The sequence below is a fragment of the Varanus komodoensis genome, unplaced genomic scaffold (genome assembly GCF_004798865.1).
Source record: "Varanus komodoensis strain SLA01 unplaced genomic scaffold, ASM479886v1 scaffold8, whole genome shotgun sequence".
Taxonomy (NCBI): Eukaryota; Metazoa; Chordata; class Lepidosauria; order Squamata; family Varanidae; genus Varanus; species Varanus komodoensis.
The window spans coordinates 19,982,197-20,054,285 of record NW_025336481.1 but is presented as its reverse complement, the minus strand read 5'-3'; the positions used below and the strand labels follow the sequence as shown (position 1 = coordinate 20,054,285).

Sequence of the window (72,089 nt, the reverse complement as noted above, 5' to 3'; positions counted from 1 at the left end):
TGCCTCAACACAGCAGCAAGGTGACACCTTTGGAAACCTGTTAAATACGAACACATGTGGGGGAACTAATTTGTTCAAGTGGATAGATGATACATGGAGTGCAGAGATGTTAACTGTACGACATAACCTCATTAATCTAAGGCCTGGGTCTTGTGTTCCTTTCTACTTTCAGGGAAGGAATCTGTGAACAGTTAAGAGGCATGTACCAGCTGAGCAGATGCTTCACTGTTACTACCCTCCATCATTATAGACTTTCTTCTTGTTCATTGTTTCTGTGTCTTTTTTGTTCTGCGTATGTGAACAAAAGGAAAGTCCTTATTACTTTGAGGGTGGTGATGCCCAGCAAAATGTTCTGCACCAATTTGTTACTTGACGTTACCTAGGCATTTTTTCAACATGTTCTTAGGCACTTTCATTCATCCCTCTCTAATACAAATAGACAAAGGTGAAGACAGAGTTTCTATGCCTTTAATATTTGGGGAAAACTGCATTTGATGAAATCCTTGCCTCTCCACAATCATGAAAGGGACAAGAGCCCTGTCCTCCAAAAGCTCAGTCAATGGGCAGCCAGAGACATTTCTGCCACCTACACACCTCTGGGACATTAAGGGAGCTCAGGCAACTACTGCCAGCAGCTTCATCATCATCTTTGCCACTACTGCAAAAGCTCTCAATGCATACAATGCACAGAAAAGCAGCAGTGAACTAGACATGCATAACAGAGGTATTCTCTTAACCAGGCCTAAGAAAATTAGGCACTCCTTCCCCCCACCTTCACTCTCAGTAATTAATAGAGCATAACCATGGTTTTAATTGTGAAGATATTGTGCAATATAGAAATAGCTTCAGTTATTATACAGGATAGAAATTAAGAGTTGTGTGCCAATGGTCTCTTAAAATTCTCCACCCCATTTGTGGGCATAGAAACAGGGTGAACATTTTCACTTAAGTTCTCTTTGATGGGGAGGGAAATTCTACAACAGTTTCTCCCTGGTAGAACTCACCATTGGCAGGGGTTTTAGCACAATGTCTTTCTTTTATTCATAAAAGAAATGCTCTTTGCGCTGCCCTGAAAAGTGGCAACATCATCAACCATGTTGGCAGCCTAGCCCAATTTACATCCTTCACCATGCCACATACCTAGCATTGTGGGAGGTAGGAAAAGGAAGTAATTACACCCCCCCCCCAAAAAAAGGTAGTAAGGTGAACAAAAATTGGAGAAAATTCTGTGAAATGGCCTTCAATATCCATGGAGGGTTATAAGGGAAAATTTCCAGGTAATTTTGGTTCAGTTCTAGTTGTAATTTTTCAGGGTTCAGCATCCTGCAACCACTAAATTTATAAGGAATGGATGTAGATACAACTTGTCTTCTAACACAAATGTTTATAATGCCACTACTTCCCTGATAACCCCATAGCAAGTGTGTCAGAATAATGTTGTATCTACTTCCAATGAAGAGATAGAGCTAGTGTTATGCCAATATCTGCCCTCCAATTTCCTAAAAGTTTTCTTCACCCATGAAAGAGGCCTCCAAATGCTTCATTCTCATGCCATCTTATACTTTATTTCAAATTGGTTTGGATTGTGTCTTTGAGCTTACCTAATCACTATGAGATAGCTGAAGGCACTGCACACTTCTTCCTTTCCTATTACATTTTTCCCTATTACTCTGAGGCCTCCCAAGTTCCTTGTGCTTTCTGGTCTGAAAAAACCCAGTGGAGAGAAGTCCCTCATAATGGTTTCTCTGGGCTTTCACAGCAATGCAAGAAGCTGAGGAGACCACAGATTTCTGGAGGGGTGACTGAACAAGAAAGATGGGACAATCATGCACACTCCTTGGCCACCTCTTAAGTACTGTAGGCAAAAAGCCATCCTGGGACGTTCTTCTCATGTAGGATGGGATATAAATGTTATAAATAAATAATCCAAAACCCAATACAGTGGTTCCTTGGCTCACAAACACTTCAGTTCACAACCAAATCGGGTCGCGAACAAACATAAAAATTTTAACTTAGGTTGCAAACTCCACATTGGGTGGCAACCATGATCATGGCCATCTCCCCACCCCCCAACCCCGAGTGGGGAGATGGCTGATTGTGCTGGGGGCGGGGGGGGGGGAGATCGCACCTGTCTTTCCTGCATGACTGAGCCCATGATTGCACCCCTCTTTCCTGCAGGAGCGCAACCACGATCTTTGAAAGAAATATTAAAGTGTGGTTTCCAGTCTTAGATGAATCAGAGTCATGGGCCATTGTATATCTTATCTCCAATTAGTGCAAGGGTTGGGAATTTTGTTCCTAGTGGAGTGGGTGGAGAAAAATGCAAATCAACAACTAGCTCCAAGTGATAATTTAACTGAGCTTTTGCATGCATTGTCTCAGTATCTATAAAAGGTGCCAGATACTAATACAAACACGTTAATATCCTACATATATTCCATGGCTAAGTGCTTGCATTGAGCACAACACAGTAAGCTTAACCTAATGAGGTATGAGATATGGTCTAACTTGTTAGAACTTTCTGCCCAATTTTCCTCTGACAGCCAGTATCTCTCAGTTACAATGACTATCAAAAAAGAAGCAATACAGATGGAAATGGTATACTGTCTTTTCAACACTTACTTCTGAGTGGATATATACAGGATTCCGCTTTAAGCCCTACTGAGTTGAGTGGAGCTTACTCCCAGTTCACATAGGATTGCCTTCTTAGTTTTTAATAAGGGAGTTGCTCCAGCCCTTTCATCATTTCAGGTGTTCCTCTCTGCAATTTTGCATGACATAATGCCCCTTTTCAGGTGCAGAGGGGCAAAACTATACACAATATTCTAAGTGCAGTCACACCAAAGATTTGTATAAGGGAGTTATACAGTTTTATAACTAAATGCAGCAGTTTTATTATTGATTCCATTCCTAATTATAGCTAACATGGAGTTTTTTATTTCCACAGCAGCCATGCAGTCAGTCGACATTTTCATTGAGCTGTCATCACAACCCCAAGGTCCCTTTCTTGGTCATTCACCACTAGTTTAGATCCCATCAGCTTATCCTTGAAGTTGGTACTTTTGGCCCCAGTGTTCATCACTTTATACTCGCTTAGTGCATTTGTCATTTTGGTGCCCACATGTGTTTTCACACTTCCAAAGGGCTTTGATAGTTTGGGGGGACAGGACTCACCTTTGCAAAAACCATGTTGATTCTTTTTCAGCAGGGAATGTCCTGCCATATGCTCATTGATTTTATCTTTAATAATGTTTTCAGCCAAGTTATCCAGAACAGATATTAGCTAACCCAACTCTAAAATCTTGGATCTTCCCCAAATCCCTTTTTAAAAATTGGTGTTATATTAGTCATTCTCTAGCCCTTTGATCAGAGGCTGATCTTAGCGACATGTTAAATATCTTTGTTTGGAAGTCAGCAATTTTAGATTTGTTTTTTTAAGAACTCTAGGATGGATATCATCTGAGCCCAGTGATTTATTAACCTTCAGTTCACCACTAAGGTTTAGAATTTCATCTTTTGTCATCACCATCTGCCTTAATTCCCCAGTCTCCCTTCCTGAATATTGTAAGTTCAGAAACAGGAATCTGTCCTATATCCTCTGCTCTGAAGACAGACGAAAATAATTCATTCACCTTCTCTGACTCCCCTTCAGTATTCTTTTAATTCTATTGTTAACCAACAGTGCTTTCCTAGCTTTTTGATGTTGTTAGCAATATGGATCTTAAAATGCTTTTTTACATTTCTTATTGCCTACTTGTTGTTCCCTTCTGCAAGTTTGTGCTGCTTTTTGTTTTCCTCATTTGGGCAAGACTTCCATTTTCTGAAGGAAGCATTTTTCCTCTCTAATAGCTTCTATGACAATGCTTTTTATCCATGCCAATGATCATCCGAAGTTTGTGCTACCTTACCTAACCTGCAGTATAAATACAAATTGAGCTTCTATTATTGTGATTTTGAGCAATCTGCATGTATTTTAAAGGGATTTAATCCTCTTGACTCACACTATCAATTTCCTTTTTACCAGTATTCTCATTTTAGAGAAGATGCTCGTTTTAGAGTCAAATGTGATTGTGTTGGACCACTCTGGCAATCCTAACCCTAAATGTGTATTAAATCTAATAATACAGTGGTCACCATTTCCAAATGGTTCAACAACATTTACTTTTCTTGCCAGGTTCTGGACAGCCCCACCTAGGATTAAATCCAGGATAGCCTCCCCTTTTATCAGTTCTATAACCAATTGAGAAAATGGGCATTTAGCACATTAAGAATTTATGCTCTTTGTTAGAACTGGAACACACACTTATTCAGTCAACATGAGGTAATTGAAATCACCCATTATTATAACAATGCCGCTTGCTTGCTTGCTTTCATTCTATTCTATTCTATGCTATTCTATTTTTTGAGGCTTCTCTGATTTCATTCTCCATCTCACATCCTGGTCTGGAGCACAATAGCATACTTGTAGGACTAAATTAGTTTTGGAGTCAGGTTGACATTCACAGTGTTTCTGCTCAGAAGTCTGAACCTTTTAGATTATCAAGTCTGGTGGACTCTATGCCCTCTTTAACATAGAGAGCAACACTTCCTCCAGTATGCCCGGTATGCCCTTCCCTGTCCTTCCTATAGAATCTATATCCAAAGATGACTGTATCCCATCAGTTCCCTTCATTCCACCAGGTTTCCATAATGCCCACTATATCTAGCTTCTCCTTTACTGCCAGCAATTCCAGCTCTCCTACTGGGGCTCAGAAGCTTCTTGTATTTGCATAGTACAACTGAATACACTTTTCCTCTCCAGACATGTGAACTTAGTTTTTGGCACTCTTACTGGTTGTCATATCGCCTGATATGATCATGGCTTATTTCCTCCCCTCCTACATGTGGGCAATTAGAAATGTTTCCATCTTCCACCCCTAGAGATAATTCAACACAAACCAGGTGCTTCCCAGCTCTTGCTGGCTTTCTCCTGTGGTTCAGTTTAAAGGCAGCTCTACCCCCCACCCCCTTTAATATAATGCACCAGCAGTCTGGTTCCACTGTCATTCCAATAGAGAGTGTCCCTCCTGTAGAGGTCCAGTTTGCCCCAGGATGTTCCAAGGGCCTAGAAAATCTGAACACATTCTAGATGCACTCCCATCTCACCCATGCATTCACATTCCTCAGCTTTCCCTGCACATGGAACCAGCAGCATTTTATAGAAAGCTGCCTTGAAGATCCCACATTTCCACCATCTACATAACTCCTGACTTTGACTTCTAGAACCTCAGGACTACATTTCCCTACATCACTGGCATCAATATGGATCACAAACACTGATTCCACTCCAGCACTAACTACAAAACTATCTAGATGGTACATGATATTCACAACCTTCAAACAAGGCAGCCCATGTCCCATGCAGCCTACACACCCTTCATGAATTTATCTAATTCCCTCTTAAAGCCTTCTGATTGGTGGCCATCACTAATGCCACAGTTTAACTATGGAAACTTTGTCTGGAAGCACTCCTGTATTCAGAATTGTTTGAGACAACAGATGTTTGAGTTACACATCATTTTCTGGATTTGACCCCAACAGTTGGCACAGAATATTGTGTGCTGCAACATTTAAAGATGTGTGGACTGAGGAAACAGGTGGGGTGGGGGGGGACAGTACATGTTAATTCATGTATTACAGGGGTTAATAGCCACTCTAATTCATATGAATAGACATCAGCTGCTTAGTATTAAATAATGTTTGTTAACTGACTTGCAACAAATTAATAGGCTTGAAATGAAATGAGGAGAACCAGGAATAAAGCTCACCACAAAATACACTAATACTTGCAACATTTTTACAATATTCTTAGCCTGTGGCATCCTGGAGAGAGGGCAGATGAGAGTTTAAAATGCAGACTTTCCATATGGCACTGCAGACGCACTAACACCTGGACACCAAGTCTGGATGCCAAGCCAATCAGAGTGGGGTCCAGACAGAAAATGGATACTAGATTCTCTATTCTAACACAGAATAAACAGTGCTGAAACTCTGTAAATCCCACTGAAAACTAAACTTGCAATGCTATCCATCCTAATTTGGGAAGAAGTCACGCTGAGTTCAGTGTGCCTTACTTTTGAATAAACACGTGCAGAATGAGACAGAGTGAAAATGGAAATGGCAATTTCATTAGATTGCTGTTGCAACCCGAAGTTTGTGTGGGACATCTTTTGATGTCTTTGTTGCTCACAACATGATATATGATAACCTCAGGTAACGTAGACACACAGACAGTCCCTTAATCTAAGATGACTAATCTGCAGCAGTGACAGGCTACCTAATAGAAACACACACCTTGCAAGAAATCCAGATGCCAGTGCTGTCCCCATAGTCACTAGGGGCTGAAAACACCATAAGAGGACCTAATAACATCAGGGGCTTGTTGACCACCGATCCACTAGCATGAAGCTACTTCATCCCCTGCCACCAATGCCTTTCTGCTGTCTAAAATGGACAAGCTATTCCATCTCTAGGCAAAATTATCACTGGGCGCCAATCAGACATTAAGATCTGTTATATACAGAAGCACTTTGCTGCCTTTAAAAAAAGTAATCATTCTCCAATTAAAAAAAAAATCAAAGGGAGATTCTTCCAACATGAAATTACTATTCTAAACTATGCTAAACTTGCACCAATAAGTCAGACACATAACAAATCCAGGAAGATTCTGTCATCATAAATGAATGGTCAATATGTTTATCTTGTACACATTTGATCTTTGTGAAGCAATATTACAGATTTCACCTTTTCTGTTTCATGGTCTTTGCACAGTATTATTTTCTGTTCCTATAGGGTGTGTGTGTGCGCTTGTGTGCATATGCACGTGTGCGAGAGAGAGGGAGAGAATATGTGGTGTGATTTATAAACATACATACAAAAATTGCACTTCTTGTTGGGCGAGGATGTGGAGACGGGGTAGGGGTGGGGGTGGGGGACAGTACAAAGCTTAGACCATAACAATTAATTTCATTTTTAAAGTGCCACAGGAAAGAGGAAGTTTGTCTGAACTTGTAAATATCTGTATCTCTACTGCAATTGCTCTACCATCTGCCTACATCTTGCCATCACGAGTGTGCTATATAGACTCATAGCACTGATCTGTATTGGTGACATTACATTTAATCAATCAAGACCAAACAGGTGACAGCTCTTCAAAAGCCTTTGTTAGAGGGATGTTGTATACAACAACCATTACCAACCCCTTTCTGAAAAGTAGAAATCATGATATAAGGTTGATATAAGCCCACATGCCATATTTCCATATGGGAGGACCTAAACAGTGGGCTGCACTATCTTCTGACCCCTCCTCTAGTCTGCAAGATGTGATTGTTAATGGAACACATAAAGTCAATTAACTTTGGCCTTTCCCACAACCTGCAATATGGGGGTAATTAAACCAGACTATATCACAGAGTTGTCATGAGCCTCTTCTCTCAGCACCAGTGCCTCACAACAGGGACATGTTTATTCCTGTCCTCCTGACATAGAAAGCATCTACAAAGCATTTTTAGGTGTTTATTTAACCTTGATTTTTTTTCTTTAAAAAAAAAATCAAGCTTTCTCCAAAACAAGACCTGTGTTGGAAAGACCTTCCCGCCCCCCCCCCCCCCTTTTTTTCATCTAGCAGTAGCAGGACACCCTGCTGCCAAATTGCTGCAACAAGAATGTTCTAGATTCCTTCACTGCTGCCTGTGAAAAGCTGTCACTTTCACAATTGTTCCAAAAGAAAATTGCGCCATGAAAAATAATGAGGAAAATCAGTTTTCAGATAAAGCAACCATCAGTCTGGAATCGGTTGACCAGATGGAAAAGAGCACCTTTTAGAGATGTGCAGAAGAGGGAATTTCAAGACGTAGCTTACATGACAAGTTGCACCTGCTAAAATGTCCTCTTCTGTACAACTATTAAGGAATATGGAAGCCTTCTCCTCTTTTGCATCTGGCATCCTAGTCTCTACAACTTGACTGAGTTTCAAGTTTACATTTTCCACAGCTTAATTTTTAGCACAGAAAGCAAAAGTAGAAGAAAATCATAAGTATGATTACTCTATGTACATTGTTCATATAAAAGTTCAGAACTGGGACTCTTAATAGCATTAGTGCCTGTATCCTAAACTCATGAATTGTACTTGGAAATAAGTTCCATTTTATTCAGCAGTGTTTAATCACTGGTCAGTATGCAACAGAACAACAGTTGAACAGTTCACTGCAGCACATGTGTACTGAGATGCAAGTCTCATACAGTTTAATAGAGCTTACTCCCAGGTAAATGTGTATAGGGCTTAAGCTTGACTATTTGGATACCATAGCAAGGGTCTTCCACATATTAAACTAGCTGAGACATCCCAGAAATATTGACTGTTTTATTGAAGCAAAAATAGTGATCGTCTTTCCTCATAGTCTATTGCTATTTCCCAGTGTATTCATTTCAGACAAATTATTTGAGTAAATCTCACTCCCATATTATCCTAGAGAAAAGACTTACAAGAAGCCAACAGTTGCACAAGTGCAGGTAGTGAAAAATCTGAAGACATGTCTGAGCAAATGTTAACTACAAAATGTGGGTATTCCAGGAAAGAAGCTGACCTTAATGACCGGAAACGAGAAGTGTCTGCCATAACCTCCTAGATATCTAGAGAATACTTAGTATCCAGCCCATGTAAATTGTTTGGTCAACCTCCATAATTGCTGCATCTGCACCCCAATCTTTTTCTGGGCCAGAAAGTAATACGGTGCTTTGTTCTTGATCCTAATGTATAGGCTAGAATGTAGCCCTGGGATGTGATGATAGAGGTTTTTATTAATTTTAAGATAACAATGGTATTTGAGCATATAAAGATAGCTATTAGGGTCTAGGACAGAGACAAAGAACCTGTACCTCCAGATGTTGAACTACAGTTCCCATTATCCATGATCCCTGGTCATGCTTGGCCAGGTGGACAGCAGTTTCAACAACAACGCCTGGAGGGCACAGGTTCCCTAGCACAGCACTAGGAAATCAGCTAAACTGACTAAGTCTAAATAGCTTTGGGAGCCATCAAATATTAACAGAGTAGAATGAAAACAGGTGCAATATTACAAAGTTTGCATAATAACTTCCATTCCAGCAAAGTAGTCCTAGAAATCTTTGATTTGACATAGGATTGTGTGGAACACAAATAACTTCACCTTTAGTCTAATTTATTTCCATAATTTTCTCTGGTGCATAAGAGTTGGAAATGCTGACTTGCCCCAAACTACCTAACGAATAAACAAGAATCTGAATGCAAGAGTCCCATATTCAAAACTAGAATTGCTTCCATTGCACCACAAAGGCTGAGACTGTGGCTGAGAACTTTGCCCCTTTTATTGTTTGTCATAAGCATGCAGAACCATGAGGTTAGGGTTATTTTGAATATTGAAGTGAGGCTGATGTCAACCAAGTTGCAGACAATGCAAATGATGCCATTTAGATATTTGCTTAGACTATATTATCCTTCACCTGTCTCAGAAAATGTTTATTATTTTGCCACTATTTCTTGCTCATATTATAACCTATCATAATCCAAAGCAATTGGATTACACCTATCTTACAAATTCCATGAACTCGGAATCTGGCCTAAATCTTTAAGCAAAAGGGGAATGAATGGACTGTAGAGTCCAAAAGCACACAGTCACCACAGCTAACAATGCTACTATTTTTCCTTTCAGGCTTGGAATGTCTAGTAGAGACACAGGGAGACCAGCTTTTTTTAATGGCTTGCTAATACATCAGAATGATCAGTTGATATTTCATCAATACAAACTAATAACAGGTGATAGCTCAGAATCTCCATCTTTTAAAATGTGATGCCTTCTTAAATTCTGGTGTGTGATTCCTTCCCTTTAGTGTGAAGGAGTAATCATTTTGGATCTGGTCAAAATTAACCTGGAGGGGAGTAGACAGAAGGAAAATAGCTGTGAGTTGACTGCAACAGAAGCATATTTGGGTGAAGGGGCTCTCTGCAGGGAATCTGGTACAGGATTGCCGGAGGTGCTCTCTGCTTTTACGAGTCACTACCTTCCAACAAGATCTGCTTGCATATTTGTAATCAAATAACTATTACAAATGCCATCATAAGTCCCAGTCTTTCAAAGGAAACAAAACCCGGTAGAGTGTTGCTCCTTTAATCTCTTGCCACTCTAGAAAGAAACATGCAAACTTATCACAGATTTGCATGAGCATCAGCCCTTCACATACATGGTGACATCAGTGATCCTTGCGTAGGTTTTCCAAGACTCTTACGATTCTCTTTTACCAATAACTTGGGATAGCATTCTGAGCAACATTTCCTCAAATTTGACATTGAGGTCATTTTGCTCCATACCTCCCAAAAGACAAGCTGAAACAGAAAGCATTCGTATTAATTGCATGAGTACAATGAATATAATTCCCATCCAGTCTTACTGGAAGAACAAACAAGCTGTTACCAGGGAGTTGTGAGATTCTACTGACCACAACCACCACTTGCCTTGGTTAAACCAAGAAAACCAATAGATTTTTTTTCTTTCCATTATAAATGCAAACACAGCAAAACTAAAGGCTGCGTATCTGCTCTCCATCCCTAGCATCCCTTATTATTACTGCAGCAAGGGGTGTCACTGAATAACCCACTATTTTTTTCAAACTTCTTGCTCCTTTAGAGTCTGTCTTCCAGAGATTATAAAGCACAATATGGGCTCTCTACTCTTTCCCTTTCCCCACCACCAAAGCAGAGTTTTTGGAGATAAAAAGTATCTGACTTAAGAGGAATATAATATAGGGTAGACATCAGCAGTTCATCTGTACCTCGGAAATGCAGATTCTGCAGGCTGAGTGTATGCAACCAACCCAGGACAGTGTATAGCTTACATCTGATATGCAAGGACTCCCAGAAAGTTATGCTAATACAGAGTCTTAAGAACCTTTGCTAAAAGGTAAAGAAAAAACAGAAGGAAAAAAACCTACAAAGAACTAAAATTTCACCATTCATTGTGGATGGGAGACCTTCCCAGTCAGATCTGGCATCTGCAAACTGCCAGTGGTGAAGCGTTCCTCTTGCTGATCATAAACACCCTTGACCATCCCAGAGAGAAAGCAAAGAACTCAGGCAGCACAATATTCTGAACTTCATTGCTCCAGTGACTCTGCACACATTCACAGCATGTTTGTTTGGAGCAGCTTGCCCGGGCTGCAGCCACTCATTTGGTCTCACCAAGTAAAAGTGGATGAGCCAGCAGCTGACCAGGCACTGTGCCACTCAGACTGTAGGCAAGGATATTCCTGATAGATAAGCAGGGATCCAACACAAATCTGACACTTGGGGAAGCAGGTGGGCAGGTGAGGCAGGCCCAGGAATGCAAGCAACCCAAATGGGGTGACAGCCATGTCCCGAGCTCTGAAAGGCCCAGTCCAGGATTCTAGAATCAGAAAGGATGCTAGGGCACAACTCTCACCTTGTGAATGCCAGCCTCTGGAGTGGACTGAAGTAGAATGATACTACTTCTAGCCTGGAGGTGATTTGCCAAGAGAGGCAGAGAGACAAACAGATTTCATAGGTATGCAAATCAAGATGACCAGTTCATGCCAAAGATACCCAGGCTTCCCCTACGCCCAAGCAATAAAGATTAGATTGCCTTCATACACCATCATGAGCAGCATGCAGGAAAAAACCTCCATAGATGTGGGGGTGGGGACTACTCTTTAAACACCTCAATTGTGCGCTTCCAAACAGGTGGAAATCTTTTTTAAGTAACGAATCTACCTTTGTTAGTCTCGAGTATGCTGCACGGCTCTTCCTTGTAACCTGCGTTAAGTCACCATGAGGATGCTGAGAGAGCGAGAGCTGTGGAAGGAAAGGGCGAGCGACTGGTAGGGACGCGTCGAGGGGGCTGTGCCTTGCCGCACACAACGCTCGGGGGAGGCGGGGAGGGAGGCGGCGGGGAGCACTCGTGTGCCCGCGCTGCTGCCGCTGCCTTGCGGTGCCCTTCAGGTACGACGGTCCGCGGTGCCACGGGTGCCGAGCAGAGCACGTAAGCCAGAGACAGGAGAAAGTACAGCGAAAAACGACCTGGAGAGGTGGAAGCCGCGGCAAGGAAATTGTGCGCGGGAGCCGAAAGAGCGGGGAGCGGCAACGGGGCGTGGGGCCGAGGAGGTCTTCGGCGCGTGGAGATGGCCCAGAAGGCGCGGGCTCCACCGGAAGCATTCCTCGGGGCAAGGCGGCAACCGCAGCCCACCCCTCCGACGGGCCGCGTCCAGCCGCCCCTGCGGCACGTGGGCACGGCAGCCGCGGGCGGACGCGCGGCGCACGAAGCGCGGCCGGGCCGCCCCGCAGGAGCTCCTGGGGGGCCGCGGGCGCCGCACCCTGCGCCGAAGGAATGGGCGGGCGGAGGCCTGCCAGGGAGGGCTGCGAGGTGACCCACGGCGGAGCGGAGGCGTTTCGTCCCTCCGAGGGAGCGGCTGCTTGGGCGCTCGACGGCTTTCGGGTGCGTGCACGTGGCGCCCGTCCTCTCCAGCACGCTCCGATGCGTGGCCCCTGCGAGCGGGCTCCGCTGACCTGACCTGACCTGAGCGGTACCGCTCAGGCTGAGGTGGGTGCCGCGCTCGAGGCCGTGGAAGCGGCCTCGTCAAAGGGGCGCTCTGAGCCCGCATCCAGGGCGAACACGCCGTCACTGCGCCCGAAGCCTCCGAGGAAGGACGAGGGCAGCACCCCGCGCGGGGAAAAGCAGCAAATGGCCAAGCGGCCGCCCCAGGCGGCAGTTGCACGTGCCTGCGATCCGGCTGGACGTAAGTGTCGTGCGCACGACATCGCTTCGCCCGCTGCAAATTGTCCCCGCGTCAGTTCATACCTGAAGTGATCCTCGACCGCAATCTCACAGACCTTGAAGAAATAGAATAAGACATCCGAGCCAGGGCACATGCGAGCGTTGGGATTCTGGGTCGTGGGGGAACTGGAGCGAGACTATTTAGCCCCATCCGCGATGCGCACGGATTCCCAATGAGTGTATTTTCACTTCATTTACACTGAACAAAGTACACGTGTGGGATCATCCAGTACTTCAATCTGCAGATGGTTTCCACATGTTTTCCTACACGAAAATCCTTTCTCTTGGGAACAGGAGGATATGAAACTGCTTATCATGGCAGAGTGAGCTTTGTGAGTAGAGAAGTGGATGCAACTATAAATGATTCATCAGTATCCTGTCCCACCACTTTTGTTTCTGTGGGCCTAGAAATTCCTGTACACTTATTAGTTACGCACCATCTCTGTATATGGCTTCTGAATGCTGATACTTGAGTATGTTTGCCATATGCATCTGTAGTAGTCATGCAGTGTGGTCTGTTTCAGGTTTATTTGGGAATAAGCCAGAGTTCGGTGGGATTCACTCCCAAATAAGAGTACATAGGAGTGTGGCCCTGTTTTCTAAAATGAAAACTGCTGGAGCTCGAGCTGCTGATGGGAAGTCCAACACACTAAGAAGCCTTTGATGTATGTATGATGTATGGGGCTTTTGATTGAGGGCCATGGCACACAAGGGATTTTTTGGGGGGGAAGCAGGCTAATAATCTTCACTGACTGAAAACTACACCATAAATGTCACATTTTGCCATCATTACACATTTTTGTAAACCACTTGTTCTGTGGCTTCCAAAAATGTAGAGCTGCCACAAAATAGATGTGTATTTTTACAGGAAGGTGTACATGGGTGCCTTAAGATGTGTGTCAGAGAAGGTGTGGGGGAGAGAGAGACAGACACTGGGGTTTACTAAGTGAGAGTTTCCCTGTGTAGGAATTAATGTAATGCATACAGCAATATTCTGTACTTAGGCACAACACGCTGAACGAAGTCCCAGGCAATTTATGTGCCAGGCCTAACTTTTGCATTAAATTCTACTCTGTACGCTTCTTGTATTTTCACATGCATGAATGCATCATGGATGTATTATCAATGTATGTTTGCTTCTGTGGATTTTCTGGTAAGTGTGGAAGACTGGATTTATAATGTGCTGTATGTTTCCTATCTACAGCTACCAATTATCTGTGCACTCAACCTATGTAATGGATAAACTCCAAGTGTATCTTGTGTGTATATTTATATTTTATTAGAAATATATGTGTTTACAGATATGACTTAAGGTATGTTGAGAGTTGTGAGTTTATATGTATAGATAAATACATGTATGTATCTATATCTGTAGGTATATATTTGACATGCCTGTGTCCTGTGGAGCTGCCTGGGTTTGAGTGCACGATAATAGAAACATTCTCATTATCTGTGGAATATCTGAGTTTGCATACCTGCACTCATTTACTTCTCAGTTCTATTTCCGTGAGTGCAGCTAGCATTTGTCTATACCTATCATATTTGAAGTATGATTTTTTTCCTGCTTATTGACACCTTAGTGACTCTGCTATCATTTTAAACATAAGGACAACTCAACATGAGGTCACTCCTGCCTTCCACAAATTTCTGCCAGTCTTTGCCTCTTGTTCCCATTCACTTCTTCACACCCTTCCCATATTCTGCCACCAACCAGACTTATGGTATTGAACGAAATCTATTGTCTGAAGCTCCTTAGAAGATCACCAATCACAAAACAGATTGATCAAGCATCAGCCAGCTTGGAATGGGAAGATGGGAAAAGAGACCCAGTTGGTGAAATGATTCCAAATCTGGGGGCACAGTGCGTTGGTACCATGCATACAGCTGCGTTGCCCAGACTATTGAGGCTCATCTTGCCATTTGCATTGGATGTATTTTATCTTTGGTTAGTTTTATTACTTGGACAATGATTTGGGCGGCTATTGGGTGGTATAAAAATGAAATAAATAAAATTGAAAAGCATTTTAATAAAATAACAAAAAATAAAGTACTACAAGAACTGGTGATGGGTGGAAGTAGAAACAGCAGTATAAAGAAGGGGTAATGTGTATTTAAGAAACATTTTAAAGGGGGTTGGTCAGGCTCACCTGCAAACCTAAACACAGAGCAACTGGAGTTACAGCTCCCCCTCTGCCTCCATTCAGCTCTAGTTATTCTTCATCATGTCTCCTTTCCTAACAACCAAGGTACAGATTGCCTTTTTCTTTTTCTGCAGCAAGTGGCTTTCGTTCAACAATAAATGGAAACTGAGGTGTGTGCCTCTGTCCCTTCCCAAATCTTAGCTTTGGACTGGGAAAAATCAGACTGCAGATGGTGTTTTTACAAATTAAACTCTGGACTCCTTTCAGTACAATTCCTTCCTATGAATCACTTGTGGGCATCTTTAATACAAAGTAGGAGAAAGTCAGTTCATACATGCACAAGGTGCGTTCGAGCTTTCTTATGCTGTTTGTCTCTAAATGCTATTGAGGTAGGCTAGAGAGCAAAAGCAACTCAGTTTCAAAACTGCTTGCCTATTCCAGCTACAGTAGATTAAAATATGATGTATTAAGTCATCTGTGAACACCCCTTAATGAAATGGGTATTTTAGGCAAATGACAGGCTGCTGGCTTAAAACGGAATATTTTCAAATCAATTAGCAAGCATGCGCAAGCAATTTCTTTTCCACACTTCAAATCGCTAAAACAACGTCCACGTCTATGGCACAAATAACGGAAGACAGGCTCACAAGTGGCTAAAGATCTCCCTTGAAAATGTCTACCTTTTAACACTACAATGACGACTTAAAAGCAAAACCCGCTTGCAGTGAGGAAGAACGGCTAGCTGCCGCCACGAGGAAAGTTGCTATCCTGGGCGTGCCGGAGGGCTTGGAGCTCCCGTCGCCCTACCCAGACAGTCACCGTGGAAAGGGAAACGTGACGGTCAGGCCCGCTGGCAGCCTCGTCCATCGGGTCGAAGGAGGCCGGCGACCGCTCGAGCAGAGTCCCCTGCCCTGCCCAGCCCAGCCCAGCCCAGCCCAGCCCAGCCCGGCCCGCATTCCGAAACCGAGCCGTCCTGCGCCCGGCGAGCGCGTGAGAGGAGCTCGCGCCTTTCCGTGCTGCTCGTCTCCGCGCCCGAGACGGCCTCGCAGGGCCCGAGGGGCGGGCTGCGCGTGCGGCCGAAATCAAGCCGGTGCTGCAAGGCGGCAGCAACAGCCGCGCTCCCGGCACACACCTGCCCGCCTGCCTGCGCCGAGCAAGCGACGGAGAAATTCCCGCCCCTTCCGAAGCGGCTCTCCAGAGCCGCTGGCCACGCCCCCGCCCGCGCTCTGGCCCCGCCTCCCCCACACACCCGCTCTCCCCGCGCAGGTAAACTTTAGACTCCCACTTGCGGAGCGGGGGACGTAGGCAGATGTCACCGAGATCCTGGGCTATTTATAGAAGCGCCAGGCGAACGTGGCTGGCTGGAGGTGCGGGGGGGCCCTACCTCGCGCGGAAGGGCCGTCAGCCTCGCCTACCCTTGCCATCGCGGCGGCGGCGGCGGGAGCAAGCGAAGCCTGCCAGCGCAGCCGGATTCGCGGCGCTGCCGCTTCTCCCGACGCTGCCGCCGCTGGGGCCCTGGTCGCCCGTCGGGAGGCGCCCGGGGGTCGTCTGTCAGCCTTTCGCGGGGCGGGCGGGGCGGGGACCGAGAGAAGCAACGGCTCCCTCAGTCCCGGCCCTCCGGGATCCGGCCCTCCCGGGGGGAAAGGCAGCCGCCCCAAGCGAGAGCCTGAGGGGGTGTGGTAGCGATGCAAGGAGCCACGCCGCCGCGGCCGCCGCTCCCTGCCAGCCAAACGCCGCCGGCTCGCCGAGTCGCCCCTTCTTGGCACGCCGGCGGCCTCGCGCCGCTCCGCGCAAGGTGGGAAGTGGAAGGGCGGCGGAGGGCTGCCGTTGCCCCGAGATCTCCCGGGAGAACGTGGAGGACCATCTGGGGACGCGGCTCCCGCGGCCGCCTCGAAGTTCAGCCCTACCTTGCTCAGCAGCGCGCGGCCATAGCCAAGCCGCACAGAGCGGCCCCAGCACGGCGCTAGAGATCTGTGGGGGATCCAGATTGGCGCGGGAGGGTGGGGGGACACGCGCGCGCGCGGAGGGGCTCGAGTGGCAATGTGGCTGAGGAAGAAGGGGAAGAAGGTTGCCAAGAGGATTGATCGCGACTAAAAATAAACGCCATGGCTCCCATTTTTCACAAGGCTCCAAGGAGCGCATCGCCATCCACACCCACTCACAACAGAACTCGTCCTCCTTTGTCTTGCCACCATCTTACAGAAAGACTCGCACGTCCAATTTCAATCGTGCATGCACCGGTATGTGTCGCGTAGGTACAGCCGTGAGCAACCAAGAGAGCCATTTTGCATCCAGTGAGTAGCAGTTTGCTTAGGAACGCGTGTGCGAGTGAGGGAGGGAAGAGGGAGGGGGAAGAGGAGAGGAGAGACTGCATGGCTCATGCAAGCGGGTGGGAGAAGGCATCGCAGCTGACAGCCACCAGCACCAGCCAGGGAGAAGGGAAGAAAACCAGATGCGGGCTTGGCGGGGCGGGGTGGGGTGTGATAAAATTAAGCATTCGGTGGCTTCCACGATGCCTCCTGACGTGCCTCGACTGAAAATAACCGTCCACCTGCACGCTGCCAGCCCCTGGGCACACAGCAGCCTCCGCTGCTTCGGTCCGTTCCCCTGGATCTGGCTGGCCACTGGTCGCCAGTGCTCGTCCTCCGGAAAGCAACCTCGCTGCATTAGGCCTCCCAACATCTCCAGGGCCTGGTGCGCTTCAACCAGAACGCACCATCTTCCCAGCCCACTACCATGTCGCTCGCTGGCCAGGGCGAGCAGTGGAGCGGCCAGAGCCGAGGCAGGAAACTAAAATCACTGCTGGCATTTCCTCGGGCAGGGGCGAAGTGGGGGACCCTTTTTCTCCTCCCCTGCACACCTGCTCCACCCCCGCCCCCACCTCCCCTGAGAATCATGGAAGGACCCCAACAATGGTGTCGGTCGAGGCTGGGGGTGGGGGAGGCAATCTTTTGCCTCGTTTAGCTCCATCTCATCTGATGAGCCCAGGAAGGGAAGAATCAACATGTCTGAATGAGTCCCCATCTTAAAATTGTACCTGCTCTCCAAACAGCATGGCTGGCGCTTTTGTGAGCTGCTGGGTGGATGGTTCGTGCCATTCGTACAAATTAGCCACTAAAAATGAGTTACCACTTTTCTAAGGTATTTAAAAACAAACCCCACACACGTACACCTTTTTGCCTTTCTCCCCCCTGCAAAAAAAGGGGGGGAAGAAAGTATTTATCTTACCTTGGTTTGTAGAAGCAGAACCTCTAGGCGGACAGATTAAGGGAGTGAGCATGTTGGGAGTATCCAGTCTCCTCTTCTTGCTTGCATATCCACATAAGAAGAATGAGGTTTGGGAGCAAATGGGGAGGGGGCGATGCAAGACAGAAAAAATAAAAAGCTCTTCCTTGCAAGAAGACTCGGCTTTGGCAATCTTGTGTCTTGAAGTGGTGCAAATGCCAAACGCGCGCGCTAGCTAGGGAGAGATCGGCTTCGAAGATGAATCAGACCGTGAGGAAAGGAGGGTCGTAACATGCAGGATCCAAAGAGATCATTCCATTTGCTCCTTTAAAAAAAGACCACAACAACAACGAAAATACCGCGGTGGCTCTTCTAATGATGCAGATAATAGAAATATATATTCCTGGGCACCCTAGCAGAACAGGCTGGCTCGGGATGTCGATTCTGGTCCTCTGAGAAGCATGATTATTCCCCAGGCGTCCCCTGCTGAAAAGAAAAGGGGGAAAGGATCGGTCTGAGAGGGGTGTGAAAGAGACCGAATCGCTCCCCTGTCGAGACACTAGCACGTTTCGGAGAATGGGAAAGAAAACGCATTTCCCCACATCAGCCCCGCGCCACAGGAATGGCAAGCAGCTGGCACAGATCGAGAAAGGCTTCAGAGAGGCGCTGCCTGTGCCATTGCCGGGACGGGCACGGAGGCGAACTGGGAGAAACGGGCGAGCTAGAAACCACCGAGAGAAGGAACCCCGTAACACACACACACATACACGCGCGCACACACGCGCGCGCGCACACACACACACACGTACACACGGGCGCGTGCGCACGAAATCCAGCCCACCACTCGCAAGGAGCAGTTCAGCGGCGAGCAAGTGCCGTTCCCAAGCCCATCTGCATTGCTGCTGACATGCTGGCGGTCTCTTCCCCGCCCCCCTCTTCTCCCCCTCCTCACCCAACCCCCACCCTTCGGGGAATGAACGGATGGACGGGCACGCGGGAAGAGGTGCGGGGGCTTTCTCTCCACTTGGCATCGAGGCGACATTCCGCTTACTGGACCCGGGGGGAGACGCACACACGCACCCCCGGCCGGCCGGCCGGCGTGCCCGCGACACGCGGTGGCCAGTCCGGGCTTCTCGTGGCCATCACCTGCAACGTGCCTCCAGGAAAATGGCAGCCTCGGTCGTAGTGCTGCCCCCGGCCCGCCCTCCTCCCACCCACCCACCCACCCACCCGGATCGGCAATGTGCTACCTGTTAGGTAGCCGTGGTTGCACGCAGGGGAGGTGGCCCTAGACACTGGCTGGTGCATGGCCGGTCTTCCGCGTGCCAGCAGCCCAAGGAGCAGCCCTCAGCGCGATGGCCCCTTCGGTTCCAACAAGACCTTCTGCTGACAACGGGCAAGTCCGTGGGGCGGCTGCCTCTGGGGCTGGGAGGCTGGGGGGTCGGTGTGGGGGAACTGCCCCTGCTGAGATTTACGATTCACTTCAAGTTCTTCACTCCCGCACGGCCTCTTCTTTGATCAAGCCCGAAGAGGGAGCACGCAGTCGCCGGTGCGGTTTTAGAGCGCATGCATAGCTGCTCCCCTGCTCTCTCCCACGGCTGTCCTCGGAGGCGCTGGTGGGAGCAAACGAGGGTGAAGCCCGCCGCGGAGAGAGGCGGCGAGAGGACCGCGCCTCCACTGGCGGTGACCGAGCGAGAAGCGCTCCCTGCACGTGAGCCGTGGAAAAGAGGCTGGGGGCTGGAGCGGGGGCTGGAGAGTGCGAAACAAGATGCGACTTGTCACCCCGGGACGGGCTGGGGATGGCGAGGCTGCGGCCGGCCGCCTTTCCCCGTCCCGCGCCCACGGAGCCGCATGCATTCACACGCATGCACGCAACGAGCGTGAGGGTGTGTGTGTCCATATCAGAAGTGGGGGCGGAGGAGATTCTGCTCTGCCCGGCTATAGTCTCCCCTTCCCCCGCCCCCACTGCTGAGCCACTGGCTGAGGCAACTGCCAACGTCATGTAGCCAGAGGGCAGAAAGGCACGCTTAGCCCAGCCTCTTAGCGCCTCCTACTGGCGACAGCGGAGAACGGCACACGATGTGGCGAACCCTGACGAGGGGCTAGCTAAGCACGCCGGCAGGCAGGCAGGCAGGCAGGCAGGAGGGTTGGCTGGACGCAAATCAGCGCCCAAGTTTCAGTCCCTAGGGAAGCTTCCCTCCTCGACAGTGCCCCTCCCTTCAGAGCCCCGAGCGGGGACCTCGCTGCTCGCCTTGGCAAGGCAAGAGCCTCCTCACGTGCTCCTTACCCGGCCTTGCTACCGTTCAAGGCGCTCTCCTAGCAGCGATCCTGAGAGCGCAGGAAGGCAGGCGGCGGGGAGACAATGGGGAAGCAAGCCGTGAAAAGATCCACGTGGATACTCCATAATTATGCCCGGCGTTTTAATTGCCATCTTGGAAGCCCCGCTGCAGCAAGCTAAGTAATGGGAAATCGAGCGGAACACTGGCCAGCCCCTTCTCAGCGCTCGGGATCGCTCCCTAGGCAGGAGGGGATGGAGGCAATTGTGCGAAAGAGTTGGACTTCACAAGTCGCACAGCCGTGGATAACGTCTTCCCACGTCTCTACCCTTGTTACCAGGGGCACAAGATCAGCCCCTTATAGTCCATTAACCGCTAAAACAACTCCCACGTACTCAAACTCCACTTTCCTCTATCATATGGATTCCTAACATAGGAAAAGTTCCTCTTCAGCAGCCCTTACTGAGCAAGCATGGCTGAGAGAAGGTTAACACCGGCCCCTGCCATAGTGAATCCATACATGCAACCAGATGTTGCTCACTCTTTTCAATAACACACACAACTCTGTACAAGATTGAGCTCCAGGCACTTGCTGCACATCTAGAATGAGCTGTACAGCCTGAGGCCTGCACTCATGTATCATCCATAGGCACACATGTTACACCAGTGCAATTTGTCTATCTTTTCGTGTGTGTTGCATGGCAGGCACATCACAGAGGTAGAGCACACTTGTATAGAGCATGGGTCCTCAAACTAAGGCCCAGGGGCCAGATCCGGCCCGCCATGCCCTTTTTTACCCTCCGCGTGCACTCCCACATCCACACACGTGCCTGCCACTGCCCACCTCGCCCCGCGCACAGGGAGGCAGCAATTCGCTCACTCAGAGAAAATGATCTCCAAGTGAGCAAGCCGCTGCCTCATGCACCCGCCTCATGACGCATGCCTGCCCCCGTCCGTGCCTCGCCTTGCTTTGCCGTGCGCCCCACCACCCCCCTCAGCGCGCTTGCCTGCACGTGCAGCCCCCACCCCTGTGCCAGCCTGCGCACACCGCCAGCACCACCTTTCCAGCCCATGCCCAGCACTGGCAGCTTGCAACTGGCCCCCTGGTGGAAAAGTTTGAGGACCCCTGGTATAGAGCTATATCCACATACATTTTGGATTGCACAGCATATGCTAGAAAAGCATACACAACTCTCACAAACCATCACATATAATCCAAAATATCTAGCACCTGCTAGACCTCTGTGCAAAGCAGAACTGAGGAGTTAAACCAGCCTGCACCATACTGATGTGTCAGACTTGAACTGTCATCATCCCTGGCCAACATAGCTAGAGAAGACCAGGTTAGGAAAGAAGGCTGATTTGAACTGTAGCAAAGGTTCACTAGTCCTTCTTGAGTCTCTCAATCTCTGAATGAAAACTGAGTGTATATTCATGTTCCACCTCCCACAGAACACTGAAAAGTGCAGATGCTGCACCTGAAGTCTCTAATTTGGAAAAGCTGCAGATGAAGAGATAGCAGGCAGCAGATGAGGCTGCATGCAGGGGAAGACATAATGTAATACCAGGGGGAAGCTGAGAGTATGAAGAAAACACTACTTCTGATGAAGATGGAGGAGAAACGCTGGGCTGGGAGAATGTGAGTCCATCTTTAAAATTATGCTCAAAATAATAGTAGTCTTGGTGAACGTAAAGATATATCCCCTTTGTCACTGCATAGTGGACAAAACGTATCAGGAGTAACCTCTATGCTATAAAGTTGATAGGTTCAGCTGCTCAGTGGCAGTGCTTCCATGAGATGCCAATATTTATATACATTTACAAAAAAGAGAAAATAAACGTCTCATTCCTCACAGCAGCAAAAAAAAAAAACAAAAACAAAAAACTACACATGGTGTCAGATTGCTCAGCTATCACCTCCAATGCCAGAGTGTGACCCTGTGCAGTGCATCCTAGTGTTCAGCTCTTTTTGATCTGAGGAGCTATGTTGAAAAGATTGGTTCTCAGAGACAGAACCCAACAGTTCTGAGGAGATTGTGGGGAGAGAAAATGGAAGAGAGATAGTGAAGAAAGGTTCTGAGGAAGTTGTGAAGAGGTAGAAGCAGAGATGTGATGTTCTGAGAGAAGGCTGAGAGGCTGAGGAAAGGCCAGGAAGAAAACGAGTGTCAGCATTCTCCTCTTTCCCACCCCCACTTACCAGACAGCAGCTGCTCAACAGCCAGCTGTGATGAAGGCCCGTAATGAGCTCTAAGTCCTGGATTGCACAGCTAGGACAGTCTTAAGGAATAACCCTATATTTGTGGATTTTTCAACTATTGGACACAATTCCCCCATTCTATAGTTAATTTAAATTGTTGATCACTTCCCCATTTGTTTAGCTTACCCACTACTTTTCTCTTTCTCAGTAAATAAATCCTAGTTCTTGTGGAGTGGCGGTGAATATCTCAGTAAGTTGGCTCATGGGGTCATGGAGTTTTTTCTGCAGGGAGTTTAGGGAACAGGGGTCTGGTGCTTCAGAAGTACCAAACAATGGATCAGGGGCCAGCATTTTTCTCCCTCACCAATCCCTCTACTGTATGCACCCAGGCCCCAGGGTTTCCAACACACCCATGTTGCTAGTAGAGGAAGTGGGGTCACATGTAGAAGCACCACAGAGAAATCTGAGGACAGAAGGAGGGACATAGGGCCCGTCTTAAAGGGGCCGGCTTAGGGGTCATAACTCCTACTTCCAGTGCTGGGATTTCTTTTTCTGTACCATGGAAGGAGCTGCTTGACGCTAGAATGCTGAGCCATGCATCTGTCTGCTGCTGGCCCAGGCTGTGAGCCTCCAGGACTGTGCTTTTGAACACGCTTTGCAAAGTACGTGTTCCTAGTGTAGACAGTGACTTGGCTGTGCAGGACAGCCATTGGCTTCCTCGATCTGGAAGGTTCCAGGTGAGGCTGGGACTCTGCATGAACAACATCAGTATCTACCATGTTCAATGTCTGGTTTGTACTCAGTGACTGCCTAAAGCCTGGCATTACTGCAGCTCGATTGGATGGCTCCCAAGTGAGGGCTGTATGACCAAGGAAAAGTTGGTAATAAGCTGCACAGGGAACTCACCTGGAAGCTGGCCAATTAAGGCATAATATTTTATCATAATTATCTAGTCTTTAATTTCTTTGGGGGCCTTGCAGAGACACAGAAACCATTCCAGATTAAACAGGAGTAAGTATTGGTTTAGTCCCATCCCAGTAAGTCTATCCCTTTTTGATGCCATCTTCCCATGGGAGAAAGAAAAGCATTATACTTGGTTCTCCACTGACAAGGATGCTAGATGATACAAGATACAGGTTCTCACCACCACCCAGTAACAGGCATTTCACTATGTCATTAGGTTATTTGTGATACATACAGTACCATGGCACTACAGACTTATAACGTATATCTGCACAGTAGTGTAGAGCTTGATTTAATAACAAAAAACTTTCTTGCACTGTGTGGAATGCCATGTCTTAACTTATACCTGCAATCACTGTTGTGGAGTATTTATTAGGCAACAAGCTCACTTTTTTATTGTCACTACCACTCCGTACCTGGAATTCCTATCATATCATCAATGTGATACATTGAACCACAATTACTCTTTTCCTTTCCTAACGCAAGTAGGATGAAGCAATCTAGGCTTTTTTCAATAGTTCCATTTCCCATACATTTACTGTATGTTTTATTTATTTATTTTTGTATGCACAGAGGCACAAAGTGGGCGTTTCATCCAAAATGCATGCCCTTGGGCACCACATATTCGCTCCTGATGACCTATCTGATATCTGCACATAGGGTATTCCAGAAAGTCAAAATCTTGCCTGTATGTGCATGTGTGACAACAACTATACAGAATAAATTGCAAAAATATATTTTGAATGTTACCTTTCACAAAGGCAGGAATCATTATAGCTCAACAAAGTGAAGTCATCTCAGAAAGGCCAACAAGTATTTGTATATATCAAATGAAAATGGAAAATGAAAAGGAAATAATGTGGGCTATGTCACAATGGGGGGATGTTATTAAGGAAATTAATGGCCAACTGCTCCTTTGCCATAAGCATGAAAGTAGACCACTGAGTTAGCATTATTACATGAGTAAGGCTAGCAGGCTTTGACCACAGGAAAATTTAGGATATAAAGGAAAACAAGATTAGAAGGATATATACAATAATAAATAGCAAATAAAAGACCAGTAGGCAGCAAGAAAAAGGGGGTTGTGGTGAAATTTAAAGGACAATGGATATAACAAAACTTCTGTTCTGCAACCTATAATTTATACATGAAATTAACTGACAAAAATTGGATGATTAGAAAAATAGCTTCGTTAAAATGTTCTAAAAGGGCTGCGGGTGCAAATGAGGCTTTCTTATATGCGTGGGGGAGGCAGGGTAAAAAATACAGTTGAAACTTTAAATTAGAGCTTTACCCTGCTTACCAGCTCCTGTAAGTGAAACTCATTTCCACCCTCTTTTGGGAAATTTTTATTCAGCCTTTTTTAAAGAATCCTGCTGCTGTCTTAAAACCTGACCTCTTAAGGATGAGTGGATATTTTCTACAATGTAATTGTAACACAGAATATTTACTGTTATGGGCTTGACTCTACCACATGTGGGGTATTTTAAACTTACTGGACCATATAGACCATAAGCTCACTCTTCCATTAGGAATACTATGTGGCAGGTTTCCTCATCTTGGTGCCACACGGATGTGTTGGACTACAACTCCCAGCATCCCCAAGCATGTAAGGAGAATGCACCCCAACCATTCAACTTTCCAAAGACTAATCAGCACCAAAGTAGGCATGACTTTACAGATGCAATTTGTGCTTGTGTGCTTGCTTCTGTTTACTGTGTAGTGCCCATAAGGTTGGTGAGAATCTAGAACAAGAAGTCCAGGAGCAGAAGAGATTGATTTATTCCTTTGCTCCTGCTGCAGTCCTGGTCTGGATTCTCCACCCTGTAGCTTTTATTTAGGAACAAACATCAGCAAATACACAACGGCCAAATCACCGATTAGCATCATATCTAGTTTGGTCTTCATTCAGCCATCACAACTGAACTGCTGGGAGGGCTTTTACATCTCATCTTTGCTTTGTAGCAGGGGTGGGCTGGGGGTAGCTGGGATCTTCCAGTAGATCTCCAGATGGCTTGGAATAAATCAGCATGGGTTTCCCATTCTTAATGCTTAAATGCAAAAACCACAACATCATTTTCCTCCTAAATGAGGCTGCTGAAAAAAATAAAATAGGAGGAGGAAGAAAGTGGTAGATTTGTGTGTGAAATGTTTTGTGTGCAAGCAGCAGTTCTGGAATGGAGAACAAATTATTTGACTGAGCATGGGCACAGAGGCAACTGGATCTCAGTTCTAGGTGTGCCTTCCTAAGACACTATTTGTACCAGGCTCCAGGTCCAGTTGATCGACCTAGCAAAAAATGAAGTAGATCCCACAAAGTATAAAGTCTGTCCCAGCAGTGGCACAAGATGTTCCATCTCTTGAGGCAGGAGGATGGATGCACTGCTGCCACATCACTACTACTTGCAGAAACAGCCACCTTATCCTCTCCCAGGCAGGATGCTGTGAAGAAGGACTCCTCAAAGTGCTGCATTTGGGTCTGGGCACTTCTCCGTATAAGCCACCCACCTGTTCTCTCATCCATGGTATTTACCCAGAGGGAGAGATCTAGGAGAGTCTCCTGCATGAAAGTTTGGGAGGGCAGCTTTTTGAGAGAAACCAGGATTTTAACCATTTTCCTTCTGTGGTCTAAGCTAGTGGTAACTGACCAAGAAAAAGATTTTGGGGATGTGATGGACAGCTTGATGAAAATGTCAACCCAGTACACAGCTGATGTGAAAAAGGCAAATTCCATGTTAAACATTATGAATGAAAAATAAAACTGCCAGGATCGTGCTACATTTATAGAAATCCATGGTGCAACCACACTTAGAATATTGTGTACAGTCCTGGTTGTCACACCTAAAAAAATTGTAAAGCTGGACAAAATACAGAAAAGTGCCACTAAACTGATTAAATAAGAAAGGAAAAGCAGGTAGCCTGTGGGTATGGCTGGGAATTCTGAAAGGAAATATTTCTCTCTGCACTAAGATGACAGCGTATTTTAATTATTCCTGAGGAATTGTCCCCACAGCATATTATGCAATATTTTTCAGGGGATCTCTGGCAACATCTTTTAGAAACTATCAAGCCTCTCCCACTGTTTGATGCTTTTACCCCTGTTTAAATGGCACTTTGCCTGCTCTCTGAATAAGTAAAGGCCAAAGAATGTGTATCTTCTGGTTTCTATATTGCTGTAAGAATCTATATTGACCCAAAATAACGTCAGATACACCAAAGAGGTAAGATGAAGTCTGAGAATTGACACTTCCCCTTGGTGAAAATACTAGAAGGAAAAATAGTCTATTAAGCTATCTAAAATATTTTACTTCTCTGTATTGGCAACACTGTAAACAGGATGATGCAAGTAAAGACTAGGATTCTAAATTATTTCAATAAATAATATTGTCTCTTTTCAGCCACCACAAAATATTTTACCTCTAATTCAGTCCTTGTAGACATAATGAAATCTTTTGTCATAAAGGAACATCACATTATCTTGCAACCTGTACATCAGATCACCTAGTCCTACAGTATCATTTTCCTATTCAACTTAATAGGATAATAGCATAGATCTTATACATCTGAAGAAACTGCTAAAGTGAATAGAAATTTCCAGAGCCTTGGCTGAAGCAAGGTTTCATGTAAAAACTTTCAAAGGATAGGTGACTAAGTTACTGTGTATTAAACTGGACATGGAAAAACAACAAGCCAAAACCACTACAAAATTATTTACATTCTCCATAAAAGATACCTTCCGGTGGTATTATGTCAGCTAGCCAGGATAGTTTTAAAGTAAGATTAGGCAAGTATCGAAGACTACAAGTCATGATGGCTCTATGCAGGGTCCATGTTCACAGGCAGTACACCTCTACACCAATTGCTGGGGAATATAAGCAGAAGAGCACAGTAGCACTCGTGTCCCGCTTATGCACTTCCCATGGGCATTTGGTTGGCTAGAAAGTCCTTTGGTCTAATGAAGCACAACTCTCCTAGGGATGCAGAGAGAGAAGAAACAATGTAAATTAAAGGCATTATAAAAAAAATGGTTCAGAATCTCTTGCACATTCTGTTCAGACCATCCTTTGAAGAAGTCAAAGTTTGTTTTCTTTCATATTTGAGTCCTGCAAATCAGAACCTATGCAAGCAAATATTGCAGGCTTCCTCAAGTTCTCTGAAGCAGGTTCTTTCTTCCCAGGCCAAACTAAACTTCTAGAACCCTCTGACAGGGTAGTATAACATATACCTTGTATAATACTGAGCAAAAACTTTATATTTTACAGCAATATGACTTCATTATTATTAAAGACCATAATAATTCTAATCAAGACAACCTGAGGATTCCTAAAACAAGTAACTTCCTTCTTTTTCTTAAAATGCACCCTAATTAATGATTTGCTCCCAGTACATACCTGCAATACAAATAGTGAAAACCAGATGTATAAATCAGGATAGTCTGAAGATTTTCCCAATCCCTCTGAAAAAAACTATTTCCTTCCTAGCCAAGGCTAGACTGCTAGACACTTCGGAAAGCTACCTGGAATTGCTTCACAGAGAGCATATTTTTGGAAGAGAAGGGCAGGGGTAGTAGTCACACCCTATGCTGGTACCCACAGGCAGACTAGCATTCTTTTCAGTAAGGCTGTTAACACAGCCTATGACAATACACTGGGCTACTCTATTATGGAATTATATTATGTGCCATGAAGGGGAGAAGTAGTCCTGATATTGTTATTAGTGCATTATTTTATGTAAGCTACATGGAGGTCTTTTTGGATTGAAAGGTAATAAATGTATTTCAGTTACCATGAGCAACACAAAGTTATGGTCACAGACTCTCAGCCCAACCTACCTCACAGGGTTGTTGTGAGGGGAGGACTGAGAGCAGCAGGAGAAGAATTCTGTAAGCTTTCTTGAATTCTCTGTAAAGACAAAAAATGGAGATATGCATCACATACATACATACATACATACATACATACTGGTGCAACCAATATGCTTGACAATTTGGTAGCAGCCCAAGATGACAGCACAGAGTGATAGATGGACTCTGGACCTTGCCATGAGATATTCTGTGAGGTTGCTGCACCCTGTCCCCAGTCTTCTAACTCTAAGCTGTGTGATAACTTAGTGAAGTGCTCCTATGTAGTCCCTAGAAATAGTAGCCATTACTTGGCTTAGTACAACTACTACTCTTGTACTGGCTCAGTATCCTCAGGGTGACTTAAAGCAGCAATGTAAAACAGGTCAAGGCATTGCATGGGTGCTGCAGTTGCTAGGTTCCATTTGGTCTCCATAATTACTGGTAGAATAACTCATAAGATTGATCCAGCAGAGCCTACTTCCTAGAATGTATTTTTATATGACAGCCCAATAATAATAGCACCATATTAGTAAATAAGAAACAGATTCTGTCATTTAACTACCCAGGGTGAATAACTGCAGCAGGTTAAACATAAGAATGTAAGAGTTGCCATAGTGTATCAGACTTGTGATCCATCTTTAGAGACAAACTGGCAAACAAGAGGAATTCATTTTTCATAAGAAATGAAACCTCTTGAGCAGGTTGCTACAAATAATGTTTCCAAAGTGTTAGATTTTTATTTCAAACCATAATGAGAAAAATGGGCTTAATCCATGCCTCTATGAGTTTCAACTTCCTCTACATGTTTTTCTGCACTAGTTAGCATCCTGTATATTTTTCTATTTCAGAATAAACCATAAAATTATAAAGTTGCAAGGCACACAAGGAGAACCTCCAACAGTACACCAGTTGTCCCATAGGCTAAAATCCTGAAATCATGAATACTGAATCTGTTTAGCTAAGGTTCTGTTTCTTCCACCTAATAATTTTGTCATTCTGGCAAAAATTATTCTAAAAGGATTTTTTTTGCTAATAATTATTTTAATTCCCCTCTTTAAATTCCCTTTCCGACAGATAGAAGTGGGAGTATTCTCACTTACCATACCGAATTCCAATAAAAGAGCTGTGTATGTGTATGTACATGAGAAAGAAATAAAAACACTGATGCTTTTTTAAAACGGGGGCTGAAATTTTAGGGTTTAGAGGATGTTTTGGGTTTTTTGTTTTGTTTTGTTTTTAAGAAGCATCACTTCCAACAACAGCAAATACTTTAAAACAATAGTGTCTGAAGGATGCCTTGAAGAGATCCAATTATTAGGTGAGAAATTAACTTATATCAGTTTTTGTGTTCCCAAGAGTAGTTTATATAGATTATGACATTTTGAAAGCTGATGGAGGTCTGGTGCTCCTGTTGAAACTTGGATTCTTTCACAGATTTTGTTTGTTTTTAAAGGAGTGTGAATCCATGCCAAAGAGAGAACATATTGCTTTCCTTTTTATATCATGTGCTCAGGTCAGTACTAGCAGGCAATACTCAACAATATCCTGTGCATTTTTCACTGGGTAGCGGAGATTTTCCAATAGCTGTGTGTTTTGAGGTACTCTATTATACACTACTGATGATCTGTAAGTCATATTTTTAAGATACAATACAGACTCCTCCTTCATTCCATCACTGTTCACTGTGCTGAATACTTGTTTCATTCAAGCATTCCAGTAAATACACAGAGAATTTTATCTTACCATATTCAGTGATAGTTCACTGACAGATTCAACTTTTGGGGATTTCAGAAGGATGCAAATTTATTCAGCCAAGGTGGATTTCAAAACCCCACTGAGATTTTCAAGAACTGTAATGTCAAGAACTGAACTCCAGTTCATGTTTTCCTGGAAGTAAACTCAGTGGAGCTTGATCCTGTGTATGCATACTTAGGATTGCACTGATGATTCTTCCCCTTGCTCAACAAGAAACTGAGAAGGCTTATAAGAATTCTTGTATGAAAGGGGTTGCTATAAGCAAGATAGGGACTAGTTTTTAATTTAAAACATTTGCATGCAAGAATAAAATAATGGTTTAAATTGGAGAAACGTATCTTACATTCTTCTTACACACTTCATCCATAGTGTTCAGAGTGGCCATCCAGATTTATTCTTACTACAATCCTATGAGTTAGGTGTCAATGCTGGGCCATAAAAACATGTGTGTGCATACAAATATGCACACACACACATGTGCACATACGCACAGCTGAAAGTCTCAGCAAGACTGGAATCAGAGTTGGGCTGGAACACTGGGGCCTAGGCACAATTTCATAATCAGGCCTAAAAAATAACACAGAATGATCAGTTCAGAGGAAAAGTTGATTCAGTGTCAAGGAGGGTAACAAAAGCAGGCTGGGACAGGGAAATGGAGGAGAAGCAAGTAGGCATATGGACACTACAACTGAAGAACTGGGGATGAAGCAGTCAGGCACAGAAGTTAGAGAATGGTGGGCTTATTGAAAAGCAGAGTCACTTACACAGATTGTGGCATCAGACAGACAATGTCAGAATCTGGCTGCTACTCAGGCACAGACCCAGGGTTGGGTTTACAGTCAGGTCAGGTCAAGCAGGAACCAACAGGTCACCAAGGGTGTGTGGAGAAAGTAAGCTGCGCAGGAATCTAAGAGGATTATATTTCTTCCTCTTTTACACCGCATAGCCTCAATTACAAGGGATACTAGTACACACAGCAGGAATTTCCAAGTTCTGATCCTGGCTGTAGGTTAGACTGAGAGGGAGTGATAACTTGACTTAATAGGGATTTGAACTTAAATCTTCCGAGTCTTACTCTCTATCACTATATCATATGTGCAAACTCTAAGATAGATGATGAAGCTCAAATGATTGAATTCCATCCAGCTATAATGTCAGCAATAGTTTAATTTCAGTTACAACCTTATGGACAGCAGTTGGACCAGAAGGTTTTTTCTAAGATTGAACAGTAAATAATATGTAATTCTTTAAGTTACATTTTTATGAAGATGGTTGCAATTCACCTCTTATTTCACAGCATATAGCCACCAGGAATATAACCTTTATGCTTTTTGTGTTTTAAAAAAGTACCTTGAGTTTTGGAATGAAGGCTTCATCAGAGCATTGAAAACTAAATCGAAATTCCAGCAAGGAAGGGAGGATTTAAGTTTAGGATTAAGCTTTGAAGTTGCTCCCAGGAAACAAATTATTATTGGATGGGAACCAACAAAGCAATTATCTAGTTTGCTGCTCATGCTATTGAGGGCTGCTGCTTGCACCCAGAGGGATCTGACACGAAGGCCTTACCTAACCAGGCTTGTATAAAAGAACAAAATATTACTTACCTTTATTCCAAAACATTTCGGTTTCTTGGCTATATGCCACTGCTGGAGGTGGAGAGGAAACTCGGTGCTTTACAACAGGTTTGTGATGATGGCTACTGCTGATACTACAATCCCAAAACACTTTAGTTCCTGATCAGACTGATGGGGTTACTCTAAGAATAGGCAAATATATCTGAAAATTTTGAATAAAGTTTTTTTCTTAAGTGATGTGCAGAGAGCCAACAATTAATCAGTGCAGAAAGCTCACAAGTTCTGTTTTAATCAGTGCAGAAAGCTCACAAGTTCTGTTTTGACAGTGAATTCAGGATGTATGAGGTATATTTTTAAGGTTACCATATGTCTCAGCTTTTCTAACATTCTCAATTTCATACTGTCCCTCATTTTTCCAGCAGTCTTCTGAAGCTAAATTGTTCCATTTAATTATTTAAAATTTTGTTTTAATTTGTTGTTGTTGTTGTTTTACCATATCCAGTTCATAACTACCCGGTGCAGACAGGAAACTGTCAAGTAGATTTGTTCGCTGTGTAGATAGATGAATAGCTATGGTAACAACTAATCAAGCGAGACTTACCTTGGGTGACCTTAGGAGATGATTCAGATCACACCAAGAACAAGTATGACTCTGAAAGCAATTCAAATAGTCCCTTTCAGTTTCAGTGCATTTAGGATAGCTAAGTGCATTTATTAGTGTTCCTAAAACTTCTTTATGCAGAGATTCATCCACCTTCATGAGACAGAATATATTCCAAAAGGTGTACTCCTATAGCCCTTAAGATGTCCCAGAAGTCTTTGGTGAGCATCATTCAGCTACTCCAGGTCGCAAAATTTCTTGGGATATTCCTAATTCCAGTCATATTCTTCATCTGCTTCAAGAGTTTTCTACTTTACCATAGGCTACTAAGGAAAAATTCTAAAACAAGTTGGTTAACCAACCACCAACTGAAGGGTCCCAACTGATATAAAAGGGCAATTATGCTGAGTTCTCTCTCAAAGGTCATGATCCCTCTCCATGGGATACTTTCTTTTCTTCTGTGGGCCACTCTGGCAATTTCTGAAGACAGGCCTCACCCAGGCATATAGACGAGTCCAAATAGCAGAACACTCATTTCTTTCCTCAGGAGCCTCCCACGGACCATCCAGCAGGGCTTAGTTCCCTCTTTAGCACCAACGGTCACTCTCAACTGTCCCCAGGTTCTCAACTGTCCCCAGGTTCTCAACTGTTTCAAAAGAGTCGCCTGGTTGCCCCAGCAACTCCCACATGTCACAGAACGCTGGTTCTCTGCACCCCCAGTGCCACTGGTGGAGCTTTGAATCCTGCAGACCCCACTGACTGAAGCCTCCATTGGCTGCTTAAGGAATTAAAAACATCTCCTACAGAAAACCCTGCTTCTGCTCAGGTGGTTGAGAAGCCTGAAGCCCCTGAAGTAGTAAAGTTGGCACACAGGTAGGCAGCGGTCTAGTGGTCTGCCTACAGTCACCTGACCTGAGATTCTGTAGCTCAGTCTTCAGCCCAGCTCTGGGCTGCTACAGTGTTCCCAGTTTCTATGCTGAGTCCTCTGGCTGTGTGAAGATCATCACAGAGAGAACCAAAGTCTCAGGCTGAAGAAGGGGAGAGATAGTTTGTTCAAAGAAACTGTTGTGAGAATTAATGTCTCTGCATCACCAAGGGTTACCTGATATCTGCTTAGCTTGCCTGTTGCTAGTGTTGGTTGCAGGTTTTTAGGAGCCTCAAGCAAGTTTCTCTTGCCCTATGTCTCTGGGGCCCTGGAAGACCAACACTGGGTCCAGATATTGAGAGCGAACTAAATAGAAAATGCATGTAACAGAATTTGTTGGCTAGACTGGCTTTCCCCTCCCCTCCCCTCCCCGTTTTCTCTTCTCTTCTCTTTTTTCTTTCTAGAACAGACTTGCCTACCAAAAAGGAAGAACCTATGGAACTTCCAGAAGGTTCAGACCAATGCCAAATGTCTGACCTGACATCTGAAACCCACCTGCCAACAGAAGAGGTCTAAGGAAGTCTTAGATTCTGGTGAGCCAGAATGATCAGGGAGGTTGTATATTAGTAGGCCATTTAGGCTACCAGGAAAACCTGGAGCAGATATTGGGGAGAGAGTCTGTATTGGATCGACAAGGAACTCTCCCCTCCCCTTCCCAAGAATACTGCAGATTTTATTGTGGGGCTGTGGAGGACAGGCTGACTGCACCATTTTCAACCTCTTTCTGATGCTGTTCAGTATTGTGTTTTAATCCCCCCCACCCCCAATGTGGAAAGCTGTGCAGTCTCAGTCTGAGAATCTATTTCTTGCAGCTACCTTCAAGTCAACAGTCTCTTGCCACTTCATTCCAATTTCAGGTAGATTTTGTAGATTTTCTTTGTAAATTGAGTGACTTGAGTTTATGGGGCAGCAAAACACGAGCTCACTGAAACACTCCAAATTCTACCTTGAAGCTGTTTCTGACTCAAGCCTGGGTCACATTGCAAGCTTCATTTTTTCCACATGAAAATCTGTGTGTATTTTCATGCATATTCTTTCTAAAGGTATGTGTGCATTGTATACATCTTTGAAATTTCTGTCTTCCTCCCTCATTGATTAAAGCAGACTTTCTGCATTTTTCAAAAGTATGCATTTTTCATGCACATTTCTCAAATGTACACTTGCTATCAAATATATTGCGGGGGGGTCCCCACAAATCACTCTGCATTTCAACCACAGATGGCATCCAAGTTTGTGTTCAGTTCAGAAGGTACAAACTAGGTAAATCCTGTTAGAAATTGATTTTAGTTCATTTTTACTACAATTAGAAATACCATTTCTAACATATCCCTAGATGAGAAGACAGAGACAATTTCAAATTATCTCCCACAGCACCCCTGCAAATGTTCTCCATTATCCAGACCCATTTTTCAACTACCCTCTGTCTCATTCCCTCTTCCCACACCAGCAAGAGAAGAAAAGACCAGCTTTCTGATCTTGCCCTCTGGAGGCAGATTAAGATCATGATGCTGATTATTAACTGCATTTATATCCAAACTGTTCTGCTCATATGAAGAATCTAAGGCTGCTTCAATAGCTGCGTTTCACCCTCACTGCAACTCTGTGAGGTAGTTTTGGCTGACACAGAGTGACTGGCCCAGTCACCAAGTGAGCTTCATGGCCAAGTGACTTGGAGGCAAGAAGCTGGATCTCCCAGGTCCCCAGTGCAACCCTTTAAGCACTATGCTATACCTGCTGTCGGATAAGATAAAACTGCTACAAGGAAGGCAGGAAAATCTGAAATAGATTTCCTTCGGCAGGAGGAAAAGTGTGTCTTCTGATTTAACCCTGTTTGTGCTACTGTGCCAAGGCTTCCTAGAGAATTGGGAGGAATGTTTAATTTTCAGAAAGAGACCTGCAGGGAACTCTGACTCAGGAAGAGCAATGCCACCCTTCTTAATTATGTGAGGGGGCCAGCTGCCACTTGCTAGGTGGAAAGGCGAAGGCACTGGGCATAGATGCAGGGGCACTTGCACTACATTCTTGTTTGCTATTAGAAATTGGTTGTTAAGCCTGGATATCATTTCTAGGCTCTGAACCTGATCCTTCCTTCCATTCATGGTTTCCCTATAAAACGACATACCAGAGGAAACATGCTTGCTATTTTGGACAGCTGTGCATCCTGAAACAGTTTAGTAGGTCACTGGTGCCTTTGCCTGTAAACTATTGCCAGATATATTCAAGTACTGGTATTAGTTGCATCTTTCTGCAGTGGAGCTGGTTGTGCAAGGAACATGCATTGCTTTACCAATACCAAGGGAAGGCACTGGGCAATGGCTATGACCAGAAACCAATATGCTATTTAGAAGTCCATGCTTCAAAAACAACAATGTATCCTCTACTGCTCTTCTTTCCTGGCAAGAGTGCTTTGCTAGCCAGCATAGCAGAGTCTTTTGTTCCACTTGCCGTGGCTGCTAACCTGATTAATTTGAAACAGCTTTTGGTCCCACCAACAACTCTTGAAATCAGTTCTCCTTTGCAGCCTACACCACCACCCCCCTTCTCCCCTTCCCAAGCATTGCAGTTTCACATTCACATTTGCCTCAGCTGTCACCACCGATGGCCACACCAGCTGGCTGTACTAAGGGAGACAAGGGGAAGCAGGTCCCTTGTACCAACTCTGCCGGAAGACTGTCCCCCCCCATACACCTTTTCCCCTTCACATTCCCTTTTCCTTGTGTGTCACGCCTTTTTACAATGTACACTTGTGAGCAGGGTCTGTCTTCTTTTACTGATTACGTATAAGCCATGCTAGTAGCCTTTTCAGCGGAGGAGGAGGATAAATCATTAATTAAACTCCCCTATAGTGGAAGTTGAGGCCTTAACACAGCATTAAGCCTTCTGATGCCCTCCAGATGTTTTGGATTATACTCCCAAGAGCCTTAGCCAGCATGACCAATGGTCACACATTATGAAAACTGCAATGTAAAACATCTGGAAGTCACTGTACCCCTGCCTTAGCATATTCAGCTGTGGAGCTTCTGGCAGTCCTGCTAAGGATCAGCACTATGATCTGGTTCAACACATAATGACAGTAGACTGGTTAACTCATGGACTGTCAAACATGTGCAAAAGAAAATGGGTGTGCTGCCTTCCATGTACCTACTACTTCCTTTTTCATGCACTAACTCACAAATAGCTCCCTCATAGGTTGCTCAGCATGTCATGCGAATGCTGGCCACTGGGTAATTTAGATGCTAAACACAGTTTGCTGTTTGGTTAACTGGGTTCAAACATCATGCTCAGCACCCTACAAAAGAGCCAGTCATCCCCAAAAGCATTAGTGTTGCCTAACCTATAGGCTGTCATTATGTGCAAACCAATCCCATAGCTGGTTTCACACATAACACTAACTTCTGATATAGGTTGATTTCTGTGTTGTAATGTGTGAATTCAGCCTTTTTAATAAACCATGGTTTGTTAAACTAGAACAACCTGGAAAAAGAACCACTTGTCTGCTTTCTTTAGACAATCTCCAATTGGTCTAAATCAGGGTTGTAAGTATGGCATGTGAACTTGGACCTCTGGATTGTTTAGGGACTAAGCAATCTAGCAGTTAACATGTGGTTTACTGTTGCTAAATAACTGGCCCATGATTTGTTGTTGGGTTGTAAATGCTGAGTTGTTCATACCATAGATTGTCATTACATGTGACCCCAGAACTGTGGGTTGCTCATGGATTGACCTGCCACAGTTACAGAGGTAGTTGGTAAAAGAGGCATAAAAATAACAGTGACTGCACAGCCCAATACTACAGTGCTACAAAGGTGTTTGGATGTAGAGAGGAAGGAGGCAAAGTGAAGAAAACAAACAACCCAAAGACTGAGAACAGAAATTGTGATTTGTTCAACTGTCTATCAAACAAGCTCCGGGTAGGGCAGCAAATCATGGGTCAAATAAGCCATAGGTTAGCATTATGTGTGGAGGGTGCCAATAGTACATTAAGAAACGAATAAGAAATATGTGTGTTGGTGGAGAGTTTAGAAAGACCCCCTTAATTATTGAAGAATTCAAGAAGACCAATTTAAGGAAAAGAAGAATTCAAATAAAAACAAAAGAATTCAAGTAAAAAGGAGGATAACACAAATATTGCACACAAATAGTCTACCCTGACCTAGCCACCCTAGGTGTATTGCAGACTTTCTCCTTGGGGGTAAAATCACTACAAAATGCACAGGCCTCTTTCATCTTGAGAACCAAGAGCCCCACTGGCAGATACAATGCTATGCTATTGTAATGGCACCAGCCATTGAAGAAAACATCTGCTCTGTTCAGTGAAGAGACAGTGAGGTAGCAACAGGTATTTCAAGCAAAGAGCACAAACAATTAGATTATCGCATACAGGGACTGCTAAAACATTCTTTATCCATTGCTTTAGAGCTGAGTCCTAGCATTGTTCACCATGTCAGGTATTTTCAAGGCTGTCGCTGAGATAGGGGCAGTTTTAATTCACTCAGCTTAAGAATTATGTCCCCAGGGACTTTGACTTGATGATGGATAGTGTGAATTCAAAGCATAAATGCTTGTTATTAGGACACCGTTCTTGTTGCTGTTTAATTGTTAGCTGCACACCTTCCTCCAAGTGGTATGTCTCTGAATTTCACTCCCTGATCCATTTAGCTATTTCAGTAAGCATTCACACAGTTTCAGTGTGAAGGGGACTGGTGCTTTACCACAAGTGATGCCACAGGCACTATGCAGTAGATGTCTGTAAAACTATTATCCATATTCTGCATGAGCTGGAATACTAGAGTAGGAGAATACTAACAAGGCTTAAAATAATATTTTCCCAGGAGCAATTTTTTCTGCTCTGAGTAAAGGAAAAATGTGATACTTCCACAAAATGAGAACTATCTGGAAGAAAGATGCCTGGCATATCTTTGACAATTGTGTAACAAAAACTGGACAGACTTACACTCACACCCTCACAGAGTTCTATGAGACGGGCAGATTCACCTCCTCAAAGTAAGGGTTTTCAGATAAATGGGATTCTCCTGTGCACATGACACCTGCTTCTACACATTTAACTCTGACAGCAGAACCAGTTCCTGCAATCCTGTTGTTGAGTTGTGAAATTAACTCCTCTGGACAGCACCAGACTTAGTGCAACACTAAACATCTTGTTGCTTTAACTGGGTGGAGGGACATTGCATTTTCCTTGCTCCAAGACTTGCTTCCTCTCTAGGCAAAGATAATTACACCTGCTTCCACCCACAGTATAACTCAAGTGGCATTTCTTAAAACAGTTTATGGAAATACAGACAAAATTATTCAGAAGTACTTGGCATTCAAATTTTCTCCTTTTAATCCAGTTCTAAGAGCCTTGTAAAAGGGGGTGGGGAGCAGATATAATACAATGCTACTTCATGAATTTGGAATATATGAAAGGGAGATTTGTTCTTCAGGTGACCCCATTTCTGAATTGGTTGTCTCAAAATATCATCCATTTCCCATTAAAATATAGAAGCTAACGTCAGGAGTTGGAAGGGGCCAGAAGGTCATCGCATCCAGCCCCCTGCTCAGTGCAGGACTCCAAGTTAAACCATCCCCCTCAGATTGCTGCCAGTTGCATCTTGAAGCCTCTAGTGAGAGAGAGCCCACAAACTCCCTCAGCAATTGGTTCCATTGACACACTGCTCTAACAGTCAGGAAATTTTTTCCTGATCTCTAGTCAGAATTTAGCTTCTTGTAACTTAAATCCTGAATTCCATGTCCTACACTCTGGGATGATCAAGAAGACTGCCTCTTCAGGAAAGCCTTTCAAGTACTTGTAGAGTGCTATCATATCTTCCTTCAGTCTCCTCTTCTTGAGGCTAAACAAGCCCAGTTCTTTCAAACTCTCTGCACAGGGCTTTTCCCCAGTCCCTGGATGATTCTTGCTGCCCTCCTCTGAACCCTTTCCAGCTTGTCTTCATCTTTCTTAAACTGTGGTGCCCACAACTGGACACAATACTTCAATGAGGCCTAATCACTGCTGTGTAGAGGGGAGCTAGTAGTTGATAGGATTTGGAAGTGATACTTTTATTAATGCAGCCTAAAATAGCATTTGCCCTTTTTGCAGCCATTTCACCTTGTTGACGCATATTTAGCTTGTGATCTACAACAATTGCACTATCCTTCTTACTTGCAATATTGTTCAGGCACATATTCCCCATTTTATAACGATGCATTTGAATTCTTTTTTCTAGGTGCAGAACTTGGCATTTGTCCCTACTAAACTTCATTCTGTTGTTTTCAGCCCAGCATTCCTACCTATCAAGATCATCTCAAGTCTTCTGACTTCCAGGGTGTTAACTATACCACTCAGTTTTGCATCACCTCCAGATCTGATAATTGTTCCCTGCCCTTCCTCATCAAATCATTAATAAAGATGTTGAGGAGCACTGGGCCCAGAACTGAACCCTGCAGGACCCCACTTGTTTCCTCTCCCCAGTTTGAGAAGATGCCATTGAACAGTACTTTTTGAGTCCAATTCTGTAACCAGCTGTGGATCCACCTGATTGTTGTTCCATCTAGTCTACATTTAGCCATGTTTTCTCAAAGATAATAGAAAATGGTTCTAAGAGTTCTTCCACCAGCTCCGTTATGACTCTCAGATGGAATTCATCAGGCCCTGGGGATTTTAATTCATTCAATCCAATTAGATGATCCTTTACTATTTGCCTATCAATCTTGAGTTTCAATTCTGCTCTTTCAGTACTTCTCCTTCATCAGGAAGGTCACAGATCTTCTTTTGGGAGAAGACTGAGCCAAAGCAGAAATTGAGGATTCCTGCCTTTTATTTGTCATCTATCATTTTGCCATCCACAATGAGTAGCTGAACCCTCATTTCTTTCCTCTGTCTTTTACTTTAGACAAATCTGAAGGGGACCTTTTTGTTGCATTTACCATCCCTCACTAGCCTCAATTCATTCCTAGCTTTAGCCTTCCTGGCACCATCCCTGCAATTCCATGCTACATACCTGTACTCTTCCTTGGTAGTCTGGCCTTCCTTCCACTTCCTGTGCTTGTCCTTTTTTGTTTTCAAATCATCTCTAAGCTTTTTGTGGACTTCTGTTGTCTTCTACCCTTTCTCCTTGTAGGAATTGTTTGTAATTGTGCCTTTAGAATTTCCTTTTTTAAAATTCCCACCCATCTTGGACTCCTTTGCTCATTAGAATCACTTGCCATGGGACTTTGCTTATCATTGTTCTGAGTTTATTAAAATTGGTTTTCTTAAAATCCAGGATATATGTTTGGCTACATTTGGCTTTTGCTTCCTTTAGAAGCAAGAATACAAGTATGGCATGGTCACTTTTCCCCAGAGTTTGCAAAGGTCTTCCTTGTTGCTTAGTATCAAGTCAAGGATAGCTGTTCCTCTTTCCTTCCTCCACTTTCTTTTGGAGGAAAGTATTAGCAACACATGTTAGGAATCTCTTGGAGGGGTTAACAGAATTTGTGTCCCAACAGATACCAGGGAAATTGAAGTCCCCCACAACAACAACATCATGCCTACTTGAGGGCAATTTGCTTTTCAAAAATTTCATCCTTGTCTTTTCATTGACCCCAGCCACTGTGTTCCTTCTATTCCTTGCTCCATTTATATTAATCCAGATGCTCTTGATGGGGTTTCTAAGCTCATTCTCCTGTATTTCTGTACACAGATATGTATCTTTAACATATAGTGCAACTGTGCCTGCCTTTCTGTTCATCCTCTTCTTTTGGAACAGGTTATATCCTTCAGTTGTTGAAATCCAGTCATGGCAGTAATTCCACCAAGTTTCAGTTATACCTATCAGGTTGCATTCCCCCTCCTGTGTCAAGAGTTCAAGTTCATGCCATTTGTTTCCCATATTTCAGGCATTAATATATAGACATCAAAGATCACGTGCTTTTACTCTAGCTTTCTTCCTGGACACTTTGGAAGACCAGTACTGGGCACTGTTGAAGCTGATTCCTCTGCTGTGCTGCATAAGCCTTTGTCTGTAATTATGCCCAGGTGTACTTCTCCCTCCCCTGCAGGATTCAGTTTAAAGTCCTCCTGATAAATTTCTTCATGCTGTGGCCAAACACATTCTTTCCAGTTCTTGTAAGGTGCAATCCATCCCTTGCCAGCAGCCCTTCTTCCAGAAAGTGTAGCCCGTGGGCTCAGAATCCAAATCTTTCATGTTGGCATCACATTCAACGCCAGGCATTCACTTGGAATATTTTTGTTTCCCTGTCTATTCCTCTTCCAAGAACTCAAAGGACTGCAGACAAAACAATCTAGGCTCCAAAGTTCTTGACTTTCTTTCCTAAAGCTTCAAAACCTGGTGTGATTTCTTCAGAGCTCTACTTGGCAGCATCATTTGTTCCCACATGTATAAGAAAGAAGGGGTATGTGTCAGTGGGCTGTATGAACTTGGCAATATTTCAGTTATATCACTAATCTGTCATCCAGGAAGACAGCATACCTAACGAGTTCACAGGACATCTTGATATACATATGTTGCATCCCACTCCTCAGGGAGTCTCCCTCAACTAACACTCTTCTCTTCTTTTTCTTGCAAGCGTTAGTATCGATGCCGCTACTTGGCTGACCTTTAGTCTCTTGTGCAGTGTTGCATGGGATTCTTAGTTCTTCCACAGGACACTGCCCTCCGAGCTCATCCTCAAGTAACTGAAAGAAGTTAGATAGTTCTACTGCTTCCACTGGTGCCGAGCGTCTTCTAGTTCTTCTGCACCTGTCACCCTTTTTTGGCATTTCCTTCTCATTTTCCCTCCCCTCAAGATTCTCCTCTCCTTCCTCATCTTGCTGTTGTACTTCTAGCTCTGTCTGAAAACTCTTCATCTTCTTTTATTACGTTGAGGGCAGACACTCACTGCTCTAGTGCACACACCTTTTCTTCTAACAGGGCTACTAGCTTGCAATTGTTGCACATGTCGGCCATGGTGACCTTGGGCAAGAAAACAAACAGCACAGCCTTTACAGGTCACCACCGCTAGGGAGTCTTCTCAGTCCATTCTTTCTGCTACCTTTTTTATTCTACCTTGTTGGTCCTGTTGTAACAACCGGTGCTATTTCCTTTCTTCACTAAAGCTTAACAACATAGTCCTACCAGTAAATGCAAATATGTTACAAGGAAGAAAACAAAGGGAGGAGGGTGAAGGGGGGGATAAGGAAAAGAAGAGAAATGTTAAGGACTTCCCCTTTGACCTCCCCCAGCAAACTCCACCGCCAACTCTTGTTTGTTCTCCCTGTTTACTCACTCTGGTCACTCACTCTCTGCCAGATTGGCTGCTTATATCCCAGAGAAGCTGGGGCAGCTTGCTCTCATCTGCTCAGCTGGGAGTCAGGAACCAAAATGAATCACCCCAACCACACAGCTGCTGCTAGCAATCAGGCCGGTCCCTTTCAGTTGCAGCTCTCAGGAGCACATGGGCTCTTGGAAGAGACTGCTGCTGGGCTAGTCCAGGCCCCCACCCCTCTGCCTCTGCCTCTGCCTCTGCCTCTGCCTCCTCTTCCACTACCACTCCACCACCAAGCTCCTGTTTGCTCTCCCTGCTCGCTCGCTCCTTGGGAACTTGGCCACTTGTATCCCAGAGTCTCCAGACCAACTGGGAAAACTTCCTCTGATCTGCTCAGCTAGGAGTCAGAGATAGCTCAAAACATTTCAGCATCTAAGAGAGAAAATCCAAATTCCCCACACCCATGGTGGTAAAGATAATACAGCAATAGAGTACATAATTGTCAATTTGCTGTCCTTTATTAGTACCCCAGAAGCTGCTGCCTGAGGCAGAGCTCCTTGTGGAGCTATGATTAGAATCAGAACAGACCAAATCACACAAGGCTTTTAAAACAAAATGTGGCTCCAGATATCACAACCACTTACTCAACTGGCAATTGTCTAATTTAGAAAATGAGGGATGAGTTTCACTTTGGATTCTGCCAGCTATATCCTAGATGGATGTGCAGTGGTTTGTTGCAATTCAGCTCTATCAGGGTCATTTTGATAGAAAGCCTGATTCCCAAGGTTGAAGAATGTCTGTTCTGCACTGGGAGGAAAGAGAGGCACATCGTAGGAGCCTGACTGCCCTAAATTCTCATCAAAGGAAGCATGTGCACTCATCAGGTTGTTACAGTGTGCCTGGGTTCCTGAAGGCCTAAGACCCAGAAGAAAATGAAGAATGAAAAAGCATGATGGGACTGACCAGACTGAGAAAACTGAGAGGCCGGGAGTGGTTGGAGAATGGAACATAACAGATAAGCCCACACTGTTCCATCCAGAGAGAGAATGGAATGTGACGAGAATGTGTGTGTTCAAGATAAAGACCAGCACATTCTGTGTATCAGCTCTGCTCAGAGGAGTTCACTGTTTGATCCAGCTGGACTAAGCTGACAGAGTCAGCTTTAAGGTATAAAATGACTGGGCTTTCCAGCTCCCGTGTGTGCCAGAACAGTGCTGCTACTGGTCACCCACAGTCCCGATGGATCACCAAGAAGGTCTTTTGGCTGTGAGTATGAGTGTTGCATGAATGCAAGTGTGAATGAGGCCTCTTGATAAGAATACAGATACTTCTGTATTCTTTATATCATAGAATAAATGTTACATGCATATTGTTTAAAACCAGATCTGGCATTCAGTCTATCTTTGAAAGGAGCTTTCCTTGGAAACCTGATAGTCTCCTCTTTACTGAATCAAGGACCACTTTAGCAGGGTCACAAGGTGCAATTGTAATGAACAGGAAGGGATTTAGAAGCATGTGACTAGAGGGGCCAGAGAGATAAGATTCAGTAAAGAGAGATGTAAGATTTCTTCTAGCACAAACCACAGAATCATTAAAATAGTTAACAGTTGGGATAGAGTAAGAATGGTTTATAAATAATAAAAAGTTCCATCTTAAACTAAATTGTCCCTGTGGCCATTAGCCTGACAGTTATATGACTCTCTAATATGCCTGGTGTCCACAACCATTCTTGCCAGATGCCAACAATGCTCCTCTCTGTACCTGCATGATATAGATGGTGGGATTGTCCCTCTGACAAAGACATTCCCCTGGTGTGTTCTTTTTATATCAGCAATGGCTTACTTCTCAGTACTAAGGCTACGTTACTCTAACTCTACAAAATGAAGAATCTTACTCTATATATAGATTGTCATTTCACAGGGCTGCTGGGGAACTTGAAAAGCTGAAGATCTGTTTCATCTGTACAGCCACTGAGAGGGTGCAAGCCCTCTAATAGTGATATGCAATCTACCTCCCCATTTCTTTATAATAAGAAGTCATATTATTCTTGGTAGGTATTCATTTAATCTTGTTGCATGGTATGAGGCCATCAACCAACCTATCAATTAAATCTGGCAAGGCCTTGTTCAAAGATCCTTCATTCAAGGAGATCAGGATAACTTTAGATGAGAACAGGGCCTTTTTGGTGGTAGGCTTTTTGGTGAAAGCTGTGCAAAGCACTTTCCAAATAAGAAGCAACACTGTAGATCTCTCTTGATGATAAAGCTCATGCACACCCCAATGATGTACAATAGATCCCCAGATATAAATGACAAACTCAAATAAGACTTAATTGAATCATAGAAATCCAACTTTGGAAATAAGGTGGGAATTTTACAACTTGCTTTGCATGTTTAGGATAACTTTCATGATGTTACAGGGGGAAAAGCTCGTGGTTAGAGTGCTTGCTGATGAAAAAAACACTGTACAAGCCTGTTCTTGTGTAAACCTGATGCAAGTCTGCATTGTTCTTGCTACTTGCAATATAGCTAATGTTATTACATTGTTATTGCTCCATTACATTTATACCCTGTATTTCTCCTTGCAAGGAATATTCCTGCTTCAGCTGTTGTATTAGAAATAAGCATTCAAGAGCCCATTTGGGATACCCTGTTGCACTGCAGTGTAGGAGAGATGTCAAGGCAGGGCTGTGGTGGCTGTTTTTTCAGCCAATTTGTACTAGTGGGTTTGGGGTTTTGTGTGGGGGGAAGGGTTATAGACATATTTTATTATTTAACATGTATTTTATTATTGTACCAAGTAATTATGTTTTCATTTTGTATTGCTTCGCGCTAATACTGTATATTTGTATTTGAACTTGCATTTGCTTTCATTATACTATTGTATCTGTACTGATTTTGCATTATTTGCCTTATTGTAAGCCACCCAGAGAGCCTTGTGGGCTATGGGGCAGCATACTAATGTAATAAAGCAAATAAATAAATAAATCAGGAGTCTGAGCAATTTGCATGTCTGTAGTCCTCACATCTGTGAAATGTCCTGATCCACCCTGCAGTCTTCCAAAGCACAGGTTCTCTTCCTTTCTACTACCCGCGACACTTTGCAGCACTGAAGGAATGTGGAGAGTGACCTCTCCATATCTTCACCCAAGAGTGCCTTTCACATGATCATGATACAAGTAATTTTTGTCGGGGCCTATTGTTCAAGAGCAGGAAAGCATGTGTCATATTATGTCTGAACAGCAGAACATGCATTGTTTGGCCCATGGTATGCACATGAGTAAGCCCCCATGCATAACTTTGCTCAGTGCATGCATGCTGCAAAAAGGGGGGAAGCCACCACACTCCCATTTATCCATTACAAAGTTAATACTCTTTCTTAAATGGACATTAATTTCTGCATTGGAGAAGCTAGCATGAAATAACCCCCAAAGCCCTCTGGCTAAAGTACAAAGACAGGAGCATCACTGCCATTGCTTGGGCTGAATCTGTTATGGGACTAAATAAAGGACTTCATCCTCCAGGGTCTACCGGCCTTTCACCAGCACTAAATTCACTCTTTTAATAAAAAGATAATGTTATCTCATGGGAAACAGACTCCCTCCTGCCTCTTCCTTTGCTCCAAAGGAGCAGCCAGCTTCCCGCCTCTCCCTGGAAGATGGTCACGTTGTAATGAGGTGCACTGGTTTTTCAAGGATAATGAATGCAAAAACAAGCAGTGATGGAAATGCCAAGCCAGGGTCCATCATTCATTCCCGAGCTCTGGAATCCATTAGGAGTGCACCAGGGAAATAGAGACCCAAGCAGCATGTGAATAGAGCCCAGGTTGCAGGCTGGAAATGATTAGGAATGCAGGACAATCAAAGGTAACATTTCTTGCTTTCTGAAAAAGCATACCCTTTGTTAGGATATTCAAAATGCATTTCTTCTCCCCACATTCCCAGTACCTGTCATCTGAAGAATTAATACAGTTTAAGCCTGAGGACGGTCAGTTCATTACCAAAGTTGATTCATGCATTTTGGAGACATTTTGTGCCTCCCCCAACCTGCTTCCCAAAGAGCTTTATGTTTGGCAGCACTTTTTCATATATTCACCTCCTTGCTTTCTCAAAAAGAGAGAGAGCATCTATTCAATTTCCCTCAACCATTCTTTAATGCAAATAACTCAATTCATACTTAGACATGGTTATTACACAGCCCCATTCACCCAGGCAAAATTGGCTTCCCAATTCTATTTTTCACGATTTTGCTTTTACCAATAATTGCTCATTTCCTTTTACAATGATTTATATGCTCTTCTGTTTCTGTACTTGCTCAAATAGGAAACAAATGCAAAGAGCTTAATCCTTTGCACCAGGTGCTGTTCTTTTTTGATATTTTGTTTGAACCCTGTTGTTTTGAATATCCCACATGGTCAAAAGGTGGTACGTAATTCTAAAATCACCATCCTCTAAGGAGAGAGTAAAAATGTGGTTAATTCACACTTTTGGAAAAAGATGTGTTGAGCTAAGGCATATCACAGTGACTCTCCTTGCATTTCTTCTGTTCTCTGGCTGTACTGAAGGCTAGCCATACGGTGAAGGCAACTCAGCCAAACTCTAACTTTCCTGTGGCTGAAATTGCCAATGCAATGCCCCTGGACATCAATGTTCCCCCAGGTGAGTTTCTGGCTCATGGTGGGCTCCTTGCCCCTCCTAATTTTTAATTACCTTTAGAATTTTTAATCATTATTACTATTGATTTGTAACTGAGGGGCAGACATGATGCAAAATGCCAGTCTCCAGCATCACCTACTCCCAGGAAGGCCTCTTGGCTCCACAGGAACCCCAGAGGCTTTCTTAGAGAATAAAAGTGGTGTGTGGCTGCAGCCTAGACCTCGATTCTGTGCCCTGCTTCCTCAAAAATGAAAAGGTGAGCTTTGGGTAGTAGATGACCTAGAGGGGGCAGTGAAGAGGGAGGGATGTGATTTGCCTTTTTGTTGGGAGAAGGGGGATATGTGTTTGGCATGGGGTATTTTGCTCAGTGTATGTGTGCTGTACGCATTTCTCAGATTGCGTGGTATGAGTGGGCATCTTGTCCATGGGGTGTGTTTTCCTGATCATCTCCAGTTTGCTTTTTGTGGAATGGGCATTTTTTGTACTTTGTGGACACAAATGCACAATTTGGCATTTGAGACTTAAAGCCTACCTCTGCTTGTACTCAGTTTCTTGGTCAAATGATTTGTCTCAGAGCCTTGTTAGTTTATGTGAAATGGGTGTTGTGCAAAAAGGGGCAGTTCTAAGAGAATGGCTTTGTATTTTTCTGCTCTGAACTTAGGTTTCTGGAGAAGTTACTTTTCTTTTAAACTCACTAGTTTGCTTTCTAGAGCATGGGTGTTTTATGCTTGGCCATCCCAAGCATGACAGCAATTTTGTGAAAGGGTAAACCCATCCAGGGCAGCCATTTTGTGAGAATACTCATGTCACTTAAAATTTCAAATGTGGTTGCCAGCTCTAGTCCCAAGAGGCAATGGTTATTTATAGGGATTAAGATTACATTAAACATACTAATGGCTGAAGACTGAAAACAGAAACAAATTAAAAGAACAATTAAAGCAGAAGAAAGCAGAACAGAATAATTGCCACAATCTACTTCAAAGCAAGATCACAAGTGGACATCCCCAGTGATGTCAAGAGATCCCAGAATCAAACATGACAAGACTCCTGGAATGACCTTTCATATGGAGTACCTTTCTAGATTGTCCAGTGTTGAAATCCCCACCTTGAATGTTTCAGGATTTCATATATACTATTATATAGTTCTAGTAATCCCACTCCTATTTTGAAACTAGTTCAATGACTTTGAGAATGGTTGGCAGTAATCCAGCACAAATACTCTCCTAACAACCCACTAACCTTGATCTTGCCAGAAGCATATCTCTCAAGCTGGACAGTCTGAATAGATAATTAATCATAGGAAGAAGCAGCATTGTTAACTACTAAAAGCAACAGGCCCACCCAGAAGTCTAGACAAGAGATGAGGCGATTTGTTGTGCACCACTGACTTCCCTAAGAAAAATGTCTTCTGCATTTCCACTACTCCAGTCCAAAAAGGTTGGGGATCCCTGTCCTAAATAAATGAACAGATACCCTAATTTCCTATGAGGAAAGTTAAAGCATGATTATGGAGACAATGTGTATCCTCACAATGTCATTTGGTGGCTTGGCTACAATAACAGGGATCTCAGAGGGATGGTAAACTGCCCAGACAGCTCCAGCCATGGGGTGGTATAGAAATAAATGATAATTGTGATATATCTGTTTGCCCAACCTGGTTGCCTTCAGATGTGTTAGACTGTGATTCCCAGCATCACCAGCTAGCATGACCACTGGAGGGCACACTTGAGGAAGGCTGCAATTGCATGACGTTGAACATAAGCACACTGAATTGATAGGGCACAGGTGGTACATCACCACACACCTACATCAATACACACGCTCCAGTCACAATGCATTTTGCTAGCTGAAAATCAATTGCTATCTGCCCTGAGCAAAGAGAAATGAAGATGGCATCTATGGGGCAGATTAAAATAAGTGAGTCAAGCTGTATCCTCCTGCAGAGAAAAGAATCTCCATGCTAAAGGAGCTTCTCTTATGCAAGCAATATAGAGCTAATTCCACTGAGGTTGCATCAGTGATGCAGCTAATACCCCTTGCATGCTATTAACATTATCAATACTAGTTGAGTTTTTAGAATCAAATATCACTATCAATATTCAAATACATACTCAAATAACACAGATGGTTATTATTGCCTTAATGATAATCCTCACAAGTGGTATATAGATTTTGGTAGAAGGCCCCGGTGATTTTAAAGCTTGAATTATCCAGATTTACTGTGTGTTCTCACTGAAGCTGTAGATCACTACAACCTCATATGAAAAATGCTCAGGGCTAAAATATCTCCTGATCATTCAGGCCTCACAAAGAAGCCAGTCAGAAGCTCATCAACTCACAGTGGCAGCACTGGGGTCAGGAAGATATAGGCGGAGCAGGGGTTGGACTAGGTAAGTCCTCAATTCCCTTCTAACTGATCGTATGATTCCAAGCTCCATCTTGCATATGAAACTCTTCCAGCAAGAAATATGTTCATTTTTTCCATTAATGCTTTGATCCTGAATATATGCACTTACTTATGAGTAACACTGATTTAATAACTTTACATCCAAATAACCTTGTTTAGGATTTCATTTTTCACTGAAAGTATCATTGAAGAAATGAAGTCTCTAGTTGCTGCTAAAAATTCATGCCTATTTTTTCTGAATAAAGAACCAGCATCAAAAGCTTAGTTCATCTGTTCCTGTAGTGGCCTTTTGCAGGTGGAAAGGCCTGCCTTAACAGCTGCATGGCAGAAATTCAATAGGGGAAGTTTATCCAGGGTGAGAGCCACCCTTCCTTCCTACATTTCCAGCTGGGGCTTCGAAGCAATGAATGGGAAATCAGTGATTATTTACCTCCTCACAAACTATAACTACAGTGCCAAGACCAAGTGCATATCTGTATTGCAGAGTGGACCAATCATTAGGATGGAAGCAAGACTTCATTCTGAATCCTCATTTTTCTACTTAGAAAGACCAGCATATTTGAAAAAGCACATCACATAACAGGAGTATACAGTGAATATATTGCGGATTTGTGCCATGCCTTTCTACCCAAAGGTTCACATTTGTTTGTTTGTGTCCACATTTCACTTATGCCCCTTTCAGTCACTGCAATCATTACTGTGGCAGCGTTCTTAAAATAAGTAAGGGTGTGATCCTTGTCTGCATGTATGCAGTGTCCATGCCAAATTGTCCACTCAGTAGAAACTGTCCACTCAGTTTTGCCATTTACCAAATGCCCCAGAAGAGGATGGGAAAGCTTCCTTTAATTGTAGCTTTCACAAGCTAAATATATAGATATATAGGCAGGTGGTGCAGTGGTTTAAACCACTGTGCTGCTGGGCTGGTTGATCAAAAGGTCGCCGGTTCGAATCTGCACAACGGGGTGAGTTCCCGTTGCTCCGTCCCCACTCCTGCCAACCTTGCAGTTCGAAAGCATGCAAATGCAAGTAGATAAAAAGGTACCACTTTGGTGGGCAGGTAACAGTGTTCCGTGCACCTCGGTGTTCAGTCATGCCAGCCACATGACCACGGAGACTGTCTGCAGACAAATGTTGGCTCCCTCGGCTAGGAATCGGAGATGAGCACCGCCCCCTAGAGTCAGGCATGACTAGACGTAACGTCAAGGGGAAACCTTTACCTTTACCTTTATAGGCGATATAGATTTATTAAAGTGAAACCACAGCCAGCATTAACTGACTTGTCATGGTGCAGGGAGCATCTTAGTGTTCCTACAGTTTCTCCTGGAATACTGCAGGAGAACCGGGGGAGGGGAGGATGGAGTGGAGAAGAGGCACAAGATCCATGCTCTCCCAATGATCTGTTAGGCATAAGGGTGTGGTTAAAATTCCAAGGTGTTTCAAGAGCACTCTCAATCAGAATGAGGGAGAGTTTTTGATGGGCAGGCCAGAGGGGAAATTTTTAAAGTACTATCACCTTTGAAGGGTGGGAGCCCCAGCTGGCACTCTTTCAAACAAACAAACAAACAAACAAACAAAAATGTCTCTGGACTGAAAAAAATCAGCATGGCTTCTGCAAGGCAAAGACCTGTTTCAGTAACCTATTGGAGTTTTTTGAGGGTGTCAGTAAGCCCATAGACAGGAGCAATTCAGTAGGTATGGTTTACTTTGACTTTTAAAAGGCTTTTGACAGAGTCAGTCACCAAAGGCTCCTGAGCAAGCTAAGCAGTCGTGGAATAAAAGGGGGGGGGGGGGTCTTGATGATCCACGAGGAGGGGGGTGTCCTCATGGATCAGTAAATGAACAGAAGGCAGAGGGTGGGATTAAATGGCAAATTTCTCCCAATGGAGGGATATAACCAGTGCAGTCCCACAGGGTTCTGTATTGGGACCAATGATTTTCAACCTATTCATAAACGATCTGGAATCATGAGTATGTAGTGAAGAGGCCAAGTCAGTTGATGACACTACACTTTTTAGGGTAGTTAAAGCCAAAAAGGGCTGTGAGGAGTTCCAAAGGAATCTCTCCAAGCTGAGAGAATGAGCATCAAAATGGCAAATATATTTCAATATAAACAAGTGTAAAATAAAACATATTGGGGCAAAAAGTCCTAATTTCAATTATACACTGATGGCATCTGAGCTAGCAGTGACTGAGCAAGAAAGGAATCTTGGGGTACTGATGCACAGCTTGATGAAAATTTCAGCCCAGTGCACAGCCCATAGTAGGCATAATTAGGAATGACATAGAAAATAGAACTGCCACAATCTTACTTCTCTTATAAAAATCTTTGGTGTGACCTCACTTAGAATATTGTGTTCAGTTCTGGTCACCTAACCTGGAAAAGAACATTATCGAGTTGGAAAAAGTACAGAGAAGGGCAACAAATTACCAAGTTGCTGGAGCAGCTCCCCTATGAAGAGTGGCTACAACTGGGCCTGTTCCACTTAGAAAAAAATGGAAAGTAAAGGGAGACATGATAAAGATGTTTAACATAATGCACGATGTAGAGAAAATGGAGAGAATTTTTTTCTCCCTCACCTATAACACTCAAACTTGGAGTCAATCCATAAAGCTGATTAGTGGGACGTTAAGGACAGATAAAAGAAAATACTTCTTCATGCAACGTATAGTTAAACTGTGGAATTTGCTGCCAAGGGAAGTGGTGATGGCTATTAATGTGGACTATGTGCTGCCTCCTTCACCAGAGGTGGCCTGCTTGCATACACCAGTTGCTGAGGAGCTTGGGCAGGTGGAGGTCTTGCACCCATCTGCATCCAGAAACAATTGTTATAATTTAAGTTCAAATAAAGTGACCTGTATGCCTTCCTCAGTCTGCTGTCCAAGTGCTGTTGATGGGCAGCTTTAAGGTCCAGCTTTTCCTTTTGATGGTTCTCTTTGGTCCTTCAAATTGAGGCTTCCTTGAAAATACAAGGCAGTCTTCTGGCAGATCTTCCAGCAGGAAATTGCCCTCAGGAAAAATAGGAGACATGGCCACCTTTGAGGTTGCCCCCTGCCTCCCAGGAAAAATATGAAAATCAAGGGGAGACCAACCTGGCCTCATCCAAGAGCCAGAGATGGAGCAGCTACAGGGAGTTTGCGTCATCCCTCCCTGCCAGAAAGAGTACTGGGCTCCATCTGACAGTTGCGTGCGGCTGTAGAGCTGAAGGGAGGCAGATGCTGGCCTCTGGCCTCTGCTTGAAGAGCTTCTGGGCTGCATGTATATTGAGTACTCAAGACAGGGCAGCCAACTGTCTGGATCACATGGCACCCTGGAGAGTATGCAGCTTCAAGAACTGGTACCTGCATTTGCTTGCTTTCCTCTTTTGAGTTGAATCTATTGGACCGAAAGCCTGCACAGCACTTAGGAACCTTCAGTGATTTTGTACGTTTGTAATAATTTTAAAAATGGAAACTGTCAGGACAAAAAGGGTTTTTAGAGGAAAATATATTTGCTGGGGTCAACCAGTGTCCCAGGTTTGCTGCCCTGAGGTGTTTCCAACATTCTGAGTCAGTGATACAAGCTCGCCAGTTACTGCCTGTTACCCAACTGATACAGTTGCAGAAGCCTCAACAGGAAGGGAGAAATAGGAAAATACTCACCCGGTTCACACAGCACAACTGACCATGGGCAGCAGTGGTTGTCATGTTGTCCCAATCCAAACTGCTTTCCTCGGAGATTTTTTTTTTCCAACAAGCTACCCTGAGTTGTGTTAGTACCAATACAATGAAGCCATTAATAAAGCATCAGTGATCAGTTAAGTAAAACAATCAACAAGCCCATCAGTAGGTTAAGTAGAGATAAAAGTTATTTTCATATGCAGATCCCTTCCATTTCTACTGAGGATGATTGCATCAGGGGTTTGAACCAAATATGATCTTGTTATCATATATTAACTCCATAGCTTTTACAGACCCTACATTCAGTTTTGCTGGATGGGAAGTCATTCAAGTTGGTTTTCCTTTGCAAGGTTTGACATTTAGTGTGTGACCATACCCATTCTCCAGCATGAGCACATCATAGATGCATCCTGATGCCAAGTCCAAGGCCCTGCAGCCTGGCCCTCCTCTCAATAGCTATCCAGGGGGCAGCAGGTGACTGGGAAAATCTGTCAGTTGACTCCTTGTTTCTTGGATCCTTCCCTCGTTGACCCGCTGTGTCTTCTCTGACAGTTGTCCCAGTTGAGCTGAGCATTTCAACCCTCTCTCTCTGTCTCTCTGTCTCTCTGTGTGTGTCTTCAAGCAATGCCAGACTTTCCTTTGGAAACAGATGGATGCATGGATCTAAAATAAATGAACTTACGAAAGTTCACAGAAGGAAAGTTCCCTTTCCTCTCCTTCTCCTCCACCCTTGAAAAACTCTGTGGAGGACTGGATTTGGGACAATGCAAGGAGGGCTGCTTGTGGAGGGGAAGAGGTGAAGGGAAACTTTTCTTCTTTGATCTTCCTCAGGTTCACCTATCTTAGTATTCAAGCTGCTTGGGTCTGCTCAATGCTCACTGGCTGTCCTGAGCCGAATACCAAAGAGAGTATACACTTAAACAATAGCAGAACTGATCATGTGCAGAAAATGTTCAGTATTGTTGTTAATGACAATCAGACCAGACTTTACAGTTCATCATATCTTAAGACTTACCAGAATTACGTGAAGTTTGTTAACTTATGGCTGGATCTATGTCTTTGGAGGAAGGCTAAACATGGAATGGGTGCATCCTGAAGTTCCTGTAAGAGGCTGCACTTTGCTGAGAATCAGCAGCACTGCTGGAGGAACTGCACCTTGGATTCTGTCCTTCAGAGGTTGCCAGCCTGGCCATATGTCTTCCTTTACAGAGAGTGATCCTCTATTTGAAGGGCTGTCCTGTCCAATTCCAGAAACATAAAAAGGTAGCCTATTGCTGGTCAGTCCACTACAGTGAGATGTATTGTATTTCTATGTCAAGTATAGCAGCTGCTTCTAAGTTTGTATCAAGTCTTGTAAATCAGATATGCACATTTTATGCACATTGCTGCCTGTTTTTATCATTTTATTTAATTGGTGGGGCATTTCCTATTTTGGGGGGCAATTCATAAATGACCACCCTAATGGCAAAGCAGTAGCTGCTCTGCTGCCATACTGCAGGTGTCAGGCTTCCTTTGGCTAAGTTGTGTTCACAACCACTTATTTTCTTAATGGGCTTTTTCCCTGTTAATTATTCAGTAATCTATTACCTGTGCCACCCATTACCTGTGCCACCTTTTCTTAGCTAAAACTTAAATCTGCGCTAGAATACTAATTATGGCTTTCAGCAATAAATATTTCTCACAAGCATGGTTGCATTTCAAAATGCACAATCCAAAAGTTTGAATCAGCTTGCACAGATATCACAGTAAAGCTTAAGTGAAGTTCTTAAATCACTGCATGTATGTCTGCCACTTTCCCAACAGTACTGGATGCCCAGGTCTCCAGTCCAACTGATATGCATAGATGTGACAGCACAAAGAGAAGCACATGCTGATGTGGCTACCACGGCATCCCTTACTAGGAAAATGGGGCAAGTCCATCATGTGATGGATTGTGAACAATTAGAGCGTAACTGTATGCATCTTAGACAGAAAAGGCATGCTGGGATTTATAATTTTTTTCTGAACTTTTTTCTTTTCTCCTGAATCCTTCTAGGAGTCAAGCCTCAAATCTTACTGGAGTCAGAAAAGGAGTGTTTTTTTTTAATCAACAGAACAAAAATGTAGTTCTACTTTTGAAGTTCAGTCATACTTGCTGTATTAGACACATGCTGATCACACTGGCCCTAGCCTAGAGCACTATTCTCCAGATCATGACATCTGGCCTAATGTGTGGACTTTTTGTTTCTTTCTTGCTGTCTGTTCCAACAAGCCTGATTTAAAGTCCTTAAGAATGCTTGCACAGTCTTTTGCAACATTTAGTTGATCCTAATAAAGATATTGTCCAAGTGTGGATTTGAGATTTATTTATTTATTCATTCAATCCTGTTCATACAGATCAACATGGCTACCTATACAGTTTAACCTGTAATAAAAAATACCCTTTTGATTTTGCAGAACTTCATTGTCATTTATTCTAGAATATTTTTGCCCTAGAATGTTATAGAATATCAATGATATGGGTGGCCATTTTTCTAGAAATGCATCTTTCACATGAACTCCTTATAGGCCATAAGTATCTTTCTGTGCTGTCTTCCATTACAAGAGCAAGGAAAGTGAATGTTGCTAAACACATGATTCAATTACTGGAACAGTCTCTACAGTGGACAACGATTTGGTTCCCACTGATCCAAACTGTAAAGCATGCCCGCTACCCCTACCCCTACCATCCCTCTACACACACATTTTCTCCTCTTTTGTTGCATACGGGCTCTCTTTTTGTTAGCTGACTGCACACTTATTGCTGCTGTGACACCACCATTTAACACTGATATTGGGTCAAGTATCAGAAATTGTCATCATTTTTATGTTGTGATTCAGAAGTTCCCTGCAAAAAGCCATTCTAATCCTACTTGGGGATCATTCCCGGTGAACTGAATATTGTTATTTTGGCTCCTGATTCAGCTATTCAAGCATAATTTTGTATGCCTTATATGACTCATGCTTCATCTTAAAAGAAATATCAGAAAACAGCCAAATTCAAAGCTCGTGCCATGTCATCTTGGCTGTAGGACATAGTGACTCCTCTTTAGGTAGGGAGTGAGCTTTGGGCTTCAAAATGTCAAACTCCTTCACTGAAATGAAATGGGCTCTGAGAGAGAGAGAGAGAGAGAGAGAGAGAGAGAGAGAGAGAGAGAGAGGGAGAGTTCCAAAGGGGTAGCTGTACAGTTATGGAAAAAAAGAGTCTTCTGGCACCTTAAAGATAGACAAATTCATCATGGCATAATTTTTCATTAAGGGCAATCTACTTTATCAGATGCATGAAGAGTTATTAAGAGTTTCAAGAATAAATATGGATAGTTGATTATAGACAGTGAGGTGAAGGCAGAGGGAATTAAAAGCAAAAAGTACAGGCTCATTGTTTACAATAGCCCCTCATGAAGCAGTCGCACAAGGTTTCCTGAGTTGGTCATCAGTGTCAGGTAGTCTGCCAAATAGTTCTGTTCAGGGATCACCCTATATTTCACTGTGAAATATTTTAAAAACTGATTTGGAGGTAGAAGAGGAGGAACAGGAAGGGAGATGATAGGCAGAACTATGGTGGAATTTGGAAGTTATTGCATGTTTGTTACAGAGGCCCAACTCCCATTATCAATGACTGAACCAATGCTGGTACAGAAAGGCTGATGTAAAATGTGCTATAATTTGCTAGTCTCCATGTACTCCTGAAGGGTTGACATTTCTTCTTTTGCCATTTTTTAAATGCCTAGGGTAGCTGCAAGCCCAGGAAATTAAAAAGCCTCAGGTGTGGCCCTCAGATGTTCTCACATACAACTTCTATTATCCCTCACTATAACCATTGTCTCTGCTGGCTAGGGATGATGGAAATCATGAGCCAAAACATCTTTAATACCACACATTGTGGAATTTCACATGCTGAGCAGAAAAAAGAGGGATCTAATCACTGTCAGAAATACTAAGTGATTGATGAAGGAAGCTTCAGCTCTATGAGACCAGACTGAAATGTAATTGATTACTTATATTTTATATCACATTTCTTTAACTGTTTTGAAGAAGACACCAATGCAGTCTTTCCTATTCCTTCTGATAAACTTAACACAAATTTTATACAACTGCTCTAGAAGCCCTGCCTTAGACATGTCTAATGAGGTGTTTTGAGTGTACAGTTTTGAGTGTACAGTTTGATGTATGAATGCAACTGATACATGCTTGCAAACATGTACAGGTACAGGTCCTGTTGAGTGTTATGTTCAGTGGCACACCTGTGTTTGCTCCTGCAATGCCTGAAACGGGCCACAGTCACTGCTGCTTTCTCTTCAGGCTCCCTCCATCCTGTAAGTCTCCTCTGCAAAACCACCAGGCAGGATCAGGGGTTACTAGAATTTTGCAACACAGATGAGTTGGATGACTGCTACCCATGCACGTGACATCTAGCAAGCACCCAGGGAGAGGGTCCCTGTCTGCTCTGTGGGAAGAAGGGACTGGGCCTCAGAAACATCTCCCCCTGGAAAACAGGCTTTGCCTATCAAGGTCTACTTGTGCTGCTACTTCAAGAGAGGCTATTTGCATCCATCCTGCTTGCAACATCCAACAGTACAACATCCACCAGAATTGGGTTACAGCAGCAAATAAGAGGAAATGTGAAAGAAATAATTACATGCTGCTAAATTCTTGCTTAAGTACTTTCTCCCTCTTTCACTTTCCTCCGTTTCCTCACTTTTCTCCTTCTTAGTTTCCTTTTCATTACCCTCTTTTATGTATTATTAGCTTTGGAGTGATCTTTACTGAAAAAAACTTGGATCTGAAGGAAGGGTCTAATTACGCTACCTCTGAGGACTAATTAAGCCATCTGTGACTGACAGCCCTTCTTGCTTCCTTGTTTTGTGGCAGACAGAGCTGCAATGCCAGCTGTCCTGGCGTAGTTTGTTCTCTCCCCCCCCCACCCAATTTCTTTCTCTTTCCTTTTTTCTTTCTTCCTTCCTACAAATCAAGGGACGAACACGAAGAACACAATTAATTGTTTGTCATTTTTGTTAGCACAACTCTTTCAGTAGATACCATGATTTTGCCTCCCTGACTGAGACAGTTTGACATCTGTCTTCCTTCCATCTTTTTCAAACAGGCTGCAAAGTCACCCTTCCTGGAGTTCTGTGTTCAGAGATCCCCTTAACACAAGTAAAATATGGCCAAATGATTTCCCCAAAGCCACCACCAAATATATGTCATTGGGTAGCACTAGTGCTCTGCATATATTAAAACGAATCCTTCATCTTCAGAATCGCCCTGCACAGGCTAAACACTTCCACTCTGATGTGCTGCAATTCATATCATCAACCATTTGTTTTTATTTCTTTCTCTCCAGTGGAACACAGGAGGTTGCCTCACCCAGAGTCAGACTGTAGGGATTGGGATAGCGCTATTCCTTGGATCAGCCCAGAATATTTGAATGCCACAGGTCAAGCAGATAATCCACCCCAGAATTTAAACTAGCTTGGAAAGGCCGGGGCAAGTCTGCCTGTGACTGTAGGCAAGGAAGAAGCATTAACCATATTCATCTCCTAAATTGTGTGTACAACCAGATGTTTACTCCTAAGGATTCCATCAGGCCACCTAGCCCAATCTTGTCAACACTGATTGGCAGCCGCTCCCTAGGACTTCAGGCTGAATTTTTACCAGCCCAATACAGAAATGCTGGGGATTGAGCCTGAAACTTCTGTGTGAAGCAGGTGACCTACCAGAGAGCCTGTGCTGCCCTCCACCCATAGCAGACTCTTCTGCCCTCCCTGCTGTCTCTTCCCATTGAATACGAACTTGCAGGAAAATCCAAACAAAGCTAAAATCCTTTGAACTGATCATCTGGAGAAACCAAGGAAGGCAGCAGTGGTCTGCCTCAGAGCAAAGAAGGGGTCTAGGTTAAGCCTCCATTAATTGTGGAAATGGCTCTTCCGTGTTTGGTATTTAAAAGGAAGATGAGTGCAGCCCTAAGCAGACATATAACTCTACTGCACACTTGAGCAAGGAACCCTTTCCATGTTCCCTTTTGCCTTTCTTTATACAATCCTGCAGCTATTCTACCTCCTCTTTCCTTCACTCCTCATAATTTGCACAGGGGGTTACTCCTATAGCCCATTTATTTGTAAAGTTTCCTACTGCAGGGGAAAAACATGGTTCTTATTTTTTTAAGGCACAAAATTACAGAATGGCTTTCCAGAATGCCTTTTACCTTTTCTACTTTCAGGATTTGTTTTAAATGAATTCAAGCTGCTAAGAGAGGGTGGCATTTGGGGCCTTCAAGGTCTGCCTTTGACCCAGCCAGGCAGGGGTACCACTTAGGTGGGGCAGAGGCAGCCTCCCTGCCTGGTGCTTCACACATGTAATTAGGGCCTCCACTGCAGCTGTAACTCTGGCAAACTTGGGCCATGCATTGACATCTTTCAAATAGGTAAATCCTCAGTCTGGGTTTTTCCAAATGTGGAGTGATCTCTGTTTTCTCCTTTATAATGCCTTATAAAGGAGCACCCAGATCCAAAGCTGTTTTCTCTCCCTGCCCCAACCAGCAATCCCACCAAGCTTAAAGGAGCATCTGTTTTGTTGTTCTCTTAAGCACCTTCTGCATTATGAGAAGCTACCTAACTAGGGAGTGTCCTGCTGTGAGGCAAAATGAAGCATCCTCCCCAGACAACAGATGCCAAAGTGGGGGGGGGGGGGCAGTGACATGGTGTTAGAGGTCAGGGCCAGATGTGCCGGGCAGTCTGCTGCCTTAAACTACACTACTGCCCTCAGGTGGGGTGGTGGACACTGCCCCATCTCCAATGTTCAAGTCAGGTTCAAATGCTTGGCCACACAGCTTCTGTACATAAAGTCTGGGGAGGTAGGCCTGTACCTTAGTCAGCCAAATGTCTTGGCCAAGCCCTATATCAAGCTGTAAGAGCTGTTTGACAGTGGAAAAGACTGCCTTGGGAAACTGGAGGTTTCCTTTTGTTGAAGAAATTTAAGCAGAAAATGGAAGGCCACTGGGGAGACTGCTGTGTACCTTCCAGAAGGGTTGAATTCTCATTCCCATGACTGGAGTTGTAGAGAAACACTGGAGGGCATCAGGTTGAAGGAGTTGGTATATATGATTTCCAAATTTCCTTCAAACGGTTAAATGTTTTGGTTTTGCTTCTCCTGTTCAGAAATGTGTTTGATACCTTTAAAAAAACTTCACTATACTTTTTTAGAGTTTAAAAATTGCTGCAAGAACAAGAGGATGAAGCTTTGTGACTGGCGTAAGGGTCAGCCAATCAATAGCATGAACATTTTGTTTCTGCTGAGTGCAGAAATACAGGAACTGTATTTGGGAAAGAAAATGATGGACATGCCCAAAATATGGTGAGCACCTCTGCAAAGCAGAACCACCCTGTGAATTGTGTGGGCCTTCATGTAGAGATGCTGGTCCTACAAATATGTAGTTGTTAAACAAAGTGAGTTGTACACCTTAGCGCCTGTCCTGATGTTGGTAGGTGGTACTCTAGGGTAATTACCTACCCTTCTTTCCCCTTGAAATAGTAGCTCATGCTGTGGGCATGTTTGTACTGCAGTTTCACACTGGTTTAATAATAACTCCCACCTCTTAGGGTTGCTTGAACTACTAAGTTCTGGGGGCTCACCACCTCTACCAGAAAATTAGCAGGCCACAGTTACAAGCAAGCCCACACAGTGTAGAAATTAAGAGTGCAAGACTGGGACTCATGCAAGCTGGTTCTAGTCCCCACTTAGCCATGGAGCTCACTGAATGACTTTGAGCCAGGCACTCACTCTCAGCCCAACCTACCTCACAGGGTTGTTGTTGTGAGGATAAAAGTGAGAGCAGGAGGAAGAAACTTATGTAAGCTGCTGTGAATTCCTTGCAAGGAAAAAAGGTAAGATATAAATATAATAAACAAATAAAAAAATAAAAAAAATACAAGTCTCTTTGAGTTAGGCAGCTAAATGGATATCAAAACAACTTAAGTACACGGTAAAGAAGTATCCTTTGTTGTAAGTAATGCTACTCTAGACCTTGTCTCAAAATTTTCTTTAAAATAAAACCTTTTTTTACATTAAAAGGTTTAACTTGAATAAGTATTCTGTGATCTGCAAAGAAATGCTGGCTCGGACATGCTAGGAGTTGTAGGCCTTTTTTCCATGTGAAAATATGCAAGTACTTGTGCCTTAAACCACTTAAATTAGCCTATTCATGCAGTAAGAATGTCAAGAGCCACAAATCCTTCCGCTTAAAAAAGATTGTCTATTTCCATTCTTCTTATGAGGTAAAAAGATTGTCCATTTCCATTCTTCTTATGAGGTAAAAAAGATTGTCCATTTCCATTCTTCTTATGAGGTAAAAAAGATTGTCCATTTCCATTCTTCTTATGAGATAGATAAGAGAAAATCACAACAAATATTCCCATTGTGTCCAAGGGATGGCCTTGGACCTTGCCGAGCTAATCTTCACCACACTAATATTGGCAGCTGCCTTATTCATAGATCAGTGCTGCATTTCAACTCAGCACTTAAAAAGTAAGGATGTCTTAAGATTATGTTTTATTTATCTATCAGAGTTGCATAACCAGGATCCTACTTCAGGGGCTCTCAATGTCTATGGCTACAAAAGTCAATATTTAGACATTAGAGCTCACTCACCTAACCTTCTGAGAGTGTTTGTTTTAGTATATAGCTATGGAGGTCATGTCTCGGGTGGGTATGGTCCACCACCTAACAAGGGCCTACAGTCCAGCACTGGCTGGAGGACCCTGGCATAATCCCCCATTATTACCTGCCTATTGACCCGCCTCTGGCTCTGGCGCTAACAGCGGTGGCAGCAAGGAAGAGGCGCAAGCGATGCCACAGCCAGATCACTTGCAGGTGCTCTGCTATCAGGCAAGCAAGTGGCAGCAGTGATGGGAGAGAGGAGCAATAGCAGGTCACAACAGTGGTGATGAGAAGGTGTGCCACTGTGCAAGGAGGCCCTTTCAGGCTGTCCTGACCAAGAGTCCTTAAGAATCTGGAGGCGTCACTGTATGGGCCAACCTGGTTTGAACAAGGATGCAGCCATGAGTTTTTTCAAGAAGTCCACCTTGCACCCAAGTCACCAGCATGCCAGTCAGCAGTTGAATACAAAAAGTGACCTAGCCCCTGACAGGCCAGTAGCAATCTGGGCACACTGTGAACCTATTTGTGAGAGCAGTTATTAGGCACAGATGCAAACAGGGCTGGCCAAATTCAATTGGTAGCAAGCCCCTAAAGGGGACTGTTCAGACAGTGAAGTTCCTAATAAGGGAGCAGCAGAAATTTTGCAAAGTTTTGAGCTGACTAAGCCAGTAATATATCAAAGAGAGAAATTCATGTGGGGGTTGGATATACAATCTGCCTTCTGTGAACAGAAAGGCTTCACTCACAGAAGGTGCCTCTGCCCAATTTCCCAAAAACACACACCACAGGTCACCCCACTCAGTTGTGTCTCCCACAATTTTCAGTACATTTTCAGGGGACTAGGGGGCATGGTCAGTTTTGCCAACCCCGTCACATGCACCAACCCATGTAGTGCAGATGCTACTTTCTGAAAAATACAGAATCCCATCCTATCCATTCAACTGGAGCAGGAAAGAAAAAAATCTAGTTCAAACCAAGATGAATTACACTCCTGTTCCAGAGAAACTTGGAGTTGCTCAGAAGCTTATCAAATGCTTCTTCAGTCAGAAGACTGGTAATTTAAAGGTGCGGTAACCAAACTGTTTGGGACCAGTTTATGAAGGACTAACTACCCAGGTTTTAAGGCTGGCTCACCAGCAGGCGTAGCTCAAAGTATTTTGCCACCTCTGGCAAGGCAGCAGTGCTGCTGCTGCTGCTACCACAACCTGCTCCCCTCACCCACAAGCCAGCTCACTTGCTCAGCTCAGCCCCTTACTTACTTGCTCAACCAAGACAGCCCTTCCCCAGCCTGTTCACCTGCCTATTCACTCCTGCCTTCTGCCACAGCTGCAGGGCAAAAGGTTGGCCAACCTCTGGAAGAAGCCATGTGGCTGGGGCAGAAAACAGGAGTGGCAAGTGGCCAGCTGAGTGAGCAATTCAGAGAGTAGCCAGCCAGCCAGCCAAGCACAGAAGCAATGGGTAGATAAGGTAGGCCACCACTGCCTGTGGCAAGGGCAAGCAGCAGCTGGTGCTAAACCAAGCAGGTTGTCTGGAGAGCTAGGTTCATTGTCCTCTTTCTGCAGCAAAGTCCACAATGAGGCAGCAGCTGGCAGGGCTCTCCAGAACACCCAGGGGAGGTGATGGGGAGGTAGCAGCAGGCCCTCCAGGCAGAGGTGAGGGAGGGTACAATTTGTCACCCTTGGCACTGCACCACCATTATCAACCTTTGTAATGGTAGGGCCAGCCCTGCTCACCATGGAATTCTTTCTCCAAAGAGGTATGTGTGGCTTCATCTGTAGTGCTTTTAAGCAGTCTCTGAAGGCATTTTCATTCAGTTGAAGTGCAGCAAGCTGTCAGTTTTAACTGCTGCCGTTTCTAGGTTGGAGCTAGAGTTGCTACTGTGTACTTAGTAGTTTTATGCTGTTTTAAACTGTGTGAGCCACCTTGGGAGGGCTGTTCCTTGAATGGCATGCTAGAAAGCCATTCATACATAAAATAAAGAAATAATCACAGCCAAGCTAGCTGAAATATCTCATAGCCACTGTTAGCAGTCTTCTCGTCAGCGTGCACCTATAGAGAAAACAATTGGTGTTCTAGCTGTACAGCAACTACACAAGGCCTTAGAAATGGTTAATATAGGCCTGGTCAGGGCAGGGATGACATAAATTGAAAGGATGTCCGTGAGCATGCCCAAAAGCCTTGCCAATGTGCAGAGTTTGCCAGTGTGGTCTGGCAAAGAAACAAACAACAAATATATACAAGGGGATCCCCGCAGATAAATCAGTGCAGAAAAAGTTACCCAATGAACATAAGGTTTGAGATTCACTGATCTGGAAGGCGCTCAGGCATTTGTGGTGGAGCTCCAGAAGAACATTAATTGCAGAGCAGGAGTGAAGAATTTTTCAATATTTTCTTGCCAGTTTATATTCCTATTAGTGAAAATGCCAAAGGGGTGTAAGGCTGGACAACACAGGGCAAGAAGGCTGACTGAAACCATGGTGCTCCTGCTTCATCCTGCTGACATCATGACTTGGTTCCTAAATTCCCATTCATGAACAGAACAAAGTTCTGCCATAAGAGAAGTCCTTTTGACCTTTCACTCATGTGAAAGTGGAACAGCAATGCTCGACTGAAGCCAGAATGAAGTGTGGCTCATGGGACAGTCATCATGCACATCTGCTGCATCTCATGGAAAGACTAGTCAGGGGTGCCTTGGAGATCTCTGCATACAACAGCCCATCTCTGTGGTAGCCCAGCAGTCCCCTGGGGATGCCACAGCTTCTGCTGGTCCCCCTTCATAAGAGCTGGCCCAGGACATTTTATTATCTGAGGCAAATGAAAAAATGTCTTCCCCATCCAATGACCAGACTGGCCATCAGCAATGGAACAAGACAGCATTCTCCACTGCCTCCTGAAGGCACAGGCCAGAGGGCACAGACAGCTCTATGCTCCAACAGCTTCCCATCATTACCTTACCACTCTTAGCCTCCTGAGGCAGCCAGTTCACTGGTACTGCCTGTACCATTAGGCAGAGTGAGGCAAACACTTCAGGTGGCAAAGGGCAGATGCAGCTAACACCTAACTGCCCCTAGCTTGCTGCTTTCAAGTGTCATGGAGGATGCTGTGCGGTCACCGGTGATGACATAAACTTCAGCTGGCAGGGAGGTGCCATCTTGTCCTTTGCTCAGGCAGCCAAGTGTCTTGGGCTAGCCCTGCAGCTCACTCTGCCTAACAGTGCTGGCCCTGGCTTGACTATCATAAAGGGTAAAGCAACCCTCTGTGTGGCAGTTTTGGAATGGTGCCTGAGTGGAAAATTCAGCCCCACAGAATGCAGCTCAGATGCCTTCCCCCAGAACCTTGCCTGGCAATAGGGATAGGCAGCACAGCAGTGATGTCTGGAAGGGTCTTAAGACTGTTCCTTCCCCATCCTGTCAGCAATTGTCACTCAAGTTGGGAACCAGAGTGTAGGTTCAAGGGCATGACACTAGAACATAAGGAAACAGCAGTATCCCCTTGCCTTGGAAAGCAGGGTGTCTTTTGCACTGGGCCCCACTGCCACACAGGGTAGGCACTTGGCTCTCCCATGGCTTGGAGAGAAAGAGCTCTGCAAGCACGACACACCAGTCGTGTTCTTTTTTCTTTGCTTCTCTAAAAGCTATCCTTGTGCTTCTCTTCTGGTTTGTTTCCACCCCCGCTCTTCACCTCATTTTTAATAAGTGCTTTTCATGTTCTCCCGTATTCACTCCCAACTCAGAGGACACACCAGCTGTTCCATTTGGAATTATCCGGTTTTTGCAATTCTGCCAGGTTCTGTATGTGCTGGTTATGGGAGGAGGAACAGAAGAGAAGGCAAAAGGTGGTGGGCTGAGAAAGGAAAGGATGGGAAAATAGCAAAGTGGGAGGAGGAAAAAAGGGAGAGAGGAGAGTACAAGAGCAAAAGATGCTGTCAATCTGGCAAGAAACAAAGGTAAGCCAGGGCACTTTGGAGGAAACTTGAAAACGCCAGGGGCGGGGGCAGCAAGAAAGCATGCACAAACATTGTGCCTGAGAGCCTGTTCACTCCACCCTTTGGGTCTGTGATGACATCAAGAAAAATCAGATCATGGTAAGCCCTGGTCCATCTCATAGCAACATGTGGAAAAGACTTGCATACTACCTACCAGTGCTCTGGCATTGTGCTTGAGAAAGCTCATGACCAAGAGATGAAGCCTTTGCCAGCTCTCTGACCAGAAAGAGGTGATTGATCAACTTACAGGTGCAAACAGGTAGCCATAGACATTGGCTTGCAGGGATTGCATGTACTGGATGAGTGGATCTAGCCCCTGAAATAAGCACACCAGACACAGACCTCGACTTGGGACTCTGTTATACTCTCAGCGGAAATGCATAAAAAGTGTGGTATGTAGTCTTGGTCACAGCTTCCAAGATAAGGGGAGCACAGCATAGCTTTCCTTTAGCATAGAACAGGGTCTTGGGATCTCAAGTAGCAGGTGTCAGAAAAGCAGTAAGCCTGGCTGTCAGTTTTCTTTCTATAATACAAATATAGATTTATTTATATTTTACCAGGCAGAGACTTCCTGGGTTGCCTAGTTACAGGAGAACCATCATGGATAAGCTTTTTAGCCTACATTCTGTGGAGAAAAAAAGGCTGTGGAGTGGGATTGGGTCAGAAGCAGCCACCTGCTAAGCAGAGCTGGAGTTGGGGGCCTACATTACTCCTTGTCCTCTTTCCCAGTGCACAAGAAATTACAGACAAGGAAGGAAGTACACAGAAGGACAAGTGTGCCTTGAATGAAAGTCAATTTGCAGTTCAAAGCCTTCCAGTGTCACCTCAATCAGTGACTTGGTGCAATGCTTCTGCAATCTGAGAGGTGGGTTCACTCTCCATCATGCATTTGCTCTTTCCTGCTTTGCTTTATGAATTTTGTGGGCACCAAAAGCAAATTCACTCTGCCACAAAGCTGGAGTTCCTGCTGGTCTAATAGCACCTATCACTATGTCAGCTGCCTTGTACAAGACAGAACCATTCTAAAGCCTTGAGTCAGGTAGACAAAAGGTTTTCAGATATGAAAGCCAAGGAGAAACAAAACTAACTGATTGATTTATTCACAATGCTAACTTATTTCTGATAGAAAATGGAAGCAGCTACTGGTATGACTCTCCATTGTTGAAGGTACTTTTATTACCTGAAGATCTATTGTGATTCCTTTCAGACAGGTGTGGGCAAGAGGTAGATGTTTTAGACTTCATTTCCCAGAAGCCATTTCCACAGCCAATAATGAGGAAATGCTGGACATTTCCCCCATTAAAAGTCCAAAACATTTAGAAGTTTACTTTCTGCTCATCTCTACTTTAGGAAACTTGTGAAAGGAGGGCAGTACAAGTGTTACAATACAAGTGTTACAGGGATATTCTACAGATGCAATTCTACATCTGCAGAATTGCAAAAACAGAAAGATGCAACATGCATATCTGTATCTCATGAAAATAAATACATATATATGAACCTGAAATCTACATGTTGCAATGGCAAAGGACACAGTTCAGAAAATCACTGCCTGTTTAGGATTATAGAAGTGCAACTACATGAGATTGGATGCATGCACATAGATGAATCTGGTGGAAAGAAATTACCACTGAAGCTACCATTAGATTAAAGCTGAGAATTAAATCTGAAAAAAGCTCCACGCATACATGCTGTGCAAATATGCACTTTATTAGCATCTTCTGAAAACTTGTGAGCATTACTAATTGAATAAACCTCTTATAAGGTCCAAACTACTCATTATATGCAAATACATCTTACAGTATTCCACTGGCTTCTTTGGATCCAGAAATTCCATTTCAAGTAGGCATATCAAAGGCAGCACAAAGGGAGATGGCTGACAGATCAGAGTCATGGGCATGATCCACCAGAAAATCTACCTGTGCAAGCACCACAGAAATTGAGCAATTCCGTAGCAAATTCTCTGCTCCAGCAACTCCCTGCTCCAAACCTTCTTTTAATTGCCTTTCCTTCCCGACAGATTTTAAAAGTATTCACAGAAATAATTCCACACAGCAATCACAACAGCAATGCATGTGTATCATTGTGAGAAAAATATATTTGCCAGCTTCAAAATAACATGTCAGTGTTGTCCTTAGAAAATGAAATCACAGCCTTCTCCAGCCTGGTGCCCTCCAGATGTGTTTGATTACAGCACACCAAATTGTAGGAGTTGAAGTCCACCACATCTGGAGAGCATCAGTTTGGGGAATGCTTCCGTATATGCACAGTAGGCCTGTGCGGTTAATGGAAAAACAGACACACTTTTATAATGCAGAAAATTGATCATGTGGAAAAGCACATCAATTGTTTTCATACATAAAACTACAAAACATATTTGAACTTTATCCTACTTGAGGAAAGCATGGGCACTTTTAATATAGGGAGAGCACAGAAGAGAAAATGAATGTACATTCTAGTCAGTGTTAGATTTTATATTTCACTATTAAAAATTCAAGCAGAAAGTAAATTAAGAGGGCAACTCAATGTGCGCTTAGACAGAAAAAGCCCTACAACCCTCAGCATTCTCCAGCCTGCCTGCTAATTCTACTGGGTGGGACTCTGGTCATCTGCCCCGAAGTCCTGACTAGAAAGTATCACTGAGCATAGTAGGATATAAAAAATGGTTGCAAAATGTTAGACTATCTGTTTCTGCATAATTTTTTTATGAATTCTGCAGGGTTCCATTTATTTACTTACCGTATTTTTCGCTCTATAAGACACACCTGACCATAAGACACACCTAGTTTTTAGAGGAGGAAAACAAGAAAAAATATATTCTGAATCAAATGGTTTACTAAACTATTTAATAAACTATAACAGAATACAGTAATACCATATTTCAACCTTGTAAAGTGAACAGGCATTAAGAACCATCATCACTGTCATTAACAAAAGAGAGACTTTAAAGTTTGAGTATTCTTCTAGTTTTTGTTGAACCCATAGAACTCATCATCACTAGAGTCTGAAGTTATGAAGCTCTGTTGCTCACAATCACTGACATCACTTTCTTAGTCAGTAGTGGAATTATTGAAGGAATCCACAATCTACACCAGTTATACAAGAGCTGGGGCAGACAATTCAATAACAAGTCTAAAAAAGCCAGTAATGTCCACGCTGCCCTACTAGTAAATAACAGAAAAAAACTTCTGACAAAAAATGAGATACTGTATGGTAAATCAAACACACAGCGGACTAAGTAGCCTTTGAAGAATAAACTTCATACATGAAGGTAATGCTGTTCAAATATCCACTGATCCTAAAAAAAATGTGTCTGATCATCTAACAGATAACTGATCCATGGAAAGCTTCCCAATAATCACAGGCACATTCCCCATCACTTCCCCATGGGCTTCATTAAAAGGCGGGTTGCCATTTGAAAACACACACCGACCTGTGATTAACAGCTCTCACCTGCACTGGAGGAGGGGGGCGGAGCAGGGCGCGCCGAGCGCGTGCCAGCCAGGTGGTGCCACGTGGGGCTGGCCGCGTGCCGGCGGTGGTCTTCTGGGCGGCATGGCGGCGGCAGGTCTTCCTGGGCTGTGGGGGTGAGCAGTCCATCTGTGTGGCCGGCGGGTTAAAGGCCACGGCTCCTCCTCCTCCGCACGCCTCCCTCTGAGCGGCACAGCTCTCACCTGTGCCGGGGGGGGGCGGAGCAGGGCGCGCTGAGTGTGTGTTGGCCAGGTGGTGCCACGTGGTGCAGGCGGCCGGCAGCGTCCCGGGCGTCGGGCACACACACATTTGCTCTATAAGACGCACAGACATTTCCCCTTACTTCTGAGGGGGAAAATGTGCATCTTATAGAGCAAAAAATATGGTAGTTATCTTTTAAACTACCCAATAACAAGTGTTGTCTGGGTAAAATATGAAGAGTTAATAGACTAAAATGCAACAGAAAGAGTTAAAAATAGGAAATGCAATGCTAATATTTTAAAAAATACAATATAATGCAAACCACAAACAACTGTGTACGAGTAATAATGATAAAAATCTAGATCTAAGTCTCTAAAAGGTCAGGGAGAATAAAAGATCTGAGCTTCATGCCAAAAGGGGGGGGGGAGGTGGTACCAGTGTTAGGTGACTGGTAACTCTCCTTCCAGAGGACATTCCATAAGAAGAATGGCGCAACTGAGAAGGCCTTCTCTCTTGAGGCTACCCACCCAGCCTCCTTTGGAAAAGACATATACAGAAGAGTCGAAACAGGTACTTATGGGAGGAGCTGTTCCTTTACCTGCTCTGCTGAAGAGTATCTACTCTTTCAGATAAAGCTGAGGAGTACAAGGCAGGAGATGCAATTGAATCAATATGCGCTGTGGGTCAGCATTTGTGTGATTGTTCTGATTATTTCAAACCACATTTATTATACCACTTGCTTTAACACCAAGCTAAACAAGTGCTCCAGCAATTTCAGCACCATTTTGGCTTTTTCTAAATTTTTTATTTATTTTATTTATTTATTTAGGAAGCTTCTATGCCGCCCCATTCGCCAAAGCCTTGGGGCAGCTCACAATAAAAAATAAATAATCACAATATAAAAACAATATAATTTGAGACGACCTGGCCAGAGATATAAAATAAATAAATAATATTAACAATTAAAATGACATTTAAATAAAAAGGTCTTCGCCTGGCACCGAAAAACAAATAACGACGGCGCCAGGTAGACCTCTCTGGGGAGTGCATTCCATAGATTGGGCGCCACCACAGAGAAGGCCCTCCTCCGAGTACTTACCCTCCTAATATCCTTCACGGAGGGTTCCCGGAGAAGGGCCTCTCCCGCTGATCTCAAGGTGGGGGCGGGCATAAATGCCAGTGGATCCACATGACCCATGTACAAACGATGCCTGCTTGGTTATGTGACTTAGTCCCAATACCACATTCTGAAGACCAACCCATGTTGGATGTGCAGCAGAGCATTGCCTCAAAGGGACAGGAAGCCACTGTGCAATGGAGCCAGATATGGCCATACTTAGAGCAGACCCAGTGGAATTAATGGGACATGGTGGACCAGACTAACCCAAATCCCATGGATTTCAATGGTTTACTCTAAGTATGACTAAGTCTGAAACCAACCATTTGTATGTGTGGACCCACGTTCTGAGAGGACACGCCTGCTTTTTGAATACTTGGACAGTGCAGAACAATTTTCTTTCCCCTCACACCCTTGCATCTCACCTGAAAAGTTCACATGGCCCATTTCAGCAAAAGGAAAGAACGTGCTGCCTCAGCCACTTCTCTACATGTATTCTGCCTTTTTCCTGAGCATTCTCCCCACAAACGCCTGTGAAAATATCTCCCTGGCAACTGTGGGTTAACCCTGGGCGCTGGCATCAAACCCCTGCTCCACTGTGCTCCTTTGACAGCTGTGAGCTCAGTCCTGGCTGTGTGGGGCCCTTGGCACCATGCCAGGCTGCTACCAGGTCCCACTTTCTGCAACCCCCTTTTGCTTCTTTGTAAATGTAGGGCCATGCTACCCCCAAAAAGTACGTGCAGCATTTATTCTGTGATGTACTTTGGGATCACGCCAAAGCCAGCAAAACTAAAATATGATTGCAACAAAAGTCACAAAATAATCCTAGTAGTTGGTGTTGCTCTCCCTTTACCAGACCATCATCTATCCCCTTGGCATCAAGCTGTCAGATAACAGGGGGCTAGTGGGGGTGGGAGAGAGGAGCAGGGGGAAAAGACTGAGACAGTGCCATTTCCATTTATGAAATTGTATGATAGGTTTCAGGCTTCCATGCTCTCCCACTAACAACTGGAGAAAAATCAGAAGAAATGAAAGGGAGGGAGGGAGGGAGCTGGCATTAAAATCTCCTGCACTTCTACAACACTATAAATTGACTCCATCAGTAGCTCATGCGCACAGACAGACTCTAGTAATGGACTCCTCTCCCATTGGCAGAAATGACAATAAGATCAGCTCCCTCCCTCCTTCCTTTCCCCTTTTATACTGGTGACAAGCACACTGTGATGGATGGATTTCATACAAACATACGCATACACACATATTTAGCAATGTGGGGAAAAGAGGGGCTGCTGCTCTTACCCGGCTTCGGGATAGGTAG

The 72,089-nt window shown here is 44.1% G+C and overlaps 1 protein-coding gene and 1 long non-coding RNA gene across 2 annotated transcripts in view; one reads left to right on the top strand and one right to left on the bottom strand.

Annotated features, from left to right (window-relative positions):
* Positions 1-18,360, bottom strand: part of GRIN2B (glutamate ionotropic receptor NMDA type subunit 2B) — a 263,568-nt gene extending 245,208 nt beyond the window's left edge. Inside the window, exon 1 of the mRNA XM_044455269.1 lies at positions 18,230-18,360. The gene's annotated coding sequence lies outside the window, so the exon portion shown is untranslated. The remainder of the gene's footprint in view (positions 1-18,229) is intronic.
* A 25,365-nt stretch (positions 18,361-43,725) lies between these two features.
* Positions 43,726-55,629, top strand: LOC123036509. Its single transcript, XR_006417150.1, has 3 exons — positions 43,726-43,872; positions 54,394-54,587; positions 55,360-55,629. It is a non-coding gene; the product is annotated as an uncharacterized LOC123036509 (long non-coding RNA).
* Positions 55,630-72,089: the final 16,460 nt, after the last annotated feature.